This window comes from Dromiciops gliroides, chromosome 1 (assembly GCF_019393635.1).
Source record: "Dromiciops gliroides isolate mDroGli1 chromosome 1, mDroGli1.pri, whole genome shotgun sequence".
NCBI lineage: Eukaryota > Metazoa > Chordata > Mammalia > Microbiotheria > Microbiotheriidae > Dromiciops > Dromiciops gliroides.
Window position 1 is genome coordinate 255,678,101 of NC_057861.1, and position 72,089 is coordinate 255,750,189.

The window sequence follows — 72,089 nt, forward strand, 5'->3', positions numbered from 1 at the left end:
TAGGGTAGGAACCTTATCCAATCCTCTTATTTTATCATGAAAAAAGTAAACCTGATTCACAAATAGTAATAGAAAAATAACTTGTTCAGGGTCACACAGTAAACAACAGCAGAGTTAGGGGTCAAACCTGGAGACCTTTGAACTGGATTCTAAGTACAATGCTCTATTATACCATACGGCCTCAAATAGTAGGCATGCAGTAAATATCTGTTGCTCGACCGCTTGCTTGTTTCATATAACTTTACCCCTATATATGTGGACCTGTGCTTCGTATGAGAAGAAAATGTACTAGAGTAATTTTTATAACGAATTCATTTATGATTGATTTTTCCAAAGCTTCCGCAAAGGTATAATATTTTTGAATGCTGGAGTGTACTGGGACATAATCATTATATCAATATAAAGTATTATTAAATCTAATAAAGTGAAGATTAAGACTATATTACACTTAAGTTCTCATTCAAGGAAAACTCCCCTTTAGTCTAAAAATTCATTGGAATCATGCCATGACAAACATTATAGGATTGACTTTTTAGTAGATCAAATGATGTTTTAAATACTGTGTAGACTTTTATGGATGGAGGAATGTATATAATATGACATCGTTCTCTTACTCTAGGCATATAACAAATCTCTCTTACAGTTGTGCTAATAGGAGGAAGTTAAAACAGTTTGTTATCTATATGATCATAATTAATTTAAATACAGTTTTACTAATGCTGTTCAGTAAGTAAGGCAACTAATGGATATAAAACACTGAGGGTAGCTCTTGACAGATTGGGTGGCTAAGCAGGAAAAGGCTATTGACTGTGCTTAGCTAGTAATTAAAATAATTTGATCAGCCCCTCCCACATACCTGGTCTGCTTTCCTTTCTCATCTTTGTCTTTGAGCCTAAAAGAAATAGAAAGGTCCTCAAAGCATGGTGATGAGTTTAGAAGTGATCGACTTATCTTGGGAGAGGTATCTTGTTGAAAACAGGCAGAGTTACAGATGGGAAGTGGATATATATACATATCTATTCACTTCTTTCCTTCCTTCTCTCCCTCCTTCCATCCCTACCTCCTTTTCTCTCTCCCTCCCTGCCTCCCTTCCTTCCTTCCTTCCTTCCTTCCTTCCTCCTTCCTTCCTTCCTTCCTTCCTTCCTTCCTTCCTTCCTTCCTTCTTTCCTTCCTCCTTCCTTCCATGATGATAGCAAAAATGGTATATGGTAGCTGCATATCAGTCATTTTGAGTACTACCAGGCATTGGTATGGCTGAGTTGCTTTCTCTCAGTATTAAGTAGCAATTGTTACTTGATTGCCTTTATGGCTTATTTTCTTCCTTTCCAATGTAGACTTGTTTAATGTGTAAAAGGAAAAGGATGACAATTTTGGATGACTCACAATAAAGGGGGAATGTAGACACTTCTTACCTGTTGATAAGGAGCTAATTAGAATTACATAAGAGAGTGCTGAATGAATTGAGGTGTGGAAGCAGAATGGTACTTATCCTCAGTCATAAACTAGGCATTGAAGAAATACATCGATGAAAATTTCCTTTTCTCCATGAGTTTATGTTCACCCAAGGCAAACAGATGTGAGATGGGCCAACCTTTCAAAAAACCCCGAACAAAAATAAACAAAAATCAAATAATTGTCAGAAAAAAACCCACAACAAAACAAAATCTGGCCTAGTAATTCCATTGCCACTTGAATTATTTCTTTTATCAAAGCCTTCTGTAGTCAAAGTACTGCTCGAAGTCCTGGAGATGAGAATTATAGTCTTTTGTCAAGCTCTCATTCAGATACAAACTTCTAATTTTCGTGAAATATAAAATATACTTCAGGTGTGATATGTACATTGCCTAACCTTGATTTTGTTATACTCCCGTTTACTTTTGACTTCGAGAATATGAACTGGTAGTTTTTCTGTCTCCTCAGATTTATGCTATCTGAAACCTGCAGACCAAGCTGGAGAAAATTAATGAAGATTTTCAGCATTTGTTAATCATAATGACATGCTTGTGGAAATATGCAAACAAAGGTAACATCATTGTTGCTTTGCAAAAGACTGTCTGAATTCAATAGACAAAACAGTTGAGATATAAAATATACCCAAGGCCAAGTATTTCAGAGGTAAAGATTTCTTAGCCATTTGTCAGGATAATGTTTTTGATGACTAATATTTTATTAAGTTTTATTATAAGAATGTAACAAAAATAACCCTTTCCACTATCAGGAATTGTTGAATCTTAGAATTGTCAGTGACTTGCTAATTTCAATCAAATATTCTAAGCGAAAGGAATAAGTGGGATCAAATTGTAACTAGCATCGGTCTTAGGGAGGTGAAATTGTTATTTCATGTGGTTTGGAGGAGTAATCTTTATAATTCCTTAGCCTCCTGCCAAGAACAGGTGCACCAACTTGCAACCAAACCTAAACAGATTGTTCTGCCAAATGACATGCCAAAATATTGATATACCTAGGTCATGATAACTTACCAGTGGAGAAATAATGGGATGACAGTTCCGAAAAAATAGTTGAATTAAGATAAGTTCTGAGGAATGGTTGTATTCTACACATTTTATTTTTATAGAACTATAAAAAAGAGTGCTCTTGCTCATTATTCTCCATAATCTCAGACTACTATACTATATATGCTCCTATTTTTATCTTTTCAATAACAGTATTATTTCAAGGCTTGTCTCCACATAGGTTTATTTCAACCTAACAATTTCATGTAATTGGCAGGATTCCCAGGTACTGGGGGGACAACAAGCAATAGCCTTGTGTATATTTGTGGGAACTTCTAGTAGGTAGAGACCTTGACTTTCTACAAAGTCTCCTTACTGGGACTCTGCTGACAGTCAGGTTCTTCAGGAATAGCTGTGAAGAAATTGGAGACTAGATATGATGGTAAATTGGAAAATGGGCAGCATGGGATCTAAAGAGATCTGACTTGGGTTTCCACTGGTTAACATAACAGAGAAATATGAGAAGCCACACATGTTGTTTGCAGGTATCTCTTTATCAAGAGGTTAATAACATTTTGTCATATCTAGAATATTTATACTCATATAAGGCCAGATTTGTGGTGGCTAGAGGAAGGTTCATTTGAAGAATGAAAGCTCGTTTATCTAAGGGGATTTTTAGAAACCAGACATCCAAAGCAAATGGATTATTGGTATTTTGGGGTACTATACCTCTAACAAACAAAAATTATTGGATAGTCAGAAAAAAAAGAAAAAAAAAACAACGACAAGGCAGGAAGGAAAAAACCAAAAGCTCTCACTGTCCCTGAACTCTCTATTCAAATAGGACTTTTAATAAAAAATTAGGCTTTTTTTTGTTAATCTGTTGGGAAGAGGTTGTGATAGAATTTAGGAAAACCATATTCTGAACCCCAGAAGGAATATTTTTGGAACTTCTGGGTGAAAAGGCACTTGATTTGGTTACTATGTGCCTTCTGTTTTGGGGAAGAGGTTGGTAGAAAGTTTGACCCCATTGCTAGAAAAGCACTCTAAATTGAAAGAAATCAATTCTGTATTGCGAGCGCACTCTAGTAATGATACTGAGTTGATAAAAGAAATTGATCAAGTTGTGATTAGCTATCATAAAGATAAGTCATGGCGGGCAGCTAGGTGCACAGAGGATAAAGCACACGCCCTGAATTCAGAGGACCTGAGTTCAAATCTGGCCTCAAACATTTAACACTTACTAAGCGGTGTGACCCCTGGGCAAGTCACTTAACCCTCATTGTCTGGCAAAAACCAAAAAAACAAACAAACTAAACAAAAACCAAACAAAACAAAAAGATAAGTCATGGCCATGCATGAAGCAATATGCCTTTGCTTAAAGCTCAGATTGGGACAATACATCCAGTAATTGACTTAGAGAAACAAGGGGTTTATGAAAAAGGTGGAGTCTTCATATCATACCCGATTTTATCATTAAGAAAAGAAGAAAAATTAGATAAAGGAGGTTGACCTGTGTATCAGTTTGTTCATGATTTAAGAGCTGTAAATAAGTTTGTTATTTCTATAACTCCTGTTGTCCCTAATCCTGTTATTCTTACAACTTTTGTACCTTCTGCCACTTTTCATTCATTGATCTACATTCTGCTTTCTTTCCCACCAACTGAAGACTTTAAATTCTTGTTTGTCTTTGCTTATGGGGTCTCTTAGTATGTATGGCAAACAATTTTCCCTTGGGTTTTATGATTTATCTTCTATCTTTTCTAAACCTTGCAGAAAAATGTAAAGTCCCATTGTCTTAAAAAGGGAAAAGAAAAGAGTGGAAACTTTTTCTGCCAAAATTTCAAAGCTTTCAAAGACTCTCTCATTCCTAATTCTGGCCAAGCGGGGAATGCAAAGAGAAAAAGAGATAAGAGGAAAAGAGATCCTTTTCCTTGGCTTTGCAGAAATTTATAGTATTGCAAACTAAATAGAGACTGAATTTGTGAACTGGAAGGAAATCTGTTTACCAAATTGTGGTGAAAATCTGAAAGATCCTAGTGGGATTTGGGGGTTGCAGCCCTTTAGGACTAAAAAAACATAAACAGCAGACCCTTCTATCACTCTCTCTTCCCAGGAGAATGACAGATTTATAGTTTTAGTGTAAGGGAAGAAGGTGATTTCACTGACTAGAGAATAAACAGAACTGAAGCCATTTTAAAGTTTTATCTCCAGTAAAGTCTACAAGCAAAGAAGGAAAAAAAATGGCTTTGCAGTTGTAAAGCATTCTCATGTACTTAAGAGCCACCCATTATGGCTCTTCTTCCCATCTTGGAAGGAGGGGGGAATTGTTTAAATTAAGCAGGAAATTATTTGGAAATAAGTAAAATCTTATTTTAAGACCTTGGTGAAGGATTTGGGTGGAATTTAATTGCATGGGTAAATTAGAAGCAAAATCAACTAAAAGGAATTAGGAAAAAGCTGTGCATTTGTAAGTTCTTAAGAAACTAAATTGGGAAATTATTTTTCTGACTATAAGAAACTGTAGACTTTGAAGTTTCTATTTTGCGCAAAGCATACATTTTGCTGTTAATTGACATTTTATGATAAAATTGTCAGAGGTCGAAAGAAAAGCTGAAAATTTAGCAAAGTAAATTTTGCAGAAAAGTATCAGTCAAATCTCATATCTCATTCTGATAAGAGGAGAATAGGAAGATATCCCTGCTTATAAAATCATTATTCCATATTGGAATGGTGCTTATTTATGCCTCAGATAGTTCAAGTTAATTTTGAGATTTTGTATGATCTCCAAGATTTATTGCACCAATTTTGATATTTCCATTGATATAAAAAAGTCAGGGAAGTGACATAACAGAATTTAAAACTAAGCAATTTAAGATTTGTATTTATATTGGAATTTGATAAATTAATTAGGGAAAATTAACTTCTGATGCCTCTCTTGTACCTATAAGAACAATTTTATCTATTCTGGTCTCTGAATGTAGCTAGTATAGAATGCTCAAATTGATAGATAGATGAAATGAATTTCTAGTTAAGATAAAATGTATTCAACCAAATTGTTGTCATTTGATAGAAGGTTTTGTTTCATGTTTTAAGTTCATAATGTTGTTTTATGGTGCTGTTATGCTCCTGAATGTTTGCATTGTGATTTTGGGAAAACCATTGTAGAAGAAATGCTGTTCATTTGAAAAATCATACTTAGAGTACACTGCATCAACATTTTGGGGAGATTAGTTCTTATAATCTGAACACTGTGAAATTATGAATTTGAGTGCTCACTTATTAGAGATTTTGTCATTATTGTTTAAAATGTCTCAAGTATTTAATTAGATATATTTTGTTTTAAATTGAATAATAATGATAATTACTTAGTGTTGAGGAAGAGTAGGGGGAAAAAACCTTGTAAATTCTCATTATCTATAAAGTTTTTGGAGGCTTGCCAGGTTCTCCGGACCTTCAGCCTTGGCAAGGTCATAAAATCTTATTAGCTGTGTGAAAGAAGTAACTGCAAGAATGTATGTGACTAAAAAGAGCCCTTTCTCAGGACAGATTTTTGTTTCAGGATGTTATTACCCTAGAAAAGAAAAAATAAATGTTGTATGCATGCTTTTGTAAAAAACCTTTTATGTCCTTAACAAGTACTGAAGATGAATGTTATTTATTGTCAATTAACTTGTTATTGAAACAAAAAGAATAAAATATTTTACCCTTCTCTACATTTGAGTAGTGAAACTGAGTTTTAAATTTGAGTATAACTGTTTCTAATTATAGTTAAGCAAGTAAACCACTGTTCAAGGGAAATTCCATGAGCTGCTCAAAGGAAGTATGATCTGAAGATGTTACAGGTGGACACAGGGAGATTACAAGGTTGAGAAGATGCCTTACAAAGGTAATAGAAAGTTCCTCTTTTTCCCCTGATCTCCCTCATATTCACATTTCCTTTATTTTTTAAAGTAATCAACATTTTATTTATAGTTTTGGGTTATAATTTTTATCCCTCCTTCCTTCTCTCCTCTCCCCCCTCCCTGAGGCATTAAACAATCAGATATAGGTTATACATGTACAATTAGGTAAAACATTACCATATTCATCATTTTGTATATGAAAACTTGAATAAAAGAAAAAATGAAAGAAAATGCAGGCTGTCTTTGGAGGTAGATAGTATGTTTCATCGATAGTCCTTTGGATTGTCTTGGATCATTGTACTGTTGAGAATAAAGTCTTTCACAGTTCATCAAACAATATTGCTGTACCTTTGCTTGACTCTGTTTACTCCACCATTTGCTTTTTGAACAGGAATATTTCTCACCTGGTTGATTCTGGGCCTGGCTAGGATACCCTATGAGTAATTGTACAACTCTGTTGTATGATTGACTATTCCAAAAGGTATCTATGATTTCTACCTGAACTCAAACAGAGCTAAGGTAATGTAGGCCTGATATGCCTATGCTAGGTCAGTCTGTGACTTTAAGCTGAAGGAAGTCATGATACTGTCACAGCCAGCACTGTATCCTTACCTTTTTAATAACAAACTTCTCTTATCATGGAAGAGAACTGCAAATGTTTACAATGGATCATAGTGTTACAAACATCAAGCTTCTCTGAACCACTATAATGGGAAGCAACTATAAAGGACTCTATTACTTAGTTTTTACTGTACTGAATTTGTGATCAGTTATTGTCAGATTCCTAGCTTAGGCAATAAGATTAACCAGTGTTCACTTAGAATTTCTACCACCAGACTCATTGGTTAATAGTTATATATTCATATATAAAATTATATCTGTACAGTATTACATGTTGACTGAATGACATGAAGATAGCATACATCCTCAAAGGGGAGATAAGATAAAGATATATGTAATATAGATGTAGAAGTTTTAATTTTTAATACAATAATAAATCACTTTGCTAAAAGCAACAAGGTTATACTGTTTCAACTTGAAAAGCAAGAGATATGTGATTAACTTTTAAATGTTTTTCGTTAGGTAAAAATATATAAAAAAGGACTCATGTTAGGTATAATTGTATCAGTAGCCTTAAAACTTCGGTTGTTCCAGTGATAAAAGTTTTTTGGAATGTTACACAATGGCTGTAAGAAATGACAAGCAGGATGGTTTCAGAAAAATCTGGAAAGATTCATATGAACTGATGTATAGTGAAGTGAACAGAACCAGGAGAACATTGTGCACAGTGACAGCAGTATTGTTCTATGAGCAGTTGTGAATGACAACTACTCTCAGCAATACAATGATCCAAGACAATCCCAAAGGACTAATGATGAACCATACTATCCACCTCCAGAGAAAGAACTGATACTGATTGGACACAGACTGAAGCATGCTATTTTGTACTTTCTCTTTCTTTTTTTACTTGAGTTTTTTATGTAAAATGATTAATATGGTAATGTTTTACATAATTGCCCATGTTTAACTTATACTGATTGCTTGCAACCTTGGCAAGGGGAGAGGGTAGGGAGGGAGGGAATGAGAGAGGGATAGAATTTGAAACTGAAAACTTTAAATAAATAAATAAATGAAGTTATTTTTTTTAAAAAAACAAATATTACACAATGCAAAAATAAAGGAAAAAGCAAAATAAAAATGATAGCCCTAAATAATATATTTTATACTGTATCCTAGGGACATTAAGGAACTATTGAATTTCTTTCAGGTCCTTTGAATATCCACAGCTATTTTTCCATTAAATTGTTCAAATGTACAGGCTTTGGATATGTTTTAGTAACTGTCTTGTGATTGTCTGTAAAGTCTCAAGTTAGAGTGAGGATTTCACTTATAGAATTGTTTTATTTAGTTCTCAAGAAACTTTTAAATAATAATTTTTTTAATGAAAAGAGAAAATAAATGTTTCCTAACCATTTCTTTCACAAAACAAACTACCATACCTGGAAGTAACATTATATGTACATACATTGGGAAAAGAGAAAGGACAGCTTGTGTTCCTGAGCATGACCAGACATAGAGATTCTTGTCAAACCAAAAAGTAATTCAGGAAGGATTCAATGAGATTTAAAAAAAGTTAACTTGACACTCAGGAAAACCAAGAATGGCTCAGTAAAATATTGTCATTTTCTAAAAGCAATATATATTTTTAGCAGTTTTACAAAAAAGGAAAATCCTAAAAATCCAGTATTTTACCTTTACAAGAAGGAAGTAGTGTCATGTAGTAGGAGGACTTCTGTGTTTCTAGTCATGAGGTTCTGTCTTATCCACTCACTATACACACCCTGGTCACTCACCACTCCAAAGCACAGGTTACCGTACCCCCTCCCAACACTGCATTGATTGCTGAAAGCTTTGAAGGATTCATATTCCCCCTGTCCTGGGGTTGCATATGTCCCTGAGTGTTATAATTATTTTAAAAGAAAAATTAGCCTCCTAACTTAAAAATTCTCCTGAAAGTATAATAGAAAATATGGGAAGAAATGCATGGAAAGTCACACAAAATTGGAAAACACAGAAGTTCATAACTTTGATTTCATTCTTGACTTCTCTCTCTTGCTCACATAAAAATCAGTTGCCAAATCTTGTAATTTCTTTTTTTACATCTCTTGCATAATCCTCCCTTTTCCCCTCAAACAGCCATACAGTTCACAGCCTTAGCACCTTCTAACTCATCTTCCTTCCTCTAGTCCCTTCTTATACCAACTCATCCTCAATCCAGTCAGTGATTTTCCTAAAGAGTGGAGATGTTTATTTTACATCCTCCTACTTAGTAAACTTTAGTGGTCCCCTATTATGTCCAGGACCAACTAAAAAGTCCTTTGTTTGGTATTTTAAATTCCTCACAGAATTACCATTGAGCCCAAGCCTCTCATTTTACAGATGAGCAAACTGAATCCCCTAAAGGCTAAGTAACTCTGCTCAAAGTTAAATAGATAATAAGTATCTGACCCAGTATTTGAAAATCTTCATATTTCAAGTCTAGAGCACTACCCACCATCCAAAGCTCATAAAGTTACATATACTTATTTGGAGATTTTTATACTCTTTTCCAAATGTCTTCTTTTATACTCTGGAAGAGAAAGAACTGGGCATATTTTCATTTTAACTAAAGTGTAGGATAAATAATATTTAACACTTATCTTGTCCTATCTTGTCCTTTTTCTTATTTCTGAAACATTAACAGTAGCAATAATCCTCTGAGAAAATAATGGGATTTGGCAGGCACTCAGGGGCTCCACCTGGAGAGTGATTTGGATTGAATTGGGTGAAACTGACTGAGAACCTACTTAAAGTTGATTAAATCGAGACCACACCTGGCTGGCCCTGGGTGTGGTGTTGTTCTCAGAAGCTGAGGACTTTGAAGTCAGCAAGGAGACCACCTAGAGGTTCAGTGAACCAATTTAACCAAATGGGCTTGAAGGACGGTGCCTTCTGGGGCAGGGAGACAGGAAGTAGGAAGTGAGTCTGGCTCCCTGGCTCTGTCTCTTTCATTCCAGAACCTCGAGTTGGTGGCTGATGGAAGGAGAAAGAGAAGTAAAGACCCTATTTCTTATTTGATCCTCCTTTATTTCTTAAAATAGCTAAAGAATTTTTGTTGTCATTGTCTTCTCTAACTAGCCTAATATTATTATGAGCTTTAGTATTCCTGATAGTGTTTTATAGAACTCTACTCTTCTTGCATATCAATCTTCTCTTATGCAGCCTAAATTCCATCATCTGTATGTCACAAAGTTCAGGGGATGGTATGGTGAGCAGGATTGTTCAACCACTCCTCTTTAGTCTTTGTCCTACTATTGACTTGGTACCCAGATGGGTTTCCCAATATAAATGTTCATTTTCCACTCTGGGAATAAGTATCAAAGAATCTGTAATGATCTTTATTTATTTTTGTAATCTCCAAGCCCTGAGCTACAGAGAGGATTTCTAGCAAAATACTTCAAGTGTTATAGTTATGTCTGTCTTTTCTCTAGGGATGGTTAACCCTCAACTGCCTTCCCACAACTGTATTCCCAGTAAATATACCCCAATTAGGACCATGCTAGTGGTCTGAAAAACCTTCAGGCTCTCTCGAAAAAGTTCAAGAGGCAAAAGGAAATATGGTATGACAACACTGAAGTCTATAGTCCAGGAGGTTTTCAAAAACATAGCTTCTTTCCCAGTACCTCCTGTGCCTAATCAGTCCAAATGGTCTCCCTACTAGAATCATGGATTCTTTCCTTATGTTAATTGCTTTCACCTATTCTTCTGCTTTACCAGTTTCATGTGACTTCTTATAACCTTCCCATTATGTAGCTCCATGCATCTTTGAGTATCTCTTCTATGTTCAATAAATTAATTTTTAATGATCACCTGGGTTTGTAGCCTATCTTTATCATATTGATGCCTTTCTGATTTCCTGGGCAGTCCCCTCCCCCTTTGCCACATTTTTGTAGTTAGTTTAATACTTGTTATCTGACTGTCTTTCTATGATTATGTTTAAGAAAGATCAACTCCATTAGATTTATTTTTTTTTCTCTTCAGAGTTTCATTTTTGAATATCCCTAATTTCCCTTGGGCTGACCTTTCCTATAGCATTTCAATCCAGGTGATCCTACCTATCTTTCCTCTGAACATTTTGAAATCTTCTTTTCTAGATGTCAGACTACACAATATTTAAAACTCTAGGAGGAGTGGTGGTGTTACTCTCTACTGCTCCTCTCCTCATATCTGAAGTTCAGAAATCCAAATCTTATTCACATATACCACCTTATTGATGAGTTTTTCATTTTACAAATTAAATTTTCTCTTTTTCGTCACCTGGCTTCAGTGGGAAACAGTAGTGAAAGCACAACCTATATTCGTGTGTGTGTGTGTGTGTGTGTGTGTGTGTGTGTGTGTGTGTGTGTATGCGTGCAAGTCTTTGTTGTTTGGGGCAGTATTTTTTATTGTCCTGGCAGTTTCATTTGTCCCCAAATGAATTACCAGAAGTAGGTAGTTATCATCCATTTTGATAGTTTTTAAAATGTTCTCTCTTATGACATAGGTGTACATTCTGGGCAGGTTAAAGTCCTCTTACTTGTTACCAGGTCAACCAATAACTCTTTTAGTAACCATGAACAGGAAGTCACCAATGACTATTATTTTCCCCTTTACACCCTTACTAACTTCTATGGCTGTATTATGCCATTCTTTGAAAGACTTGTATCTTTTCCCTCCTCAGGCCTTCTAGCTCCATTCTTATCAGGAAGCAAATATAATCTGCTTTTAAACTCTAGTTAAACACCTATCCTTTTCCTTCCCTATGTCCTCTATGTAACATTCTGCTATTTTCCAACATACTGAAAAGGGTCAGGTTTCCTTTTTTTCCACTTCACAACCCTTGAAAAAATATTTTCTGCTGAGGTTTCAAAACTCCTGATTCCTTTAGGAACTCTTCATTTTTCCTAATAACCTGGAGTTTAGAAGGCTGTTATTTTATTCTCTTCACCTTCTTCTCAAAAAAGATAATCAGCCTACATTTGATTTATTGATATTTTTTCATAAAACCAGCTCTTAGTTGTATTGATTAATTCTATAGTTGTCTTGCTTTTAATGTTATTAATTTCTCTTCTGAGTTTCAGGATTTTTAATTTTGTAATTAATTGGGGATTTTAAATTTGTTCTTTTTTTAGCTTTTTTAGTTGAATGCCCAATTCATTGATCTTCTCTTTCTCTTTTCTATTCATGTAAGCATTTAGAGATATAAAATTTCCCCTAAGCACTGCTTTGGCTGCATCCCATAGGTTTGGTTATGTTGTCTCATTATTGTCATTCTTTTGGATGAAGTTATTGCTTGTTTCTATGATTTGTTGCTTGACCCTCTCATTCTTTAGGATGAGATTATTTAATTTCCAATTAATTTTCAGTCTACCTTTCTATGGCTCTTTATTACATGTAATTTTTATTGCATCATTATCTGAGAAGGATGCATTTACTATTTCTGTCTTTCTACATTTGACTATGAGGTTTTAGCGCCCTAATACATGCTCAATTTTTTAATATGGGCCATGTACCACTCAGAAAAAGGGATATTCCTTTCTATCACCATTAAATTTTCTCCAGACATCTATCATATCTAAATTTTCTAACATTCTATTCACCTCTTTAACTTCTTTCTTATTTATTTTGTGGCTGGATTTATCTAATTCTGAGAGGGGAAGATTCGGATCCCCCACTACTATTGTTTTGCTATTTCTTACTGTAACTCAATTAACTTCTCCTCTAAGAATTTTGATGCTATACCACTTGGCACATACATGTTTAGTATTGATATTATTTCATTATTATTATTGATATTATTTCATTATTATTATGTAGTTTCCTTTCTAATCTCTTTGATTTAGATCTGGTTTTGGCCTTTGCTTTGTCTGAGATAAGGATTGCTACCCCTGCTTTTTTTACTTCAGCTGAAGCATTATATACTCTGCTCCAACTTTTTACCTTTACTCTGTGTGTATCTCTCTGCTTCAAATGTGTTTCTTGTAAACAGAATATTGTAGGATTCTGTTTTTTAATCCACTTTGCTATTTGCTTCCATTTTATGGCAGAATTCATCTCATTCACATTCACAGTTATTATTAATAACTGTCTATTTCCCTCCACCCTATTTCCCTCCTTTGTACTTTTCTCCCTTCTTTCCCCCATTTTTCCTCACCAGTGTTTTCCTTTTGACCCCTGCCTCCCCCAATATGTCCTTCCTTGGTTGAGATTTTTTAACCTTTTAAAAAACTACTTGTGGATTTTTACATATCAGCCCCAAACTCCTAGTTAAATCTTTTATAGCCAGTTATTACCTCTTAATAATTTGAGAATCCCTCTCAACTTTCTTTCCTTAGTTTTAACAACTTGACAGCCACATCCACTTCACCTTCATCCTTTTATCAACTTCCTATTTCACCAATTTTCCATATCTACCAATCCACTCTACCTCTTTGCTTTTACTCTCTAAATATTCCACTTATATTTTCTTACTTACCTTGCACTGTCTTTCCAACTACCTTCTCCTTCTTGAGTGCCACTTTAGGATTTACTCACCAATACTACTTGATACTCCTTAATCTGTTTATATCCTCCATAATTATCCTTGCTCCTATCCTCTTTTAAATAGGAAGTAAAATATTCTGAAGATTTTTCTCCTTCATTTTTTAAGTTCCCAGATAGCTCATAAAATTTCTCTTCTAGAAATTCAACTTCTGAACTACTTCACTGATCTACCCTTTTGAAGTCACTCACATAATTTACTTCTTATTTAGCTTAAGTCTCCTTTATTATTTATTTTAAACTTCCAAACCAGGATTCCCTTATGATTGTTCTTAGCTTTCCTTGCTTTCCTTTTGTCTTTATATAAATCATTTCATAGCTATCTCCAGATAAAGAATTCAAATTGAAGCACTTCTCTCTCTCTCTCTCTCTCTCTCTCTCTCTCTCTCTCTCTCTCTCTCTCTCTCTCTCTCTCTCTTCCCCCCCCTACTTTTTTCTGGGTTTTTTGTTTTGTTTTGTTTTGGTTTTTGGTGAGGCAATTGGGGTTAAGTGACTTGCCTAGGGTCACACAGCTAGTAAGTGATAAGTGTCTGAGGTCGAATTTGAACTCAGGTCCTCCTGAATCCAGGGGTGGTGCTTTATCCACTGCACCACCTAGCTGCCCCCCCTTCATTTTTTAATGAATGCTCACTATGGTACTGTTCCTCACCCCTTGAAGGCAAGAAATATATCAATTAGACAGTTGAAGTCATGCAAAATATATTTCCATATAAACCATGTTTAAAAAAATACACAAGAAAAATAAAGAAAGTGAAAAATTGATTTACGTAGTATGGACATTTTTACTATATTGACTCAATGTACTTATGAGCAATTCACATTTCACCAGGTGAATTTAAATTTTTCTTTATTTGTGGAAAGTGTGTTTTATTATCATTTTCATATAATTCTGGTGTGTGTCTTGACAGGTAGACTAGCAAGTATTTTATGTTGACTATAGTTATTTTAAATGGAATTGTTCTATCCCCTGCTGCTGGATCTTAGTGTTGATATACAGAAATGCTGATGATTTGTGTGAATTTATTTTATATCCTGCAACTTTGCTGAAGTTGTGAATTATTTTGATTAGTTTTTAGTTGACTCTCTAGGGTTTTCTAAGAAGGCCATCATATCTTCCAATACAAGTTATGATTTTATTTCTTCATTACCTATTTTATTCCTTAAATTTCTTTTTTAATTTCTTATTTCTATAATTAGCATTTCTAGTACAATATTTTGTAATTTGATAATGTACATCCTTGCTTCACCCCTGATCTTATAGGGAAGGCTTCTATGTTATCTCCAATACACATAATGCTAACTCTTAGTTTTAGATAGATGCTACTCATCCTTTTAAGAAAGGCTCCATTTATTCCTATCCTTTCTGGTGGTTTGAATAATAATGGGTGTTGCATTTTATTAAAAACTTTTTCTGTATCTATTGATATTATCAGATGATTTTTCTTGGTTTTGTTATTTATATGATCAATTATGCTTATGTTTTTTCTAATATCGAACCAGCCCTACAATCTTGGAATAAATATCACCAGATCATAGCATATGATCTTTGAGATATATTGCTATAATCTTTTTTCTAGTATTTTATTTAAAATATTTGCAATGATATTCATTAGGGAAATTCATAGTTTTCCTTTTCTGTTTTTGCTCCCTCTGGTTCTGGTATCAAAACCATATTTATGCCGTGAAAGGAATTATGAATTAATTCTCCCTTAAATGGTTGGTGGAATTCACTAACAAATACATCTGATTTGGGGGATCTTAAGGTGCCCATATGTTGCTTATATTTAAATTTTCAATTTCCTTTTCTGTTAATCTGTGTGTATGTGTATATATATATATATATATATATATATATATATATATATATATATATATATATATATATATATTTGGTGAGGCAATTGGAGTTAAGTGACTTGCCCAGGGTCACACAGCTAGTAAGTGTTAAGTATCTAAGGCCGGATTTGAACTCAGGCCCTCCTGAATCCAAAACCAGTGCTTTATCCACTGCACGACCTAGCTGCCCTTAATCTGGGTAATTTATAGTTTTGTAAATATTCCTCCATTTCACTTAGATTGCTGGCATATAATTGGGGAAAATAACTCCTAATAATTGTTGTAATTTCATCTTCATTGGTGGTGCATCCTTTTTATTTTTGATACCAGTACTTTGGTTTTCTTTTTTCTTTTAGAATATCAAATTAGCCAATGGTTTATTTTATTTTTCCTCAAATCTAATATTAATCTAGTTTTATATATTAAAGTTAATTTTACTTTCAATTTTATTAATCTCTCCACTGATTTTCAGAATTTCTCTTTGGGTTTTCAATTGGAGATTTTTCATTTGTTTCTCTAATATTTTAGTTGCATACTCAATTCATTTATCTTCCTTCTTTCTCTGTCTCGGTCTCATTTAGAGACATAAATTTCCCCCTAACTACTATTTTGGCTGCATACCACATTTTTGGTAAATTATATCACTATTATTATCTTTATTTTAAAAATATATATTTATTTTTTAAGATATAGAATAAAGCAAGAATTTCCATAGCATAGTATAATTTTTTTTAAAATTTTATTTTTTTAAGTGAGGCAATTGGGGTTAAGTGACTTGCCCAGGGTCACACAGCTAGTAAGTGTTAAGTGTCTGAGGCCGAATTTGAACTCAGGTACTCCTGACCCCAGGGCCAGTGCTCTAAACACTGCAACACCTAGCTGCCCCTCATAGTATAATTTTAAAAAGATGATTGCATGATCCAACACAATTCCAAAGAACACAGGATGGAAAATGTTCTCCGCATCCAGAGAAAAGAACTGTGTATTCTGAATGCAGATTGAACCATACTGTTTCTTTACTTTGTTGTTGTTGTTTTTTAGGTTTTTCCCTTGTGTTCTGATTCTTCTTTTATAACATGAATAATGAAGAAATATGTTTAATGTGATTGTACATATATAAACTATATCAGATTGCTTTCTGCCTTAAGGTGGGGTGAGGGAAGGATAGGAGGGAAAAAAATTTAGAACTAAAAATCTTATGAAAACAAATGTTGAAAACTATCTTTACATGTAACTGGAAAATTATAAATACTTTTATGATTAAAAAAAAAGATGATTTCACATGGAATAGTTAATTTTTGTTTAACCTGCTCATTACTTAGGGTGAGATTACTTAGTTTCCAATTAATTTTTAAGCTATGGTTCAAGGTCCCTTTATTGAATGGTTGTTTTTTTTTGCATTTTGATCAAGAAAGATGTATTGAATATTTCTGCCTTTTTGAATTTTTGTGGTTTTTATGTCTTAATACATGGTAAATGGGGCAGCTAGGTGGTGCAGGGGATAAAGCACCAGCCTGGGATTCAGGAGTACTTGAGTTCAAATCCAGCCTCAGACCCGTGACACTTACTAGCTGTGTGACCCTGGGCAAGTCATTTAACCCCCATTGTCCTAAAAAAAAAAATGCTCAATTTTTGTGAAGGTGCTATTCTCCGTTCTATTCTGATTCAATATTCTCCAGAGATCTATCATATCTAACTTTTCTAATATTCTTTTTAACTCCTTAAGTCCTTGTATAATTTATGGCTGGATTTTTCTAGGTCTGAGAGGGGTAAATTAATATTTCCCACTATTATTGTTTGACTATTGCTTCCTCTTGTTCATCCAACTTTTCTTTCAAGAATTTGGATGCAATGCCATTTGGTGCATTTGTATAGTTTCCCTGTTTATCTCTTTTATTTAGGTATGTTCTTGTTTTTCCTTTGTCTGAGATTATAATTGCTGCCCCTGAGAGTTTTTTTACTTTTGACTAAAACATCATAAATTCTTCTCCATCTTCTTATTTTTATTCTATTTGTATCTTTACTATTCAAGTGTATTTCTCGTAAACAATATATTGTTGGATTCCGATTTTTAATCCATTCTGCTATATGCTTCTATCTTATGGGTGAGGTCATTCACATTCACATTCATAGGTATAATTATTAACTGTATATTTACCTTCATTCTATTTTTCTATGCTTCTACTCTTTTTTGACTTAGCCTCTTTCTTCTCCTCTTTCCTCTTACCCTTTCCTCTCATACTTCCCTGTTGAGTAAGATTAATTTTTGTATCCAAATGTGTATATATATTCTTCTCTCCTTGAATCAGTTTACATGAGTAATAGTCAAATGATTTCTATCTCATCATCCTCCCCTTCATTGTATAAACTCTTGCTTGAACACACCATTTGTGTGAGATCATTTTTTCCAGTTCTTCCTCTTCCTTCCCCTTCCAGTGCATCCCTCTTTCTCACACTTCCATTCTTCTTCTGAGATCATCCCAACAGAATAGACTCACATCTTTAATCTTTTTATGAAGACACTCTGAAATATTCCTTATGATTATAAAATTCTCAATGGTTATATGTATTATCTTTTCATATAGGGATGTAAATAGTTTAGTATTATTTAATCCCTTATTATTTCTCATTCATGATTATGCTTCTCTTGAGTTTTGTGTTTGAATGTCACCTTTTCTATTTAGCTCTGATCTTTTTTATCATTAAAACTTCTAAGTCTTATTTTTCATTAAATGTTCATTTTTTCCTTGTGGAATTATATTTTTGATGGGCAGGTTGCTCTTGCTTGTGATTCTAGTTCCTTTCCCTTCCAAAATAATATATTCCAAGCCCCCAACTCCTTTTTATAGTGGTAGCTGTTAAATCTTATTTGATCCCAACTGTGTCTCCATGGTATTTTAATTTCTCTGTTGTTGTGGAGAAGCCATAAGAAAAATGCTACTTCTCACACTTGTATATCTTGTACATTTTGCCTTTCTCCCTGAACTTTCCATGTGGAAAAAAGAAAACAAGCAAAAGTACCTGATATAGAGATTACATCTATCTATGTATCTATGTGTGTATGTGTGTATGTATGTATGTATGTATGTATGTATGTATGTATGTATGTATGTATGTATCTATCTATCTATCTATCTATCTATCTATCTATCTATCTATCTATCTATCTATCTACTATTCTGCCCTAGTAGTTCACTGTCTGCTATTGGATATAGGGAGTAATTTTTCATTATCTCTTTTCTGGGGTCTTCACTGTTTTGTAAAAAATAATTCAATGCTTGAAAGTTATCTTGTAATTTATATCACTGTAAGCATTTTTATATATTGTTTTTGTGGTTCTGCTTATATGAATCTGTATCGGGTCATGCACATCTTTCCACATTTCTCTTGATATATGTCTTTTCATAACACAAAATATTATTACTACACTGATATACCACATTTTTTAGTTAATTTCTCATTAATTTTCAATTTCAAACCAAGCCTATTATCAACTACTACATTATTAAGAGTGAGCAACAAGTCTTATCTCTATAGATATTGTAATATTTTATAGAACAGAAAATGGGTTAAGAAAAGTGAACAGGGGGGCAGCTAGGTGGAGCAGTGGATAAAGCACCAGCCCTGGATTCAGGAGTACCTGAGTTCAAATCTGGCCTCAGACACTCGACACTTACTAGCTGTGTGACCCTGGGTAAGTCACTTAACCCTCATTGCCCCACAAAAAAAAAAATGAACAGAATATAAAATTTATATTATACATGGGTCAACGTGCCCCCCCCCACAGACACACCATTCCAGGAACTTAATAGGAATCCTTGACAGTTTTATTTTATTTTAGAATGGGATTTCATATGTATAAATAATGTTAAAACTTTTGCCAATGTAGAAAGAGATCAAAAAGTAAAGGAACTAGGAGACAGATATTTAACTGAGCTAGAAGGGTTCCAGACATGTAGTTTCTACTATCACTGTGATCTTAGGCAAGTGACGATCACTCTGGTCTCAGTTTCCTCTTTTGTAAAATTAGCATGATAGTTTGGGTTCATTCATCTAACAATAGTAACTACTATTTGCCTACTTTGTACGCTATTATCTCTTTTTTTTTTTTTTTTTTGCGGGGCAATGGGGGTTAAGTGACTTGCCCAGGGTCACACAGCTAGTAAGTGTCAAGTGTTCTGAGGCCGGATTTGAACTCAGGTACTCCTGAATCCAGGGCCGGTGCTTTATCCACTGCACCACCTGGCTGCCCCCTTATGCTATTATCTCTAAAGACCCTCTTGACGTTATATTGCTATGAAAAAGATTTAACACAAAACATACCCTTCATCTTGATTATATTCATCTGAAGTCCACATCCATCCTGGTAATTTCATATTTAATATTTTCCTCATGGCTTCAAATTATTTGAGCAAAAGCCATCACCTAAAATCCTAAGGTAGCTTTATTACCCTTTTATTCAAATTCCCTTTTCTCATTTCACATTTATGAGTTATTTTTTAAGACAGAGAATACAACTTTTATTCCTCTCCTCTCCTGTCCTCCCATCCCCTCCCTTCTCTTCCCATCTTCCCTCTGCTATTTCTCTTCCTTCCTCTCCTACCATTTTACATCTTTTCTTGGAAATACCAAATAGCTGTTATAAAATCTTATGGGACTTGCGCAAGGCGTCACTCATGGTTTGCCATTGAAACATTTTTGTGCCCTGAGGAAATTGGACATATATCCCATAAATAGAGACACATAAAACCATGTGTATATATCTTCTGGCCTTTCATTAAAATTAATAGTGCCAAGCCACTCAGAGCACATTTTGTTCTAGCACTTAAGAAATGAAAGTCTGTGTTATAAGCAAATCTTCTTCCTGCTCTGATCTAATCTTTAACATGGGGTTATATGTCAGTATTCTTAGAGAGGAGCATTTGTTTTTCAGTAGTATGAACTTAATTGACTCAAAAAAGGCTATTTATAGTTAATAATTTTAAAATGCATTTGGCCAGTAGAAATATCTAAACGTTTTTAGATTTGTGTTATGGTTTTCTACATTCAGAGGGGCGTTTTGGTTTATATGAAAGACTCTGGAATGAAAGTATGGAGTCCTTCATTCTATTTGCAGATTTGCTGTGTGGTTATAGGAAGTAGAGCTCTAACTAAGGTAGGATGGCAGAAGCTCTGCACCCCAGGGTGCCACAATTTAGAGGGCATTGACAGCACAATCCTTTAATTGGTAGATGACTGAACTTTGATCTTAACACCTAGTTAGCAAGATTAATACATTCGAGTAAGAAATAACCAGATGGAATTCTTTCTTAATCTTCCTTAGTTGTGGCTAGCCCAAGTGAGCCCTGATCCCTGGATTTCTGGCTTTCTACAATGGGACTGTATGTTCTGAGGTCTGAAGGCCTTTTTCATCAAATTAATTTTTTGAAAACAGTTTATTAGAGGGAGCCTCCCTTTTTGCTTATTGCCCTAATTGTCAGAATTCTTAGGTACATTTCTTCTGAGAAAATCACTTTGTGAAAAATGAGACCAATAAATGGTACTCTAGTATACACATTGGGGCAATTCTCCCAACCCCACATGCACTGGTAGGCCAAGTTCCCAGACTTATAGAGGAACCTGAAAAGGTGCAGAGGTATTTTTTTTCTAGTATCATAATTTGGCGATACTGGTGTGTTTCATGCATAGTTCTTGTTAATATTAATTAGTCAACTAGATTTAATTAGCTATTAGAAAAGTAGTATTTACCAAGATATGAAATTAAGATGATTTGGTATATAAAAAAGGGAAAATACTTATAGGGGCTCTTTTTGTGGTGGGAAGGAATTAGAAATTGAGGGGTTGCCCATCAACTGGGGAATGGCTGAAAAAGATGTGGTATATGAATGTAATTGATTTCTATTGTGCTGTAAGAAACGATGAGCAGGAGGAGTTCAGAGAAATCTGGAAGGACTTGCATGAACTGATGATAAGTGAGATGAGCAGAATTAGAAGAACATTGTACACAGTATCATCAACATTATGTGTTAATCAACTGTGATAGAGTAGATTCTTCTCACCAATACAACGGTACAAGAAAGTTCCGAAGGACTCATGATGGAAAAGGCTCTCCAAATCCAGAAAAAAAAGGAACGGTGGAATATGGATGCTGATTGGATCCTACTATTTCTTTTGTTTTCGGTGCTGCTGTTTCTCTTTTTTGAGGTTTTTCCTTTTTGCTCTGATTCTTCTCCTATAACATGACTAATGCAGAAATGTGTTTGATGTTATTGTGTGTATATATATGTATATATGTACATATATATGTGTGTATATATATATATATACATACATATGTGTGTATATATATATAAATATATATATATATATATAAAAAAACCTATATCAGATTACCTGCTGTATAGGGGAGGGGGAAGGGAGGGGAGGGAGGAGAGAAATTGGAAATTGGAAATGTTATATAAACAAATGTTGAAAACTATCTCTACATGTAACTAGAAAATAATAAAATACTTTTATTTTTAAAAATGAAATATAGATGAAAATGTCGGTCGAGGAAATTTCATTTAACTATTTTTGTTGTTGTTGCTGAGGCAGCTGGGTGACACAGGGGATAGAGAGCTAGGTCTGGACAGGAAGACCAGAGTTCAAATCAGCCTCAGACACTTAACTAGTTTCTCTTAGGCAATTCTAGAACTTATCTCCCAGAATTGTTGGAAAGATAAAATAAGAGGGGCAGCTAGGTGGCACAGTGGATAGAGCATGGACCCTGGAGTCAGGAGGACCTGAGTTTAAATTCGGCCTCAGTCACTTGACACTTACTAGCTGTGTAATCCTGGGCAAATCACTTAACCCCAAGTGCATCAACAACAACAACAACAACAACAAAAAACCAAACAAGATAAAATAAGATAATGTGTAAATAATCTAAAATATATAAATATATTTTATATAAATATATAAAATAAATTAAATATATGTAAATAAAATTAGATAATATTTGAAAAAAAAGATGATTTGGTATAAAACTTCCATTCCAAAGTCTATGACTCAATTCTCCTATCAGTACCTATGGATGTTATAGGGGATTGGCTCAAGTTTGATTATAGGGAGTCATTCAGAGCTCCTAAAACTCATTTTTGCTGATGCCCCGAGTTGTTCCCCTTAGCTATAGTTCCTTGTAGAGTCTAGAAGCTACTTGGTTTGTCCTCTAGCTCTCATTAGTTGTATCAATTATCTTGGGGACATTGGTAGGAAGCTTGTAAGAAGTATGGATCCTCTGACCCTCTGTAGCTGGGAAAAGACACAGACTTTACTCCTCACCCTACAAGTGATTTCCTTTCAGAGACTGGACTAAAACTTATCTCTCCTGGCTCCACACTAGAATATTCTGAGTACTGAACTGGTCTGCTATTTATAAAAAACCCACAAGACATGACTGATTTTTTCAACCAATCCCAAGATACCATTTGTACAGAGCCAATCCCATTTCATCTAGTGGATTTCAAGGACTTCTCACACCTAGTCTAATGTCTATTACTGATTGATTCAGAGACATCAAGGCCTCATTTATATCTAACTCATACCTTCTAATTGATTGACTCGATTGAGGTATATTCACCTGACAAAGTTAGGATCTTAAGTGAAGTGGAATGATTTATTCAATGGACTCCCACAATACTTTACTTTTTTCATATCTTAAATAGGCTCTTGGATGTGAAGATGGCAGGGGGATAAGAGTAGTAGAGCATATTACTCCGCTGGGGGCTTCATACTTCTTCAAGCAGTATTGAGGTAAGGACATCATGAAAGGGTTGTGACCTTTATAGGAATGACAGGGAGATAGAGAAACATATCAATCCAGATCCCTAGCCATGATCCTAATAACATGACCTCATTGAGATTGGGAATTTGATTAGTTGAATAGCTGGGAATATCTCCCTAATTATACCTTATTCCTAAACACCAAAGGAAATATAGCAAATGTATTTGTATGAAGATGGAAAGTAGGAATATGCAGCTATAATATTCACATATGGTAGAAGTTAGCACCACCTATTTGATATTGCTATAGTTCGTCCTTTGTAGTCAAAAAGGACCAAAATTACATCACGATGTTGGGGTCAAGTTATGATATATTCAACTGGGGCTAATCAGACAAATTTGAACTTAGAAGACTCTACCACAGATTGGACACAAAAAGTCCGTTTGAATATTCTGGATCTCTAAAATATCTCTAAATTTGAGCATCTCATTTTTTGAGCTACTGAGATTTGGCTTTGTTCATAAGTGGATAACACATTTTTTTTGATGCAGGCATGCCATGATGAGTGCTCTTGTGCTAGCATCTCCCATATTGTACAATTGATATTAAATTCTTCATAAAGATCTTGAGTGTCCTGTGAATTCTCTGTAAAATAGTCATTTAGGTAAACATATGTTTGACATTCTGGCTACATGGCCAGCCCATCAGAGTTGTTCTCCCTGCAATAGAATTTGAATGGTTCACAGTTCAGCTCTAGAGAGGACCTCAGTGTCTGGCTCCTTATCTTACCAGGTAATCTTCAGAATCTTCCTAAGACAATTCATATGGAAGTGGTTCAATTTCCTGGCATGGTGCTAATGGACTGTCTAGGTTTCATAGGTGTACAATAATGCAGTCAGCACAATGGCTCTGCAGACATTCAGTTTGGTAGGCAGCCTAATGTCTCCTCTCTTCCACACTTCCTTTAAGAACCTCCCAAATGTTGAACAAGCTCTGTAATGTGTACATCAACGTCATCATCTCTGTGGACAGCCCTGGAAAATATACTGCCAAGGTAAGTGAACTTATTCACAGCATTGAAAATTTATCTATGAGCTATAACTGATGGTACAGTGCTGGCTAGTGGAAAACCTCTCTTTTATCATCAGTCTCAGATAACTTTAAGTTGACAGAAGATCGGGGCACAATTTCTTGCCAAGTTCTGTTGTATCTGTTTCCACACTATGTCTTTAATTTGCCTCTCCTCTCCAACTCATGTTACCTCCTAATTCAGTCCCTCATCACTTCTGCTTTCTGTATTCTTGTAAGTAGCCTCTCATTCCTTCAGCTAGCATTCTCTGAATCTTATCCTCCCCTGCATTTAACCACCAAAATAATCTTCCTAATTCACCATTATGATCATGTCACAACCCTAATCAAAAACCTTCAATGCATCTCTATTGCTCATTGGGTAAATATAAACTTCTTGTGATTAAGGCCCTATGTAATATATCTTTAAACTTTTATTTTATAATATTGACCTATGTGAACTCCAATTTCTAGGGCCAATGACAAGTACCTATTGTCCAATCTCATTCTATGTTCTCTCACTTCCATGAATTCACACAATGGGCTGATAAGCCATTCCTTCCCTTATCTTTCTGTGTTGAAATGGTTTTCTTTCTTAAGGGTGCAGTTCAAATGGCACAATCTAACTAAGACTTCCCCTCCCCCTCCTTTTTTCCCTACTTTTGGATGAAAGCAATTCCTCTTTAAATTTTCATAGAACACTTTTTCTAGACCTCTCATTTTCTCTGCTACTTATCTCATAACATGCATGTTTGAGTACATATCATCCTTTACCATCCCTATTAGATTGATTTTTGTTCTTTTAACTATTAAAAATGATATCTCTACTGGGGCAGATAGGAGCATATGTAGACAGAAGGTGTGGGTATAATTCGATTTTGATCTAATAATATGAAAAAACAAGGGATAAAAAAAGGATTGTATTGGAAGAAGAGAAAAGGGAGAGGCAGAATAGGATAAATTATAGCACATGAAGAGGCAAAAAAAGACCTGTTAGAGTAGAGGGAAAGAAGGGAGGGGTTGAGCATTGTTTGAACCTTACTCTCAGGATTTGGCTCAAAGAGGGAATAACATACACATTCAGTTGGGTATAGAAATTTATCTTACCATATAGGGAAATAGAAGTAGAAAGGTGAAAGAAAAAGTAAGGGGGCTGATAGAAGGGAGGGTAAATTGAGAGAGGCAGTGGTCAGAAGCAAAACACTGATGAGGAGGGACAGGGTGAAAGGAGAGAGAAAAGTACAAACAAAGGGAAAAATAGGATGGAGGGAAATACACAGTTAGTAATAACAACCATGAATGTGAATGGGATGAACAGAAGCAGCAGAGTAGATTAGAAACCCAAATCCTACAACATATTGTTTACAAGAAACACATTTAAAGCAGAGAGATACACAGATTAAAGGTAAAGAGTAGAGAAGAATATATTATGCTTCAGCTGAAGTAAAAAAAAAAAAAGCAGGGGGTGGCAATCCTGATGTCAGACAAAGCAAAAGCAAAAATAAAATCTAATTAAAAGAAATAAGGAAGGAAATTGCATCTTTCTAAAAGGTACCAGAGACAAAGATCTAATATCAATACTAAACATATAAGCACTAAGTAGTTAACATCCAAATCTTAGAGGAGAAGTTAATTGAGTTATAGTAAGAATAGACAGGCAGAACTATACTAGTGAGGGACCTCAACATCCCCATCTCAGAACTAGATAAATCTAACCACAAAATAAACTAAAAAGAAGTTAAGGAGTAATAGAATTTTAGAAAAGTTGGATTTAATAAGCCTCTGGAGAAAAATTGAATGGGAATAGAAAGGAGTATACCTTTTTCTCAGTAATATATGGCACCTATAAAAAAAACTGAGCATGTATTAAGGCATAAAAATACTATGGTCAAATGCAGAAAGGCAGAAGTAGTAAGTGCATCCTTTTCAGATCATTATGCAATAATAATCACTATGTAATAAAGTGCCACCAGAAATATAGACTATAATTAATTGGAAACTAAATAATTTCATCCTAAAGAATGAGTCAGTCAAACAAGTCATAGAAACAATAAGAAATTCATCCAAGAGAATGACAGTAATGGAGACACCTTCTAAAACTTATGGAATGCAGCCAAAGCAATTCCTTAGGGGAAATTTTATATCTCTAATTCTTACATGAAAGGACATCAATGAATTTGACATGCAACTACAAAAAGCTAGAATAAGAACAATAAAAAATGCCCAATTTAAATACTAATTAGAAATCTGAAAATCAAAGGAGAGATTAATAAAATTGGAAGTAATATAACTATAAAATTAATAAATAAAACTAAGGGCTGGTGTTTTATGAGAAAACCAAAAAAATAGAGAAACCTTGGTTAATTTGATTTAAAAAAAGAAAGAAAACCAAATCACCAGCATCAAAAAGAAAAGGGTGAATTTACCACCAATGACAAGAAAATTAAAGCAATAAGTAGGAGCTATTTTGCCAACTGTATGCCTGTAAATCTTACAGTCTAAATAAAATGGATGAATACTTATAAATATTTAAATTTCCCAGATTAATATAAGAGTAAATAAAATACTTGAATAACCCCCATTTTAGAAATAGAAATTGAACATGCCCTCAATGAACTCCCTAAGAAAAAAAATCCTAGGCCCAGAAGGATTTAAAAGCGAATCTACCAAACATTTAAAGAACAATTAATTCCAATACCATTTAACTATTTGGAAGAAAGGTGGAAAAAGGAATTCTACTAAATTTCTTTTATGACACAAATATGGTGCTGATACCTAAACCAGGAAGAACCAAAACATAGAAAGAAAAGTATAGAACAATTTCCTAATGTATACTGATGCAAAGATTTAAATAAAATATTAGCAAAGAGATTTCAGCAATTTATCACAAGGATCATACACCATGACCAGGTGGGACTTATACCAAAAATGCAGGGCTCGAGGCAGCTAGGTGGCGCAGTAGATAAAGCACCAACTCTGGATTCAGGAGGACCTGAGTTCAAATCCAGCCTCAGACTCTTGACACTTACGAGCTGTGCAACCTTGAGCAAGTCACTTACTCCTCATTTCCCTGGGAGAAAAAAGCAGGACTGGCTCAATATTAAGAAGACTATCAGCATAATTGACCACATCAATAATGAAACCAGCAGAAATCATATGATTTTCTTAGTAGATGGGAAAAAGCTTTTGACAAAATACAGAACCCACTCCTATTTAAAACACTAGGGAGCATAGAATAAATGTAAGCTTTGCTTAAATGATAAACAGTATCTAAAACCATCAGCAAGCAGCTATATAATGGGAATAAAGTTAGAAGCATTCCAATACAATCTGGGGGAAAACAAGGATGTCCATTATCACAACTGTTATTCAATATTGTACAAGAAATGTTAGCTTTAGCAATAAGAGAAGAAAAAGGAATTAGAATAGACAAGGAGGAGCCCAAACTACCACTCTTTTCAGATAATATGATGGTATACTTAGAGAATCCTAGAGAATCAACTAAAAAACTACTTGAAACAATTAACAGCTATAGCAGAGTTGAAGGATATAAAATGAACCCACATAAATCATCAACATTCTCCATATGACCAACAAAGTCCAGCAGCAAGAGATAGGAGAAATTCCATTTAAAATGACTATAAACAATATAAAAAATTTGGGAATCTACTGAAAGAGAAATCCAGGAATTATATGAACACAATTACAAAATACTTTTCACCACAAATAAAATCAGATCTAAATAATTGAGAAAATAGCAATTGCTCATGGGTAGGCCAAGCTATATAATAAAAATGACAATTCTGCTTAAATTAATTTATTTATTCAATGCCATACCAACCTACCTAAAAAAGTATTTTATACAGCTAGAAACAATAATAGCAAAATTCATCTGGAAGAAAAAAAGGTCAAGAAAATCAAGGGAATTAATGGGAAAAAGAAATCCAAAGGAAGGTAGCCTAGCAATACCAGATCTAAAATTATTATAATGTGGCAAACATCAAAACTATTTGGTACTAGCTAAGAGATAGAGTGGTAGGTCAGTGGAATAGGTTAGGCACACGAGACACTATATACAGTAAAGGAATATAGTAATCTCCTATTTGATAAAACCAGAAAGTCCAGCTTCTGGGATATCGACTCACTATTCGCCAAAAAGTGCTGAGAAATTTGGAAAAATAATTTTGCAGAAACTAGGCATCTCACCATATAACAAAATAAAGTCCAAAATGTGGTACATGATTGATACATAAATGGTGAAACCATAGGCACATTAGAAGAGGAAGGAATAATTTACCTGTCATATATATGGAAAAGGAAGAATTTATGACCAAACAAGAAATAGAGAACATTATGAACTGCAAAAAAGGATAACTTTGATTACATTAAATTGAAAAGAATTACACAAACAAAACCAATGCAACCAAGATTAGAAGGAAAGCATAAAGCTGGGAAACAAATTTTACATCCAGTGTTTCTTATAAAGACCTCATTTCTCAAATATATAGAGAACTGAATGAAATTTATAAGAATATGGTCATTCCCCAATTGAGAAATGTTCAAAGGATATGAACAAGTAGTTTTCAGATGAAGAGATTAAAGCTCTCTATAGTCATATGAAAAACATGTTCTCAATCACTATTGATTAGAGAAATGCAAATTAAAGCAACTCTGAAGTATCACCTCCCACTTATCAGAGTGGCTAATAGGACAGAAAAGGAAAATGATAAGCGTTGGAGAAGATGTGAGAAAACTGTAATACTAATTCATTGTTGGTGGATGTTGTGACTGATCCAACCATTATGGAAAACAATTTGGAACTATGCCCAAAGGGCCATAAAATTGTGCATACCCTTTGACCCATACCACTACTAGGTCTGTATCCCAAAGAGATGATAAAAAAGGGATAAGAACCCACATGTACAAAATATTTATAGCAGCTCTTTTTTGTGGTGGCAAATAATTGAAAATTGAAGGAATGGCTGAACTAGATGTAGTAAACAAATGTAATTGAATATTATTGTGCTATAAGAAATGATGAGCAGGCCAATTTCAGAAAAATCTGGACTTACATGAACTGATACTGAGTGAAGTGAGCAGAACCAGAACATTGTATAGTAACAGCACATTGTGTGAAGATCCACTATGATTGACTTAGCTCTTCTTAGGAATACAATGATCCAAGACAATTCCAAAAGCCGCATATGGAAAATGCTCCCCACATCCAGAAAAAGAACTATGGAGTCTGCAGATCAAAGCATACTATTTTCATTTTTTTCTTTCTTTTTTCTCTTTCTTTCCCTTCTTTCTTTCTTTCTTTTCTTTCTCTTCTTTCTTCTTTCTTTCTTTTTCTTTCTTTCTTTCTTTCCTTTCTTTCTTCTTTCTTTCTTTCTTGTGGTTTTTCCCTTTTGCTCTGATTCTTCTTTCACAGCATGACTAATATGGAAATATTTTAACATGAATGTACACATATAACCTATACAACATTAGTAGCTGTCTTTGGGAAAAGGAGGAAAGGGAAGAACATTTTGAAGCTCAAAATCTTACAAAAATGAATGTTGAAAGTATCTTTACATGTGATTGGGAAAAAAATAAATACTATTAAAAAAAAGAAACAGCCAAATTCTTTAGACAGATGAGCATTCTCATTTGAAGTAATCTTTCTTGGCAAGATTGTACGTATATACTGCCTTACCTATTCCTTATGTGAGTACTTGTACTGTGGGGAAAAGATATATCGTTTTCAAGCTATGTGGCAAAATTCTGATTTTAGGCCTACTTGCTTTCTTCCTCAGTGAAGCCTAAATATCCTGATCATCATCTATGTAAGAGTCCCTTCTTCTCTTTGTTCAGTCACATCCAATCAGTGCTTCATACCTAACTCTTAATGAAGTTGCCTCTGACTTTTCCAACTCTTATTAATCTTTCTACCCTCTGAGTTTCTATATTTACCACATAATTTAGTACCTTATTATAATACCTCTAGTCTAGTCCATATTCAGAGTCAGGGTAACTCGATCTCTAAAGAGAAGATATGCATTATTCTTCCACTCAGCACACACACACACACACACACACACACACACACACACACAGAGTGTGTATGTATACACATATATTCACACTTATACACACATATGTATACATGTGTACACACAAATACAAATCCTGTATATATCTTTCTATTCCAAAGTATATGCCTAACTAGTTCAAACACATATATAGATAATTTGGCGGAGGGATTAGACCTATGATTCCATTGTTGTAGGCCAACAAAACAAATAAAAACCTTCTATTAATGTAGCTCAGCACCTATTCTGTGAATTGTAGTCTGAGATATGAAAAATTAAGTGACTTGCCTAGGCTTCAATACCCAATAGATGTCAGAGGGGGATCTTGAACCTAGATCATCCTAGGTTTGAGGCCACTTCTCTATTTACTATCCCATTATGCTTTGGGAATTTTCCCTAATTGTCTTCCACGTCTGGAATGCTTTCCAGGCTCATCTCTGCCTCCAGGTTTCCCTGACTTCCTTTGAGTCCTAAATGACATTTTAATCTTCTAAAGGAAGTCTTTCCCAATCCATCTTTATTCTAGGCTTTTCCTCTATGAGTTTTTTCCTATTATCCTGTATATAGCTTGTTTGTAAATATTTATTTGTTTGTTGTCTCTTCCATTATGTTTGTGAGCTCCTCAAGGACAGGACTGTCTTGTCTTCTTTTTGTATCCCCAGAATTTAGGCACACTTCCTGGCACATAGTAGGCACTTAATTCTTTTTTATTGATTGATTGAAATAATCTATCCTGTTTAAAACATAGTTTACTAAGACTTCCTTTACTCTTTTTTCCTTTTCTAACCCTTCCAACCTGTGTATTGATTATTTATTCGTTATTGTGTAATGATGGAAGGAAGGATGAGGGAAATCAGCTTTTATATAGTACCAACTATGTTCCAGGATTGTATTAAGTACAATTTACAAAATTATCTCATTTGATCCCAACAAAAACCCTGTGACATAAGTGTTATCATATCCCCATTTTACAGTTGAAGAAATTGAGGAGGTTCAGTGACTTGCCTAGGGTCACAAAGATAGGAAGTATCTGAGACAAGATTTTCATTTATGTCATCCTGACTCCAGGTTCACTCTCTCTGGACTGTATCTCCAGTTACCTCATGATGGAACCCAAAACAAACACAACCAAAACTCCACATAACAAGCCATTGAATCATAGTTACTCATCATCATACAATAATCACTCATACTTATACTTTGAGGTTTCCCTCAGTGAAGACTAAATATTCCTGGTTATCATATTCTGGTTAAGAGCCCTTATTCTCTTTTTTTATGGACACCTTTTATTATTATTCAAATTCCATCAAAGTAATTTTATCTTACTTTTTTCTTATTCTGACAGTTATGTTTCCTTTTTTCCTTTTGTTGGTTTGGGAGCTGCTTCTTTTTTCTATGTTAAACTTCCATGCATCTGAATATAGGTTTTGGTTATTTTAATAGTAGTTCTTAGTAGGCTGTCGTAACGAAGTCTTTTGATTATAATTCATGTCTTTTGCAGCTTCTGATTCAGCAAAATGAGTTACCTTCAATTCTCACTTTCTTTTCGCATGGAAATTGTTTTAGTATTGTTTCCTTGATGACATGTAAATCTTCTATCTAAAAGCCCTTTTTATCTAGCTCCCTGAGTATAGTTAAAATAGGCTTTTTTTAAAAATGCATTCTCTTTATTTGATTGTTTTTGAGATTATGAAAACCTTGAACTGCCCTATTATATGATATCAGATCTCATTTTAAAGAGATGCCTGTAAGATAATAAGATAAGTCATCTGGAGGTACACTTAAAATTACATCATTCTCCATGTCAAAGATTGGTTTGAATCCTGTGGATTATTAATTTCCAACAGTTTTTCTGGCCCATCACCATCACATTTAGTAAGCCTCTCTAATGAGTCAACCTCAGAACAGTTAGACTTTTCCTTTTAAGCACCATTGACTCCCTATACCACCCTTTTCTGATTTTTATGATGAACAGCAGTCACAAACTCCATATCACGGGTTTTTCCTTTGTTTCTTAGCCACACACAGAGTATAGTCCTACCAATGGAGTTACAGAAAAGGTTTTTCTCCTTAATAAAATATTGATTTTATAGGGGCTACATAATGACCTCAGTTTGGTTAACATGGCCCTTGGAGAAATCCCAATACATTTTCTTCGTCATCATTCATCTTTGCTGAAATCAGTTCCTGATTGAGGTCAGGTTTTTGCTTTGGCAAATCTAGACTCTATTAAAGCTCTGATTGCACACTTCGTGATTATTCAAGAGGCCTAGTAAGCAGAGGGTCAAGGTAACAAAGGATGAAGTTGTTTTGCTTCTTTTCCCCAATGCATACAGCATGTGAAAATATTTGTCAACTGTCTGTATGTGTCAATGAAACTTCACTATTGATGTGCCTTTTTAGTATCCCCTGAGGAGGGCCTATTAAACTCAGATCTATGGAGCTATGAAATGAAGTGTGACTAATGCAGGTTTTAGAGGACATGGTTAACAAGATGACTGCTATTGATGATATCAAGGAGAAAGGTTAAGTCACTGAATAAGCAGCCTCATGCTCTAATCACTGCTGCTTTAACTTATGGATGACTCACAAGTGTTCGAAATCCAGAAAATTTGGCTAGCAGCAAGCATGAAGCTGCTGTACTGGGGATGCAGTCTGTCGTTGCTGAGGACCATACTCATAACACTGATGTACCCTATTGAGTGCTGTGAGGTTAGAAGCTACTTTGGAACAATAGGGGAGATCAAAATGCCCATGAAAGAATGGGGGAGTCACAGGATGCCTAAGCTCATATATTAAAGCTGCTCTTTGGGCGTATTCATAGGGAAATCATTTTAAGCAAGATCCTGGGATCCATGGATACCCAAGGGTGTCTATAAATGGATTCAGGGGGTCTATGACCTTGGGTGGCAGAAAAATTATATCTCTGTTTTCACTCCTTTGGCTCCCTTTGCACTCTTATTTTGTGTTTACTTAAAACATTTGGATAGTTAGAGGCTTTTATGTTGTCTCTGTGCTCTAGGTGGCTCAGTGGATAGAATGCCTGGCCTGGAATCAGGAAGACCTGAGTCTAAATTCTGACTCTTGACACTTACTAGCTGTGTGACCTGAGCAAGTCACTTAATCCTGTTTGCCTCAGTTTCCTCACCTGTAAAATGAGCTGGAGAAGGAAATGGCAAACCACTCTAGTATCTTAGCCAAGAAAACCCCAAATGGGGTCATAAGAGTCAGACACCACTAAGCCATGCTTTCTTCCTTTCTCCCCTCTTGCATAAGAGGAAGTGGTGACTTTTTTTTTTTTAAGGTTAATTCATTTACTTGATCCTATCCCTTTCCACTGGGACCTTGTACCATCAATTATCCTCAGCTTCCTGAAATCTGGCTTTGGTTCCCCCCACTATACTGAAGATACTCTCCCATCAGTCTCTGATAACCTCACAATTGCCAAAGTCAGTGGCTTTTTTTCAGTCGTCATCATTCTTCTCAGCATTTGTCACTGGGCATCAAGCTGAGCTTCTTACATACACTCTTCCTATATCTTTCATGGCAATCTTCTTTACTTGTCTGACAACTTCTGAATAGCTTTATCTGTTTCCTTCTTATCCACTTCTTGCCTCCTAATTGTTAGCTTCCCTGACCTTATGTTTTCTCTACCCTCTGCTCCCCACCCCTCCCTTCTCTTCCTGTCCCCTCTCTTCCCCCACTGTTCTCCCCTTTTTCCAATTCCATTTACTATATCGCCTCTTTGTGAATAACTTTTAAAAACTACTTACTAGGGGCAGCTAGGTGGTGCAATGGATAGAGCGCTGGCCCTAGATTCAGGAGGACCTGAGTTAAAATCTGGCCTCAGACACTTGACACTTACTAGCTGTGTGACCCTGAATAAGTCACTTAACCCCAATTGCCTCACCCCCCAAAAAAAATACTTACTAGGGGCAGCTAGGTGGCGCAGTGGATAAAGCACTGACCCTGGATTCAGGAGGACCTGAGTTCAAATCCAGCCTCAGACACTTGACACTTACTAGCTGTGTGACCCTGGGCAAGTCACTTAATACTCATTGCCCCACAAAACAAAATAAAACAACAACGACAAAAAAAAAAAAAACCTACTTACTTAAACCTGTCTCTCCTTAAGCTCTAGTCCCACATATCCAGTTGCTAGCTGAACACCTCAGCATAGATGTCCTCTTGGCACCTAAAACTCAATGTGTCCAGAATGGAGTTCATAACAGCAAGAACAATAAGTTACATTTAAACAGAGCTTTGAGTGTGAAAGACTTTTTTCACAATCACCTGGTGTAGATGAAGAAATTGACTTTCTCAGTTTCATACAATTCATCGTGTTAAAGCAATGGCTTAGGCCCAGGTCTTCTGAATCCAAGAGCAATGCTCATAAACAATGATCACTTCATCGTTGTCTTGCCCCTCCTGCCAGCTTCCTTTAGTTTTTGTTTTACTATCCTTCCAGGTACCCAGACTCCAAATATTGGAGTTATCTTTGACTTTTCCTCTCTCTCACCCTATGCTATACTTAATTAGTTGCTATGATTTATTCTCAATAATATCCTTGCATCTTTATCCTTTTGTCCCCACCTTAGGCTAGCTTGCATTATATTTCTCATATCATTGTAAAAGTATTCTAATTGGCCTCCCTTCTTCCAGACTCTTCCTTCTCTAATATATCCTTTACATCATTGTCAACGTCATTTTCTTAAAGCATCAGTCTTACTATATTATACTGCTGCTTATAAATGTCCAGTGTCTCTTTATCCCTAAATGATAAACAATGCATGACCTGGCTTTAAGAACATTCATAGTATGACACTAACCTATCCTCACAACTTTCTTTTTCTCTTTCCCTCTTATGAACTTTATATTCTAGACAAATTGTACCACTACTTGTCCTTCAGCCTTGTGCATCTTCTCTGCTGCTATTCATGAGGACAGGTCATACCCCATGCTTAGAAAACCAATCCTTTAAAATATCTATAATGGTGGCTCTGACATATCTCCTCACCCATATGCACACTAGCAAATAGGAATCTTGGATCTGTGCTGAATATATTACCTTCTCCGGGTTTCAGGATGCCCTTAGGGGGCTGGGGTTATTCTTTTACGCTATTGACTCAAGTGTTACCATTGTATTTCCTCCAAAGATTGTCTGTTGAGAATTATTTTAGCCATTCAATCTTAAGTAGTTTTAAGAAAGAGGTGTTTACAAAAGTGCAAAAAACATCCCCCTCCTACCCCCCCAAAAAACCCACCCAACAACTCTGTGACACACTATGGTACAAGTACACAAAGAGTCCTAGAGAAAGTGTTCTCAAGCTTTGAAAGCACATGTGGCAAAGGGTAACTCCTAGCTCCTGGATGCTGTTAGTTCTTTTCTTGCATTAGTGAGGTGCTCATGAAGTTCCCATTACAGATGATGGGCTTCTTGCCAAGTCCTGATGTAATGTCCATCCTATCTTTAGCTCCCAATGCAGACACTTCTGTCAGCTGATTTGGGGACACCATTTTGGACACTGCTGGGAATATGAGAAGTCCAAAATTCTCCAGACGTTTCAAAGTTCAAAAGGTCTTCCTCTGACTAATGGGTATGTGGGAGTGGGCAGGAATTAAAACTTAGACAAGCCAAGCTAGGTCTCTTCTTCCCTCCCTTCCTTGCTTCTTTTATTCTTCCCTCCCCTGCACCCTCTCCAGATTCTCCTCAGGGGTTTTTACTGAAAAGTTGTACTTGTTCTAACCTTTCAAATGATTTGAGCTCTGAAATAGTTTGATAATTTATAGATGACCCCTGGGTGTGACCAAGTTTTCTTAGTGTATCAACTCTTTCCGCACAATGCCATTCCAGTTCCAAGTACTTTTAGGAATCAGTGTAAAGCCATGATTGAGATTAATTGGGGTATCTTATCACTTACTTTGAGTGAGGAGGGGTGGCTTGAGGGATTGAGTAAATTAATCGACCTTACCCTTATATTGCCATCTGTGGATATCCTTCTCATCATTCATGGAACAGCTTAAGTGGCACTTTTCTAGGAATCTTTCTTTGAAACTTTGTTGAACGTATTATCTCCCTCCTACACTTTTTAATGAAATTTCATCTAGAGCTCTCCTTTGCACTTATTACAGTATCTACTTATTTCTTGACATATTTCACCCCTCTACATAATTGTAAGCTTATTGAAAATAAGGACGTATAAAATTTCCACCTTATTATGATCAGTACCTAACACTGCCTTTTCTATAGGAGGAGGCTTAACAAATGCTGATGATTGGATGTTGGTAATTGTAACAAGGTACAAACTTAGCATGGAGAACTAAATTGAAGAAAAAAACCCTAATAACAAGCCCACAAGATGTCCAGGGAAAACATTGCACAATTATAACTCTATAATTCCCTTTTTTAGGCTTTGCATAAAATTTTTTAAGACTCTTTCTGTGTATAGATATGCATAAATGCAAATTACTAATTGGTACTCTGAGTTTTAGGCTAAACAGTAATGCTTTCAAAACACTTTGGGAGTTATTCTCTTAACAATTCTGGAAAATGGTCATTTAATAAGAAATTTCCTAAAGGGGAATCTAAAACTACAGTTTTTACATAAAGGAAATATCTATTCCAGTGTGGCGTTAGTGTGGCTATTACAGTTCCTCCTTACCAAAAGTAGAGAGGTTTTATTTCAATTTAGACAGTGAGGGATTGGCGATGATTCTCCAGTGCCTTTTTTCATTTGTCAGCTCATCTTTGGCCAGAGCTGTATGAATGTTTCTCTTGTCCCCATTTTCTTCCCTTTAGAATACCTGTTTCTACCATAGCTCACTTGTTGAGTGTATTAAGAGCATAGCCTCAGTCATTCCTACCTCATCTTAAGAGTTATACTTGAGCTGGAAAAGAATCTCCTTTTCCTTAGATTCCTCCGTTAAGAGCTCTAATAGAAAGAAATGATTATGTTATCATGAATAAGAGAAGCATACAGGAGCAAATCTTTCCAAAGTGCTAAATTCTATTCAATGAAGCAAAAGTCTATTAATCAAATACAATGTGCCAAGTGCAGTGCTAGTCCTCGACGTTTTGTTTTGGCTTGTTCAGTGATGTCTGGCTCTTCATTACCCTGTTTGGGGTTTTCTTGGGAAAGAAAGTAGTTTGCCATTTCCTTCTCCAGCTCATTTTACAGATAAGAAAGCTGAATCAAACAGGATTAAGTGACTTGTCCAAAGTCATACAGATAATAATTGTTTTAAGGCCAGATTTGAACTTTAGGTCCACCACTCTATCCACTATGCCACCTAGCTGCCCCTGTAGTCCTGGATGCTAGGGATATAAAGACCAAAGGTAAATAATCTAGGGGCTAGGTCTGCCTATTTACTACTGCATGACCTTAGAGCTCTGGGCTTAGAGTCAGGAAGACTTGAGTTCAAATCAGACCTTAGACACTTACTAACTCTGTGACCCTGGGCAAGTCACTCAACCTTGATTTGTCTTATTTTCCACACCTGTAAAATGAGCTGGAGAAGGAAATGGCAAACCACTATAGCATCTTTGCCAAGTAAACCCCAGATGGAGTTATAAAGAATTGGATACAATTGAAATGACTGAACAATAAATACTGTTGGCTCAGTTCTTAAGAGAGGAACCAAGAAGGGGAGTGACTAAGGATGAGAGTCAAGTCCATAGATAAGTGGTTAAATAAGTAAACAAACAGACAGATAAATAAACAAATACATAAATAGATAAATGAGTGAGTGAAAAATGAATGAATGAATGAATGAATAAAGGAATAAACAAATGAATGAATGAATAAATAAACAAACAAATAAATACATAAATGAGTGAATGAATGAATGAATATTTATATATATACATACACACACAATATGATTTCTGGGAGTTGCAGGGCACTAACAAGTGAGCAGACTCTATCCAGAAATGATTTAGAATTTGTGCTGACATCTGTGTTAGATGTGACTATGGTCTTTGTCATAGAGTTTTCCTTTTTTACTGACAAATGTAAGGTGTTTCTAGCCTCTTCTTTAAGTACTTTCCTTGGGCAGTGTGACTCATGACTGTGCATAACTCTCTCACATTAACTCCGACCTCCTTTCTCATTCTTTTTCTCTGCTGTACTGCTGACCTGTGCCTGATTGGCAGTAGAAATAAAAAGACAAATGTTAGCTACTTCTCTTTTCCCCTAGATTCCCAGTTTAGATGTTATCCGGTTACAGATTTCAATAGCAGTGAAGTCCTTAAAGTGCTGCTTTTCCAGTTTTCAGTGCAGTTTTCCAATATTTTAAATGGTTTCCAGCAACTACTGTTGAATAGAATAAAAGCAAAAGATTGCATTAGGCCAGGCTTGAAATTCATGCTTCCTTTATTGCCTACATCATTGAGTTTACTTTCCATTATTCTTATGATTATTAGTGGACATATTCTGGAGAAAGCCAACAACACTACAGGGAAGTAAGGATAACATTGGCAAGGGATTCAGAGCTGGGTGCTCATCAATGGCCATCTCTGGCCAATCAGGCATTAATAAACTATTATATTGTAAGCTTCTTGAATCTTGATTGGTATGACTCTGAAAAAATATATTGATTTAGGTAGAATTGTCATTTTATTATATTAGTTCAGCCTATCCACAACTGTCTTTTGCCTCTTTTGTAGCCCCGGTGTTTAGCATAGTGCCTAATACATAATATGTAGATGCTTAATAAATGCTTATTGACTGACTGAATAGAAATATGTTTTCTTAGCTTTATAGATTAGGTATTATTGTACCTCTCCTAGTCTTAAGATCTTCCCCTTAACTTGCCCCTTAAGTGGTATGGGGGTAATGATGAGCAGAGGTACAATGTGAGCCTGGCTCTTCTGATTCTAAAGCCAACACTTTTTTTTTTCATATAGCACCACGGTTCCCTAATTTTGATTCTGCTTTTTAATTAAAGTGCTCAGAAAGGGAACTAGATTTGTAGTAACAGTAACAACATTTGTATAGTACTTTTTAAAGTTTGCAAAAAATTTTAGTATATTTTATTTTATCCTGGATAACGGCTCAAGAAATAGAAGGTGGTACAGTGGATAGAGTACTGATTTTAAAGTCAGAAAGACCTGAGTTCAAATCTAGCCTCAGAAACTTACTGGTTGTGTGGCTTTGGGAAGTGGTCTTAACCTCCCTAAGCCTCAGTTTCCTTACCTGTAAAATGGGGATAATAATAGCACCCACTTTCCAGGGTTGTTGTGAGGATCAAATGAGATAATATTTATAAAGTGCTTTTCAAACCTTAAAGTGTTGTATAAATACTAGATGTACTATTATTTTTCTCATTTTACAGATGAAGGAAATGGGACCAGTATAGGCTAAGGTACTTGCCCAGGACACAAAACATTTTTTAAAAATATATTCTTCCAGTTTAAATTATAGACAGTGACTAGCAGGCACCTTCACAAACAGCAAGAAATAAATTTCAGGGCCCTGAACTACAGTACCAAAACATCTGGCTAAAGAAAGGAAATGGATTGATTGTAGTCTGGGAACTGCCAGGTACCAGGTGTTTGGCTGACTCTGTCCTAAATAATACTCATATTATTAATAACTACGAATAGGGTTTGACTGTCTAACTTCACACTTAAGAGTATTCTGGGGCAGGATTTGAACTCAGTTTTCCTAACTCTGAGTCCCACACTCTATCCATTGTGCTACCTAGCTGCCTTCATTTTGAATTTTGACTCTGCTATTTATGACTTGTTTAATCTTTGGCAAAATCACTGAACTTCTACTGGATGTCATTGTTCTCATCTGTAAAATGAGAGTGTTGGACTAAATAATCTCTATTACTTAGTATAAAGACATGCTAGGACCATGAAAGTAGGAAGAAGACTGCAGAATTTAGAGCATGGCTTTATACTAAGTAATAGTGGTAATGTTTCAGGAGGATCCAAGAAGCAGGATTGATCCAGGTGGTCAAGGGAGAGCTGTTTTCTCCCCATGCCACGTGAGCTCCTGTGCTATATTTTTCAATGAGAACAAATCATCAAAACATCCTTAAAGAGAGTAGCTGCGGTTCTCCTCAAGTTAAGGATGTCATCATGTGGGAGGGAGAGAAATAATAAAGAGATTGCTAATTAGATGATTTGACAATTGACATTTGAAAAAACTCCATGTGATTAATAGACTTATCCTTTGCCTGCATATTCATTCAGGCAAGCATTCACCTTCTCTTCCAGAAGTAATAATAGCTGAGTTCTTATGGGGTGGGAGTGGGGATAGACATCAGTGGCTCCTTGACTCTTTGTAGCTAGTTCCAGCCCACTTGAGTCAAATAAGGCTTCAATGGTTGTTGAACAGGGTCCACTTGGTGCTACAAACATTTTCCTCCTAAACCTGTTATTTCTTTGCCTGCCAGCCTGTATGTGTGTGTGTGTGTGTGTGTGTGTGTGTGTGTGTGTGTGTGTTTGACGAGAATTCAACTGGATTGTCCATCCTCCTGAGTGCAATTATTCTTTGAATGTAGCAGTAGTGATGAGAATGTTTTATTTCTCAGTTGCTATCAGACTAAGGGAAACAAATCCAAGAAAATTGCTCCCTCGAAGATGAATGTGGACAGTGATTGCTAAGGGAAGGGAACGTTCTGTTACCACATGCCCAAGTGTTGTATGTTTTCAAAGAATGTACATGTTGTAATCTGAGCAACCTGGTCTCTGTTTGGATCCAGTTGCACACTGTTTTCATTTTTGGAAAGGGCATGGGATCTGACTCCTAGTTTATAAAGCAGACCTCATTCTGTGAAGGTGGAAAACTAGGAAATGGGCATCTGAGAAATAACATGACTGTGCTATCTTTACTTGTTCAGCCACATCTGTTATCAAAATACACTATAGACATCCATGCCTAGACAGCACTATTCTCTGAACAGTTGGACAGTGCTTTAGGTATAGGGCAAACCACAGTAATTCAGACTGCTTTGTGACATATTCAGTGGCGGTAGGCTTATGCGGGCTAAAATTTATATTTGCAGAATCTATGTTGGAAGATATTCTAAGCAAACTAATACTAAGATAAGGTTTCAAGGCATTTAATATAATTAAGAAGGAAAAATTGGTCTGAGCCATTGTAGCACACTTGTAATTCTCTTCTACTAGGGGGCTGAGGCAGGTAAATCATTTGAATTTGGAAGTTCTGAGCTGTAGTGGGGCTAATGCCTGGTGGGTGTCCACAAGTATGTCTGGCACCAATTTAGTGAGTTCTCTCTCAGTAAGTGGTGGAGGTTGGGAAAGAGGGACCATTTTGCCTTAGGAGGGATGAAGCAGCCCAGGTCAGAAATGAAGTGAGTCAACACTTCTGACCCATCAGTTGTGGGGTAGGGCCCATGAGTGTCTATTGCACTTCCAGCCTAGATGTCATGAAGAAGTCTACACTCAGAAAAAATGAATAAATAAAGAAGTTTTTAAAAGTTTAAAGACTTCCATACATTGATTAAAATGAATTTAGGGGCAGCTAGATGGCGCAGTGGTTAAAGCACCGGCCCTGGATTCAGGAGTACATGAGTTCAAATCCGGCTTCAGATACTTGACACTTACTAGCTGTGTGACCCTGGGCAAGTCACTTAACCCCCATTGCCTGCAAAATAAAACAAAACAAAAAAAAATGAATTTAGATTTTGAAAGGAGAGCTCAGGATTTTAGAAGCACTGGATCATAGACTTAGAGCTAGAAGGATCCTTCCTAATCCAAACCACACATTTTTAGATGAAGAGAATGAAGTTCAAAAAGGTAAATTATCTTTAAGAAGGTCTCAAAACTTATTTGGTGCAGAGCCAGGACTAGAGCCCAAAGCTCTTTAATTCCCAGCCCCCAGGGCTCTCTACTATACCATTTAAATGAGTACTGGCAATGATATGAAGGGGGTGTGATCATTTACTTTTCTTACTAACACTATGAGTAAAAAGGGGTGGGCAGTAACAGTGGTACAAAGTAGAGGCACACAACTTCTAAAAAGTAATATTTTTTTCCATTTATCCCTTTAAAGACAAATTTTAACATTCAGTTTTTAAAAATTGAGTTCCAAATTTACTCCCTCTCTTCGTTCCTTGAGATGTTAGGCAATTGATATAGGTTATATATGTGCAATCATGTAAAACATTCTCACATTAGTCCTGTTGTGAAAGAAGCAACAGACCCAAAGAAAACCATGAAAAAGATAAAGAAAGGGAAAATAGAGTGCTTAGATCAGTGTTACAAGTCTTAACCACGGATTCAAGGAAAGGTTAGCCATGGGCTTAAGATTTAGGAGTTCTTGAATTCTAACAGTCTAGATAACAAAAGGAAGTTGCTTCTCTGCAGTCATAAATTCAAGAGTTCTGAGTCCCAGACACTCATGGGAAGCGGGGTTCCTTGGCAATGCTAGCTTTTCGATTACTTGTAAAACCCCTAGAGCTTAAAGTATAGAACAGGATTAAAGCCACCACACGGGGAAACAAAAGACCTGGTCTTCTTTCTCTCCTATAACTGTGAGTCACTTGGACAGGTGAAATTCTGACTGTCCCCTCCGTACTCTGCATTCCCTTTTTTTTTCAACCCATCCTTCCATATCCTCTTCCCCTCATACTTTCCCGTAGGATTAATAGATTTACTCCTCCCAACTGGGTGTGATGTTATTCCCTCCATGAGCCAACTCTGATGAGTTTTAAGGTCTTTGAGCTAATTCTGTGTTCCAAATTTTCTTCCTCCGTCTCTCCTCAACCCTCCCTATAAAAATCAAGCAATTCAATATGTCATAGTTTGTGCAGTTATACAGAACATCTTTACCTTCTCAAAAGTATTTTGCTTTTTACTACTCTCTCCCCCCAATTTGCCTTCCCTCCTTCCCTAACTCCCCCACCCCCTTATTTCCCTCCCCTTCCTCAGGGCAAAAATATATTATCTATACCCACTTGAGTATGTATGTTCTTCTTTGAGTCAATTCTGATGATATTAAGGTTCACTCACTCCCCCAATTCCTTCCCCCTCTGCCCCTCCCCTCCATAAGCTTTTTTCTGTTTCCTTCATGTGAAAAACCTCTCCCCCTTCCCCCTCCCCCAGTCTATTTCTTCTACACCTCCATCCTATTTTAAAGATGTCATTATGGGTTAGTTAGGTGGACACGTGGACAATGCACCAGCCCTGGACCCAGGAGGCCCAAGCCCAAATCCGGCCCCAGACATAAGACACCCACAAAGAACAAACATAAATACTTTACAGAAATCATCCCTTAGTATTCAGTTCAGGACCTGTGTCCTCTGTTAATTCCTTACTGAGATAGTTCTTATGAATTCAAAGAATTATCTTCCCATGTAGTAATATAAACAGTTTGATCTTTTAATATCCTCATGAAGTCTTTTTCCTGTTTATCTTTTAATGCAGGGTTTTTTATTTGAAAGTCAAATTTTCTATTCATTCAGGTCTTTTCATAACAAATACCTGAAAGTCTTTCTTCCTCATTGAAGTTCCATGTTTTCCTCTGAAAGATGGTGCTTAGGGGCAGCAGGTGGTGCAGTGGATAGAGCACCAGCCTGGAATCAGGAGTACCTGAGTTCAAATCTGGCCTCAGACACTAACACTTACTAGCTGTGTGGCCTGGGCAAGTCACTTAACTCCAATTGCCTCACTTAAAAAAAAAAAAAGAAAGAAAAGAAAGATGATGCTTAGTTTTGCTGGGTACCTGATTTTTGGCGGTAGTCCCAGTTCCTTTGCCCTCGGGATATCACTATCCATGCCCTCTGGTCCTTTAATGTAGAAGCTGCTAGATCTTGCTTTATAACTTATTGGAGCACCACAGTATTTAAATTCCTTTTTTCTAGCTGCTTGCAATATTTTCTTCTTGACCTGGGAGTTCTGGAATTAGGCTATAATATTCCTGGAGGTTTTCCTTTTGGGATCTCTTTCAGGAGGTGATCGGTGGATTCTTTCAATTTCTATTTTAGTTTCTGCTTCTAGAATATCAGGGCAATTTTCCCTCACAATCTCTTGGAGGATGGTGCCTAAACTCTTGTTTTGGTCTGCTTTCAGTAATCCATGAATTTTCAAATTATCTCTCTAGATTTATTTTCCAGGTCAGCTGTTTTTCCAAGGAGATATTTCACATTGCCCTCTATTTTTTCATTCAAGGATTTGCTTTACTTTGTCTTGGTTTACTCCTAAGGTCACTAGCTTCCATTTGTTCAATCCTAATTCTTAGGCGATTATTGTCAGCAGACAGTTTTTTTATCTCCTTTTCCATTTGGCTTTTCAAGCTGTTGACTTTTTTCTCATGACTCTCCTTCATTGCTCTCATTTCTCTTTCCATTCCTTCCTCTCTTTCTCTACATCTTTGTTCTATCTCTCACTACTTTCTCTCAAAGTCCCTTTTGAGAGCTTCGATGGCCTGAGACAGTTCATATTTTTTCTTGGATGCTTTGGATGTTAGAGCGTTGACTCTGTTATTATCCTCTTTTTCTGAGGATGTATTGTGGGTCTACCTTTCCCCAAAGAAGTTTTTGATGGTCTTCTGCTTTCTTGCCTACTCATCCTGGCTTACTATTTCTTGGCTTTTTACTCTTCTTAAAGGGGTAGCGCTGCTTCCAGGACACAATGTTCGTGCTACAGCGTGTCCCAGGGGGTCATTGGCTTCTTCTCAGCCTGCCCGGATTGTGAGTAATCAAAGCCATTTTCTCTTTGACCCGGAACAGAAGTCTGATTGAACTCTGATTCTCTATGGTCGGAAGCTTGGCGTGCTTTTGTCCCTCCTCCACTGGGCAACCACCACTTGATTCAGCCCATGGTTCAGCCCAGGGAGCTTTGCCCCAACTCCAGTAGATACTGCCTCCACTTCACCCGGCCTACCTCCGAACCCCCTCACCAGTCCCTGTCGGAGCCTCAGAAGCTGCTGGTGCTGAAAGACTGACCGGTGCTGAAGCATTGTCCCTGGCTGGGTCCAGACTGCGTGCTGAGCTGTTCAGCCCGATCAGTAGGTGATCAGAATTGCCCTCTTTTGCGAGAATAGTTTCACTCTATTTTTTGTGCATTAGGCTGTTCTGGTTTTGATTTTTTACCCCATTATTTGGGCTTTGAATGGACGGGTTTATCTGGACCATGTGGGGAGTCACAGGCCTCTCCTCTGCCATCTTGGCTCCGCCCCTTCTGAAAGTAATTATTAATAATGGATTGTCTTGTGATGAGCAGGAAGAGTTCAGAGAAACCTGGAGGGTCTTACGTGAGTGATGATGAGTGAGATGAGCAGAACCAGAAGAACATTGTACACAGTATCTCAACATTGAGTGTTTACCTACTGTGATGGACTATGTTCTCTCACCATGCAATGGTACAGAAGAGATTCCAGGGAACTCATGATAGAAGAGGATCTCCAAATCAGAAAAAAAAAAGAAAGAAAGAACTGTGGAGTATAGATGCTGATTGAACCATATTATTTCTTTGTTTTGGGTGCTGTTGTTTTTTTTTCTATTTTGAGGTTTTGCATCACTGCTCTGATTCTTTCTCTTGTAACAGGATTAATGCGAAATAGGATTAATGTTATTATGTGTATATATATGTGTGTGTATATATATATCTATATGTATATGTATAAGATATATATAGATATAACCTAATCAGATTACCTGCTGTCTAGGGGAGGGGGGAGGGAGGGAGGAGGGGAGGGAGAAAAATCTGAAATTGTAAAGCATGTATATACAAAGTTGAGAACTATCTTTACATGTAACGGAAAAAAAAATAAAATATTCTCAAAAAAAAATATATATACAGCATTGATAATGTTCATTTCTGAATTTTTAAAAAATTAATATACAGGAGGATTCAGGAGGACCTGAGTTCAAATTCGACCTCAGACACTTGACACTAACTGTGTGACCCTGGGCAAGTCACTTAAACCCTCATTGCCCTGCCAAAATAAATTTTTTAAAATTAAAAAAAAAAATAATGGATTTCTTGGGGGGACCAGAGATCAGTTTCAATCCTCCCTTCCCCCCCCCCATGCAGAAAGTTCAGCATCTTGCCTCTGACAAACCCAAGGAAACAAAAGAAATGATACAGACTCTTTTGTCTAGCTCAGTGAAGGATCACACCTAGACAATGGACAACTTTAGTTAGGGTCAACTGTAGAGTTCTTTTTAATTTAGACCACCTCTAGTCATGTCAGCCAATGGAATTGAATGATACCAACCCATTAGTTTTGATCAATGTATAATGACCTGCCTCTATCGAAAGAGGATAAAAACTCTCAGCTGGGGTTTGGCACTCTCTCCCTCTTAGGGCAGTGTAGGTTTTTGTAGGTCTTCTGAATTCTCCTTGAGACCATGTGCTATCATTCTGAGAGACAGCATGGATCTTCTGGGTTTTTTCTCTTGCTCGTGCTAACTACCATGCAGTCAATTCTTTACTAATATATATATATATATATATATATACACACACACACATGCATAAATATATATATAACATGCATCTATATACACACGTATACACATATGTGTATGTATGTATATATAAGAAAGTATTGGATTAATAATAAATGCTTACTCCCCAAACTGGCACAATAGCAATTAATTAGAAAATATAATTTTAGCTTATAAATTTTATAAAACAACATGTAGACAAATATATGAAAACTTAATGTACACTTTTATAAAAGTGTTTTTAATAAATGTTTTATTGACAATAAATTAATAAATCATACAAGCATCTATATACATACATATATACAGAAGCAATGCATATATACTTAATAAAAGTATACATATATATATACATAGATAGATATGAAGCTGCCTCCAAGAAACATATCTATCACAATTATAATTATGGCAATTATAGAATATTCTATATAATTAACAATATATGGACTAATTATATAATATATTTTAATATATTATATGTATGTATGTATACATTAAATACATATGCCTTATTTATCATCTAACAGAGATTAACTTTATACATCTTTTGCAAAATGTTAGTTAAAAGTGAAATTACATCTGTTTAAAAATATTCTTTATTTCAGACTTTAGTACAGATTGTCCTTTTCCTCTAATTTACTTGTTCAGTTTTTAATGTGGTTTCAAGTTCGATGAGCTTGTGTTAAAAACAAAGTTACTCATTAAAAAGAAATATTCTAACACTCTAAGAAGGTAATGTAATATGAATTTCATCTTGGTCGTTAGTGGTTATTAGATTCAAAAGTCTGCAGAACCTCAAACTGGTGAATCAGACTATGGAATTCCTGGATGTGATTTTCAGAGTAGCACTGTACTTCAGCTAGGAGCTAACTGATATGCTTCTGGGTCATTTTCCATGAGCACAGTTGTGATGACCATCTGGTACATGGGGAAAAAAAGGAATGCTATACTGGAGGCTGAGTATCTTCAAGCTGACATAACACAGCCTTTCTGAGGCACAGGGCACGCTGTTCTCTGCCCACAAAATCTTTGTCACCCTGTAATAGTTACCACTAGGGACTTCCTATCCATATGGGCTTGCTGACTTAAGGAGAGTAGGGCTGGCATTTGAAGAACAGAGAATGGGAGAGGCAAAGGGAATGTAGCATCAGTGCAATGCACAAATTTTGGCATCAAAAGGTCTGAGTTCAAATCAGTGCCTAGCACACATACTAGGCACTTAATAAAAGTTTGTAGATTATTAATCCTGGTGCTATAACTTACTGTATGTGTGACCTTGGGCAAATTTATCACGCAGGTCTTAGTTTCCACATAATCATAGATTATGTGCAATCATAGATTCACTAAACATAGTAAAAGGATTTCAAGTGTGAAGAGGAAACTCCAGTGAAGGGTTTTCTACATTTGTCCTCTTGGTACATCTCCTAAATTCTCACTATGCAATGTAGATACGAATAACTGAGAGGGCAGCTAGGTGGTACAGTGGAATAAAGCACTGGCCTTGGATTCAGGAGGACCTGAGTTCAAATCCAGCCTCAGACACTTGACACGTACTAGCTGTGTGACCCTGGGCAAGTCACGTAACCCCATTGCCCCGCAAAAAAACAAAACAACAACAACAACAACAAAAAAAACCCAGTTGCCTATGGCCTCTAGGGTTGTAAAGAAATACAAGATACAATCCTTGTTCTCAAATGGCTTGAATTATAGTTGGGAACAGTTGAGATAGATTTGAGATAAATAAAAATTAAAAATAAAGGAGCCAAATGAGTGCTACTGACTGAACTAAGGGGGGTTCAGAGCATGTGATATTTGGGGGCTGAGGTGGTTGGCATAAGACTCACAAAGGAAACAAAGTTTAGCTTATAATCCAAGACCAAACTAGTTATGGAACTGAGGAATGGTTAAAAGTGAATTGAATGTCCTAACCCTGAGAGCAAGTAATACGTTTAGAAAGTAAGTCTAGTGAAAACTTTTTTTTTTAAATTTTGGGTCTTGGGGAGGGTTATTCTTTATACAAGGAGTGATGCTGGATTGGAAGACAGCAGTGCTGAAATAATAGAGACAGTGTTAAGCAGGTAATAATGAAGGTAGATAGAAAGGGAAAGATAATGGTGATGATGGGGAGGGAAGGATTGAGAGCCCTGAGAAGAGGAAAATCAACTGACAACACATATAAAGCAAGTCAGTGCTAAGGATGGGGAAGACTGCCATTGATCTCATTGGTATCCTGACTCTGCATTTGCTAAGTCCGATCCTTGTATACAAATGAAACCCTAGTGCATATGAGGAAAAAACCCACTCAGAGCTGTTCCTAGTAATATATGCCACCTATTTAAAAATGTGTGTGGGGGCAGGTAGGTGGCGCAGTGGAATAAAGACCAGCTCTGGATTCAGGAGTATGACACTTGACACTTACTAGCTGTGTGACCCTGGGCAAGTCACTTAACCCTCATTGCCCACCAAAAAACAAAACAACAACAAAAAAGTGTGTGTGTGTGTGTGTGTGTGCTCGTGTGTACTTGTACACTTGTAGGCAGGCATGGCACTGGGGCTAGCCTGCTGATTGTAACATAAAAGGGTTGTATGGGAGTGGGCAGTTCTGACATAAGAATTAATTTAGATTGACAGAGATGAGATTGTTTAAACCAGAAGCTCTAATTGACAAATAATTAGGCTTCAAAACAGATGAAGACCTAGACTCACCCCAGGCACAGCCACCTATGTGGCTGCCTTTAAGACTTCTTGAGCAATCAGTTAAAATCTTAGTAGCATGCCAGAAGAAGTACCAGAACTCAATACTGGAAGGATGCTCCCTGTAACTGCTGACTAGGGATATGGGATGGCTATAAATACCCAGAGGGAGGAATATAGGCAGGAGTAAGTCTTCAAAGGAACTGAGGGATTATAGTTCTATTATTAAAAATACAGTAGCATGATTTTCTGAAAAGGTATTATTTAATAAAAATATTCATGTTTACTTCATTAATGTATACTTTAATTTCTTACGTATGAATGAAATATGAACTAAGGGACCATTGTTTTCCACGAATATCTGTCTAAAAGGGTTTTTATCTCTTGAAAGACAAATGTTTTCTTGCATGTATTTCACTGAGTGAATGAAAATACATATATTTGTGAAGCACTGAGGATGCAAAACTAAAGCAATATACTCTCTGCCCTCAAGGAACTTAAATTCTAATATGGGGGGAAGATACATAGAAGGTAATGGTAGCCAGGGAAGGTTCATTTTTAGGAAGTTACCAGATCATGAGTTGATGATAAGGTGATGACAAGAGCCACTCAGAATGGGCTGGCATGGATGGGTTGTGATCATTTTCTTTGGAGGGAATAGCCAGATTAGTGAGACCACAGATTCATGGAAGGTTAGGGTTTGCTAAGTGCTTTCTGTTCATTATTTCATTTAATCCTCAGAGCAAACCTTTCAAGGTAAATGTGATAAGTATTGGCATTTAGGGGAAAACTAGATGGCGTAATACATAGAGCTTTGCACCTGGTATCAGGAGAACCTGAGTTCAAATTTATTCTCAGACCACTTACTAGCTGTGTTATCCTGTGCAAGCCACTTAACCCTGTTTGCCTCACTTTCCTCATTTGTAAAAGAGTTGGAGAACCCCAATGGTTCCAGAGTCAGATATAACCAAAATGACTCACCAACAATAGGATTGCCATTTAGCCTGTGGAAAACAGAATCCTCACTAGCCCAGCACATTTATTGGTGTCCAAAAACCTCTTTCTTTCAATTTAATGCCTCTAGACATATACTTGATGAGTAGTGTTAGACTACAGTCCACAAGGAGGACTGGGTAAATTCCCATATATACTAAGAGATATTGTGTTATTTCTCCTTTAAATGAATACTTTAGGCTGTACAAATCAGGGAGGCAATGCTTTGATGATGTGTGTTTGTGGGGAAAAGTACAGTAGTCTGGGAATATGTGATTCAGAAACTGCAAGTAATCTCAGCAAGTTTGACTTGTGAGCCGATTTTATTAGCAAATAAATTGCATCTTGTCCATGCTGTGTAGCAGCAAGCAAGAGTTTCCCACTAAAACTTGTCATGAAGAGGCCATTCAAGGGCTGAGGATGAGAGTTACAGCTGTGCCTGGGAAATTGCATCAAGCCAAGAAAGCTAAAGTCTTTTTCATTAATTGTGTCATAATGTTTTTGCTAATCCTCATTTGGAATTGCCCATATGTTTAGGTAGTGATTTATCTTACACCAGGTTGGAAATGGTTCTTAACTGATTCTGTTGGAGCCAAACTTGAATCCTAACAGATTCTCACATTGAAATTTCATCATGGAAGAGGATCTGCAAGGTTGTGTTGAACAAAAATCCAAAGGGTGATTTCACTAGGAAAAATCAAAGAAAACATTGTTTTTCTGTGGTTCTTTTATGGACATAAGCCATTAGCTAGGAAATGGTTGATTCCTTGTTCAGATCATGTGAATTAAATTCTCTAATCCACACATCTAGGAAGGCAGATATTTTTAATACATTGCACACAAATGAGTGGAATTTATATTAGGCAATTAAATCACATGAGAAAAATATCCTTATTTCTTTGGAAGCTATAAATGAGATGTTTTGATATCTGGCCTGACGGCAGCACCATGCACATCATGTGTAAATCCATCTGTTTAGCAATGAGACCTCAGGGACTGAGTTAGTAAAAAAATACAAAAACCCCAACAACAACAACAACAACAAAAAAAGTGTAAGTAAGTTTGGGGGGCCAATGGAATGCTGAACTATTCTTCTAAGTCCAGTGGCTCTAAGAAAGAGGAGACTTATAACAAAGACAATGGGAGGGGGAAAGGAGAATCCTCATATGAAAATAGCTCTTCATCTTTAGTTCTATGATTTTTTCAAACCTTTATTTCTAAGAGATAGCTACCAAACTGGTGGAATGATGATTTCCAAAAGAATTAATTAAATATGAAATAAGTTTAAGTAGAGTAGACATTTCCCTAAGTCATTTCTTTGAACCCAGCTATTCTGTCACTGACACATTCCTATTTGGTATGTTACAATGCATTCAAAAATTATTTCAGTCTCGTGAGACCTAACACATGATAAATTGCCAAATTACTATTAAAGAAAATCCATGGTATGAATTCAGAGGACAGAGGGATCACTACAGGCTAGAATTATTTTGATGAATTGCTTTAGATCCTTTAGCTAGAAATTTCAGATTGGGTGAGATGCAAGGAAACCAAAACAGAGAGCAGGGCATTCCAGGCATTAGGAATGGCACAAGGATCTGAGAAGTGCACAAGGAATCACGAAATCTGAGAATTGGGGACTTCAGAAGTCATCTATTCCAAACTATTCTTGAATGAGAATACCCTCTACCAACCATGCCCAGTGAATGGTCCTTCAGTCTTGCCCATTCCACTTTTATAAAACTCTATTTTAGAGTTTTACCTAACCTTGATCTTGAATTTGCATCTTGCAATTTCCACCCATTTTTCCTAGTTCTATATTCTGGACCCAAGTAGAAAAGTTCTAATGTCTCTTCCAGAAGATAGACCTTCAGAAAACTGAAGACAGCCATCATACTCTCCCCAAATCTTCTCTTCTCTAAGCCAAACATCTCCACTTCCTTCAATTGGTCCTCAACTGGCATGATCTTGAGACACTTTCCCATCTTGGTTTACTTCCTTGGGATGATTTTTAGCTTATTATTGCAAAGCTTATCAATATCCTTCCATAAATGTAGCCTCCAGATATCCCAGATATGATCAAAGTAGAGCAAGCACCATTACCCTTGGATTAGTTTGATTTCTCCATTTTTATGCTCAAGAAAATCAAATTATGTTATCCCATGTATATTAGGAATATAGCATGTCTTTGCATTTCTCTATCTGCAGAGAGCACATCTAGTTTTAGAAAAGAAACATGTGGTCATATGGTGTTTGTTTAATCTGTTGTTCTGTGCCATGTTTTTATAAATGAGGCAAATGCACTTTATTAGGAATCTATGGGAGAAGATATTTCTTTTTCTTAATGATTCTTACATTTACTCTATCTCCCTGTGTATGGGCATTTCAAAACTATGGTACAGGGGCAGCTAGGTGGCACAGTGGATAGAGCACCAGCCCTGGATTCAGGAGGACCCGAGTTCAAATCCGGCCTCAGACACTTTACACACTTACTAGCTGTGTGACCCTAGGCAAGTCACTTAACCCCAATTGCCTCACCAAAAAAAAAAAAACAAAAAAAAAAACAAAAAAAACTATGGTACCATTACATATGTTTCCTTCCTAAACAAAGTCTATCATTTTATACCATATTTATTCTAATGGCATTATGACGATAAGTCCTAAGACCTTTTAAATATCTAGATATTGGAAGAAAAATAATATATATAAAAAACCCAAATAGATAGCCCAGCAAACTTTATATATAACCACATGGTTATTGAGCTCTACTGACCCAGGTAACAATATCTCTATTTGGACCATGAGCAATAAGGACTACAGTTTTCATAATATATGTCCCTCCAAATGTTAACTAACATATCATAGAATCATGGGACAGCATTTATTGTGCAGTTATTGAGGTCAGACACTATCCTGGAAATGCAAAGTTGAGTATAAATATACTTTGCCCACAAGGAAATCAAAATCAAAATAGCTATAGACAAAATATAAGCATAAAAAAATAAATGAAAATGTATGGCAGCATGAGCAACCAGATGAGTGGTATGGGCATAATGTCTACTGAAATGAGAGGAGGGAAAATATACAATGAGCAGGGGTTGTTGGAGGAAGTATTCTCAGATGAGATGGGCTAGGACCTAGATTAGTAGACAAAACATAGGCTTTTGAGCTGGAAGGTATCTCAAATAATCATTTTGCCTACTTTACTGCTATTTTCATATGAGGATCTCCTTTCCCTCCCACCTTGTCTTCCTTACAAGTCTTCTCTTTCTTATCAGAGGCAATTGGACTTAGAAGAAGAGTTCGCATTCCCGTGGGCCCCCAAACTTACTTGAACTTGTTTTTGTTTTGTTGTTGTTGTTTGTTTACTAACTTAGTCCCTGAGGTCTTACTGGTGTCATTTGCCCTATTTTATGAAAGAGATAACTGGCCTGGTCCGCTCTTTTATCCCACTGAATTACAAGGCTTTTGTAGTTTTCAATAAAATTCATCATCTTACCCTTATGCATTCATCTGAAGGTGTATGTGTTCATGAATGTGTTTCATTATATATGTGAATAATTTTTTAAAATATCAATCTTCTAAGGAATTTGTGGTTAATTTATATTATTGAAATGAGAAAAAGTTGATATATTTATTTTCACTCAAGCCCTTATACTAAGACTGTTTCTGGGACATTACTGAGTATGTTTTCTGTGCCTTTTTGTTTGTTTTTCTGTTCCTGTAAATATACCTCTGAATATAGATTTTAAAATACAGCATTTCCTTAACCTACAAAGTATATGTAGTATATGCCAAGAATCTATATAATGACCTTTTTTTTTCAGTCTCCTCTCAGAAAACACATATTTTCTATAGGATGCAATATAACTTAGTATAGTCCCAAAGCAGTAGTAGATGAAAAAAAACATTAAAAAAACCTCTGCCAGACATGATTAGTGAATACTTTTCTTATTTTAATCTTTCATTATGATTTGTTAAATGATTCAAGTTTGTTTCAGCAACTTGGTCCCTGCAACTCTAGCCCGTGGAGATAAATAATCCTTGCTAACTCTTAGCTGCATTTGGCAATACGTTCTTGGCCAAGTTTTACTGCACCCCTAAGGAAATAAGAGCACTGTGTATTCTAGGAAAAAAAACAGACTTTTAAGAAAATATTCATTTTTCCATGGTTTGTGTGTGTCTGTTGTGTGAGTTTTCCTTGGTGGCAGTGACCAAGTGCTCTTCTGTGGAGTAGGCGCTCCTGTCTCCTCCAGCAGACTCAGTGTCTGTACAAGGGAATTCCTGTTCCTGGCCCAACCCACAGGCCCTCAGCAGTGAGGACAAGGTCGGCCATCTCATACTCTTTTTCTTACTGTGATAGTTGATCTGTGCTCTGGAGAAATGTTACACTCAAAACCAAAAAAAAAAAAAAAAAGCATTCATGTCCCTGACTGGGAAATTCAACTGGCACTCTCCTCTTAAAGCAAACTTGTCTAGGTCTTTCTGGGCAGCCCTGATAATTAAAATACAGATGGACAGGCATTAACAACCCCAGCATTATGAGGGCAAGCTAGATAGGCAAAACTTAGGTTAATTAATTCCAGTGGCTGTCTAAGAGGGACTTCATTTGGAATCCCTTTTCACACCTCCTCTCCTCTCGTGTTTTTCTTTGAGTGTCTTTGACTGAGTTAATCACAACTCACAGTGGGACCGTCTGAGTGGAGCTCAGTTTAGATTTAAGCCAAAGGATCTGAGATCCTCCCTGTACTTTTGCAGCATTAAATGTTGCCACAGAGCTGTTTATTGCTTTCAGAAGCTGTGCTCTTTTAATGTACATCATTTACATGTTTAACTACCCCACAGTTTAATTTGTGTTACTCCTTTTTATTTGATAAAGAGAAGATGCTTTTAAATATCACTGTATGCTTGTGTTCGAATGAGACTTGGTCTCCACAGGATTCCAGCTAATTGCCCCCATTTGGTGCTCTGTGAGACAGCTGGTGTATGCACTCAGTTGAGAGAGGAAGAAAAAGCTGGCTTCTTGGGGCCCAGAACAAGCCAAACAAGATAGCCCCTTGAGGTCTCAGGCCCTATTTCCAGTTAGTACTGCTGGACTTCTTCATTTCTTGGTACCCAGCCAAAATCTCAAAAAGCTTTCTGCCTCTTGTTAAATTAAAATTAAACAGATTTCCATTTGAGCATAGTATGGGGCTTTATGTTTTTCACAGTGAAGAAGATAGCTGAGTAGTATTTACATCTATCCTTGGCTGGCTTAGAGCAAGAGGATCTAGGTTCTTTTTTAAAAAATTGACTATTACATTCCTGATGTATACATTAGAAAACACAGATAACATTCCTTTTTCTTCAGTCTTGTTAATATAGCAACTTTGGGGAAAAGGTCTTTGAATGTCTGGGGAAATCCTGTCCCTATTAAAATACCCACACATGTTTCTGGTCCAAGCCAAATGGTGCTTGCAAATCAGGGTGGAGCTTGGGGAGGGGCGTGGCACTAATTTCACATACTGAAGTGCAATCAGTAATTCATTTGATTGGATTGCTATTTCAAAAAGGGTATGCTTTTCTGGGTCGCCAGATAAGTATTTTACCTGTCATATTTGGGGCAAAAAGATGAAGGTCAAAAGAGATGAATGTTTCAAGAGGTCTATTTCTACAAGCACTTGCATGTTGGGATATTAGCAGAAGCAGCAACATAGATCAGTGGGTAAAACATTATATTGGTGGCATTGTGCTTAGTAAGCACATTATAGACACTCACTCAATTCTTATTGATTGGCTGGTTGGGTAGTCCCAGGTTTGGTGTGGGTTTGTGTCTCCATTCTCCTGAATGAGTGATTTCATATTTCTTTGCCTTAGTCTTCTTTAGAGAAATCCTTTAAAAGCACAACTAATAATAAAAGAAAGAATACGAAATAATTGAAAGGAAAGAAGTTATGAAAAAGAGTAGAGGGCAAAGAAAATAATGCTTATCACTATCTTAGTGCCAGAGGAACAAATGATCCCTCCTTTTGGTAGAAAAGTGGGAGACTATTAGTATAGAATATTGAATACACCCACCAGACACAAATATTATATTGTTTGATTTTACTTAACTTTTTCTTTCCTTTTGGAGCAATGAGAGTTAAGTGACTTGCCCAGGGTCACACAGCTAGTTAGTGTCAATTGTCTGAGGCCGGATTTGAACTCATGTCTCCTGAATCCAGGGCCGGTGCTTTATCTACTGCACCACCTAGCTGCCTCCAGACAGTTTCTTTTTCTTTTGTTTTTTTTTTAAGTGAAGCAATTGGGGTTAAGTGACTTGCCCAGGGTCACACAGCTAGTAAGTGTTAAGTTTCTGAGGCCCGATTTGAACTCAGGTACTCCTGACTCCAGGGCCGTTCTCTATCCACTGCACCATCTAGCTGCCCCCAGTTTCTTTTTTAAAATACTTTATTGGTGTGTTTTCTTTTTTATATTACACACATTTACAGACACATTTATTATTATACTTTTATGATTACACTTTTATGATTACACATTTATATTTACACCCACTTCATGAGAAATTTCTTAGTTAAGCAAAACATAATATAGTGATCTAATTCCAAAGCACTTGCAACATTTCACACCTGTAACACCCCTTCCACACCTATCTGTTAAAAAAAAATAACAAGTCTATTTTTTAATATAAAAGAATTTCTCTCTGTTTTTCTGTGCATGCATGCTTGCATGTATGTGTGTGTGTGTGTGTGTGTGTGTAGGAAATAACATAGGGAAATGTTATAAAAACTGTGATATAAAATCAAAAAGGATCAATGAAATTTTTCCCCGAAAAAATTAGAATGGGTAGAGGGGAAATTAAGCAGTCATAAAACAACAGTGGAAGATCCTTATTTGATTTTATGCATTCACTAAAGATATGTCGTATTTTGGTCAGGTGTACAGTGACTTCATAGAGGCAGTACTCAGAGGTGAGCACTGAGCTTCCACATTACCCAAGTGTTACCTTTGGAAGATGCTTCAGAGATCCACATCAAAAGCTCTTTACTCCTACTGGATAGAACTTCAGACAACTCTGGCTCACAGCATCTGAGAACATTAGGGCCTGGGCCGAAAGGTACTTTATAGATCATTTAGTCCAACCTCATTTTAGAGATATTGTAACAGACCACTGAAGCATGATTTAGTTTGCTCAAGGTCACAAAGTTCATAACTCATTTTCAATATTATTGCTAAATAATATTAACAAATATAAGAAAATTTATTAACTCGACATGTTATCGGACAAATTGATTTTGTGGGCTCTCTTGGCCATTGGGAACAACCTTGACAGTTGGGAACCCTGGAAGTGTTTGATAGCTAGAGAATGTTTCTTTCCAGTTTAGAAGAGGCACAAAGCATCCTAGTTTAGCTTCTCACTTTCCCAAAGCCTATCTTGGGAATAGAGCACGGAATATAAGAAAATCTAGAACACAGAACTATGTTTTCTATTCCATGTCCTTAAGTAGCATTTAGTAGTGGATATGCCAGTACCCAAAACTTATTTATGAAAGATGAAGGGATTTCTGAAGTGGAATGTTTCAGGAAATATAAAATTGACACTAGGAATTTGCCTTTACAGAAAGCTATTCTTATTCTCCAATTCCTTTATAGTTTATAGGATTAGCATTGGTTTGAGAGCTATACTCTGACCATTGTATTGTTCTTATGGGCTTAAAGAACGAATAACCAGGACCAAAAATTATTCTTGCATGGTCCGTACAAAGTTCAAGGGCTTACTCAGATTATTAGAGAAGATTTTTCAGGGACCCTTTCTACATGAAGACAAAGATGATATGAAATTTCATTTCTGTCCTTGCATTTTTACATGCAAAATGTACCTAGCAATAGCAACCTTGGTCCTTTGCAATCCATTCACTTGATTAGGATTTTTGCCTAATAAGGTACTTAAAAGTCCTTTCAGTGTTTTTGACTAAACTGCCTGTATCTAATGATACTGAAATACAGAAATCCTCATATGGATAAAGATCTAGGAGCAAATACACACACATATACACACGCACCCACACATACACACGCACACTCTCACACAGCTAACCAATCCCTAAATTTAACCAACTTTTTTTCTTATTATGTACTTCAAACAGATTGGTTTGGCTTAAGCTCCCGTTATGGGAAAGGGTTTGGAACAAGCCATATTTTATCTGTAATGTTTCCCCTTCCTAAGTTTGGAGGCATCGCCTGTGATCCTTCCGGGTACACCTCTGTCAGCTCTAGACTAAGTGGTGCCGATTTTATATTAAAAACACACATCAAAGTTTTAAAAAGTATGATGGGCCAGGATAAGACATTTGGATTTTGATCAATTTTTAAATATAGTTAAGATTTCTTTTTTGAATTGGATGAAATCTGTGTATTTGGGATCCACCCTCCTGAAAAGTTATGCAAGTTGTGTGTGTGTGTGTGTGTGTGTGTGTGTGTGCATGTGTGTATTTGTATGCATATACATGTGTGGTAGTGGTAGAGGATAGCCCTAGAGACTCTTTATAATTGGATTCAGTCACTGTTCTATGTAACTGTTCATTAAAAGATTATAATAACACTGCCCATAGGGTGAATACTTACACAAATTTCACAGTAGTCCCTTTCTGAAAGGTTTCATACAAGGAAAAGTTGTTTAATGCTGAGCAGGTTGCTCAGCAAACATTATGTGTTTAAATTATTTTTTAATTTTGTAGCTCTTGGGACTTTAGGCATTTGGGCTAATTTTAAGAAGGCTCCCCTGTGTTTCTCTGAAGTTTATTTACTGTAAGAGAATATTTCCAATAAATTATGTAATCTGGGAGATGTGTATATATTATCTGTTAATGCTGAAGAGTGTTTTGATTGAAGCATTCTTGAATGAATTGGGATTTTGTTACTTTTGGGTTTCCTCATTTGGCAGCTTGTTGACATTATCTAGAACTGCATGACAAATGGTCTTCCTTTCATCCTTTCCTCTTTTCTTTCTTTTTTGCATTTTGAATATTTACATGAGAATTACCAGGATATTGTCAGAAAGGGACTAGGTAGATGAGAATTCTTTGGGCTTGCCAGAACAAAGGGAAAATAAACCACGTAAAAGAATGAGAACCCACACTATTTTTAAACTGAGAAATTTTTCAATCCTAATAAAGAGAAAATCTGAGAAGCTGCCCATTTTGTGGGCTTTGTAAATGTTTCCCACCTTTTTTTACAGCTACTTACAAATTTCAAATTACAAAGAAACAGAACACAAGTACATAATTTAAATGTTTAAAAACAAAAACTGCTTAAGCTTGGTTCAGATAATATCCTCACATATAATTAGAAATCATTTCCAGAGAGGGGCAGCTAGGTGGCATAGTAGATAAAGCACTGGCCCTGGATTCAGGAGGACCTGAGTTCAAATCCGGGCTCAGACACTTACTAGCTATGTGACCCTGGGCAAGTCACTTAACCCTCATTGCCCCATAAATAAAAATAATTTCCATTTGATGTAGAAAAAACATAGAACTGTTATGATATTTGTTTCAGTTCTAGCACCAAGATCAATGTTATCACCTGTTATGGATTTTTCATTTTGAATGTTTTTAACTTTCTTGAACATCTTTATGTTTTCTACCCCTTTGGGTAAGGAATAGTAGTACTTCTTTTTATTTAACCTAAATAAGTTCCTTCAGTCATCAAGCCTTGTCCCTCTTCCTAGTATACCATGATTTGTCCAACAGTCCCTATTGTCCCTTTCTATTCAATTCAATCAATGAAACACTCATTAAGTGACTACTATATGCAAGACAAATGGTTGACTTAACTTTATGCATTTTGTTCTTAATCTATCCCTTCTCTCCATTGAGTCATATGAGAAACTCATTGGGCTAAAAATGCATTGGATCATTTCATGAAGACTATGAATACATTGTCCAGGTTTGCATAGTGTTAGGTCTATTGCATCTTGGTGGAATGTCTCTAGAACCATTTGGGTTAAGATGAAACATAGGCACCTACTACTACTGAGCAATGTTCAGGCCTTCACCAGTGACCTCAAGACTCATAGGATGGGGCCAGCTAGGTGGCACAGTGGATAAAGCACTGGCCCTGGATTCAGGAGGACCTAAGTTTAAATCAAGCCTCAGACACTTGACACTTACTAGTTGTGTAACCCTGGGCAAGTCACTTATCCCTCATTGTCCTGCAAAAAACAAAAAACAAAACTAAACAAAAAAAAAAACCACTCATAGGAGATTTCTGTTCATTACTAACACCTATAAGAATTTGGTCACATCTCAATTAAGTGTGCTAATGTACATATGCATATAAATGTGCATATGTGCATGCATAGCAACATATAAGATAACAGTCACTATATTCAGTTGCTGCTTGCATTAGCATCATTTTCTGGACTTGGGTTACTTTAATAGTGTTCCCTTCTCTTTCAGAAGGAGCCCTCTCTCTGAGTCTCTAAGAAACAGCTTTACTTGGTAAACAAACAAATGGCAATGTTCCTATTTAGTGTTTCTTGGACTACTGTGCTATTGAGAAAGTAGAGGGTGGTTGTTTTTTGTTGTTGTTGTTGTTGTTTGTTTGTTTTGGGTTTTTTGCTGGACAAGGAGGAAGAGAAAAATTAGGACCCCTGGATTAATCTCCAATATATGTGATTGTTTCATATGCAATAATAGGGAATTAAATATGCTATATCCATAGTAGCAGATATTTCAAGTGAGTCAATAAGATACTATTTTAAGAATGTTTTCATTCAAGGAAAAGTGAACATGGTAAAGGGGGAAAACGGGGATTATTAAGTCAGCCCATTCAATTATTAGGGGTTTACAAAAACTGGATGAAAAAGAACTTTAAATGCTTTTAGTAATAAACAGAATATTGAGATGTAGAGTTTTGCTGGTTGATGGCATTTTACCAGGTCTATCTGTAGAGTCTGGGATTTCAAATGCCCAAATTGGGAGCATTTGATCTAAGTATTTTACTATTGGCAAACAGCACATCCTGGAAAGGCAGGGTGGTACAGTGATAAGAATATCACATTGGAAGTCTAAAGAGACTTAGGTCAAATGTGTGATCTTCTGGAAGTTCCCTAACTTCTCCAAGCTTGTTTCCTTCTCTGTAAAATGGTGGTAGCCCCTGTAGTATTTAATATATAAGATTGTTGTAAATGAGGTGATTTATGCAAAGCATACTGCAGATTTTCAAGCACTATGGAGATATGGAGAATTAAAACATTAAATTCAACAGGTTTTAGAATAGTTTTTCTTTTTAATAATGTGGAGGTTTGAGGAGGAAAGTCACATACTCCTGTTAAAACATGAACTGGAATTTAAGAAGAGATCAAAAATAATTCAAGACACTAGTGCTATAGGTCTTAAATGAGCTCTTTACAGAATTGTTTAGAGGTTCACTAGAGTATGAGGTATTTTTAAAAACTATCCTAAGATTTGTCCTCTTTTTAACTGCTCTTCTTTCTGCTGTATTTGATCCCTTTTATCTAGCCAAAGTTGGACTGAAATTGTGAGGAAGGGAATACCATTTAAAATAGTGGCAAGATGGTAGCTCCATGAACAAACCAGAAAGAAAAATTCTTCTTCCAAATGCTGAATAAAATAGGGATAGCTGATCCTTTCCTCCTTTTCCCCATAGAAGATGCTACTTTACATTATTCTTTTATTATTCTGGATGCTTTTCTTTTGACTCATTCTCTTCATTGTCTAATCTATTGTTTAACATCTTCTTCTTTCTTCTTTTCCTTACCTTGCTCTTGTGATCTTAAGTAAATTGTCCTTTGAACTGGGTATCCACAAAGTTACATTGATAGGAATAAAGAAAATAATCAAATGGGAGACACATCATATGAAAAAAAAAAGCTCTAAATCACTATTGATCAGAGAAATGCAAATTAAAATAACTCTAAGTCACCACCTCACACCTACCAGATTGGCTAATATGAAAAATAAAAGGAAAATGATAAATGTTGGAGGGGATATGGGAAAATTGGGACACTAATGCATCATTGGTGCAATTGTGAACTGATTCCAACTATTTTGGAGAATAACTTGGTACCATGCCAAAAAAGCAATCAAATTGTTCATACCTTGTGATCCATCGATAACACTACTAGGTCTGTATCCCAAAGAGATCATAAAAAGGGAAAAGAACCAGCATGGTCAAAAATATATCCTTTTGTAGTGGCAAAGAATTGGAAATTGAGGGCGTGCCCATCAATTGGGGAATGGCTGAACAAGCTATGGTATATGAATGTAATGGAATACTATATAGCATTATAAGAAACGATGAGCAGGCAGATTTCAGAAAAACCTGGAAAGAATTACGTGAAATGATGATGAGTGAAATAAGCAGAACCAGGAGAGCATTGCCCACAGTAATAGTAATATTGTACAATGATCAACTATGAATGACTTAGCTATTCCCAGCAATACAGTGATCCAAGACAATTCCAAAGGACTCATGAGGAAAAAATGTTTTTCACATCCAGAGAAATAAGTGATGGAATCTGAATGCATATGGATGCATAGTATTTTCACTTTTTAATGTTTTTTTTAATTTTGGTCTATTTCTTCTTTAATAATATGCCTAATATAGAAATATTTTACATGGTTGCACACATATGACTTATATCAAATTACTCACCATCTTAGGCAGGTGGAAAGGGAGGAGGAGAGAGAAAATTTGGAACTCATAAGTTTTAAATGTTAAAATGTACTTTTATATGTAATTAGAAAAAATAAAATTCTATGAAAAATTTAAAAGGGAGATATGACATTGCACTCTTTTTCCTTTTGAAGAAATGATATATTCTACATCTGTCATTCTTTAAAAAAATATGTCTTGGAAAATAATTCATGAGGACAGTTTAGGTAAAGGACATTCTATATGGTGACTTCCGTATACTCATGCTCATTCTCTCTGTCTGGAAAATGTAATTGCTTAATGGATTAATTTACCTAATTGTAGTTAGTACACCTTCATAGAACGTATGGCTATGCCTGGATTGCTTAGGGAAATCTTTATAACTTACCTTGAATACGTATATGATATACAGTCTGGGGGGCACCTAGGTGGTGAAGTGGATAGAGCACTGGTCTTGGAGTCAGGAAGAGTCATATTCAGGAGTTCAAATCGAGCCTCAGACACTTAACTAGCTGTGTGACCCTGGGCAAGTCACTTAACCCTGTTTGCCTCCGTTTCTTCATTTATAAAATGAGCTGGAGAAGGAAATAGCAAACTACTCCAGCATCTTTACCAAGACCTGAAATGATTCAACAATAAAACTATGAAGCTGGAATTAGGGGATGGGGTAGGATATTCTAGTCTCTATACAGTACCTGTTTTGAATTTGGGACCTACATAGTCATTGTCAACCTCGCCTTTGTGCATCTAGATTGCATTAATCTTCTTAATGGAAAGTCCAAGTCTATCCTTGGGGCATAAGGAACCAACATCAAATCACATTGTAGATTCTTTCTACTTCCACTTGTAAAAGAAGGTTAAAAGGAATACAAAGGGCAAACTTGAAGGAGAAAAGAACTAAGAAAAAGTTTGTATGGACCCACAGCTCTGTGGGAAGACTGTCAAAAGGCCCCTCTAACCTTGGGGCCTCTTCTGTGCTACATGAGGGCTATGCAAGAAAGTTGTTGCAGTACAAATACCTAAGCTTTTAAAAATTAGTTTGAGTTTGACAAATATCAGTTCCTGTGCACTCTTGGCACTTTGTGCTTCTGCATAGCCTATCATCCTCTCAACTCTAATTCATTGATTGGCAACTAGTACACCTGTTATCTTGGGCCCTTAGGTCTTGTTGCTCCATAGACACAATGGTAGGTGCCTACTAGCTTTTTGTATCAGTATGATCTCTTTCCAGTTTTGACTCTGCCTTCTTTTGTGCCCAGGCAGGGTTGTCCTTTGCACAGCAGCAAGTCATCTTAAATCTTTTATTAGCCTATATTATAGGTCATAAAGGGACTGTAGATGAGCATAAATTATGATTTTCTGATGTTCTAGTTTTCTACAATTTTTTTTAAAGGTGCCCAGTTATTGACACATATTCTTGTGATGTTAGGAAAGGAGTATAGGGCTGGGGAGAGGAACTGCAAAGAATAGGCAAGAATCAACAAGTAAATTTTATTATTCAGAAATCTTCCACACACATTCCATTCCATTCCACAAATATTTTAGTTCAGAGCATTGTGTTAAGTGCCAGGAGAGATACAACTTTTAGATAGGCAGTGACCTTTGCTCTCATAGGACTTATTATGTTGTAGGGGTATGACATATAAAGAGATAACTACATGTTAAGTATATTAGAGAAGTGAAAAAATGCATCTTGCTTATATACTACTGAAATATTTTTGAAAAGCCTTTAAGGGTCTTCTCACAATAAACTTATGAGTTAAATAGTGTAAAACTATTAGCCCCATTTTACAGATAAAGAAATGGAATCTCAATGACTTTCCCAGGGTAACACAGCAATTGAATATTGGTGTTTGGATTTGCACCCAGGTTTTTTATTTCAAATGCTGCTCATTCTACTACATCATGATGCCTCTTGAAATGTACCTAAACCAGATCTCAGAAACCTACTAGTAAAATTGAACTTATGGCATAAATAGAAAGTATGTGTATTACAGAATCAGCAGCACCCAATTCCTTTTTTCCACATAAGGCAAAAATAGCTTCAGCTAAACAGGAAATATATAGTTAAAGAACATTTGCTTAGTGAGTTCTGTTACAGTGAGCAAGTCAATTTATTTCATGCTCATGATTTCTCATTTCACTGTGTGGGGATTATTTCACAAGGATAAGATGCAATCACAGTAATATTTTCTCAGCAAAGTGGTGCCTGGAGAGAAATTGTGCATAGTATTACAAATTGACTTATGCATTGAATTACAGATTTCTTGTTTGACAAACTTCCACTTTGAAAAAAGCATCGTCTTCTGCCAAGGAGGCCTTAAATCTCTGTAATAACATATCCCTTGCTTTATTCAGGGGTAATAGGTATCCAGGAAGAGGCAGGAGCAGTGCAAAAAAGGTTCAGTTTATTTGCTAGTTGCAGACAACACATTTTGCATGGAACTGGCTGCTTTCAGGGACTAAATCTCCTGGCAGCTCTGTTTGTGTCTTATGCCTCCATAAACCTCAGCTTTTTTCCCAAGTCAAAGCTGCCCTCTAAGTCACTCTAGTTTTTTGAGTATTCTCTTCAATATCTCCTCAGCTTGGTTTTTTGGTTTTGGGGGGTTTTTTGGTGGGGAAATGAGGGTTAAGTGACTTGCCCAGGGTCACACAATTAGTAAGTGACAAGTGTCTTGAGGCCTGATTTGAGCTCAGCTCCTCCTGAATCCAGGGCTGGTGCTTTATCCACTGCACCACCTAGATGCCCCTCAGCTTGTTTTAAAGAAGAATCCTCTTTGGGAATAATGTCATTATAAACTTATCAGTAAAATTTAAAAGAGAAGAGAGGAGAAAATCAAATCAAATGGATAGTATGATGTTAGAAGTCTAAAATCAGTCTGAATTCAGGCACTCTTGCCATTGGATAAACTACTTCCTGTGGTCACATGATATTGGCCAGTATCAGTCATATACTATAATATACTTACAGCCAGAGAAAGAAGAGGAATAGAATTTCCTCTTTCTGTAGGTGCAGCAAAAGGCTAAGTTGAAGAGTGAAACACCAGATCCTGAAATATGAAATTGTTATATAGAAAGGAAAAGAGAGTTGACCAAATACTAAACAAGAAACAGGATAAAATGACCTCACCTGTGTTACCCTGGGGAAAAAAACAACACCTGACCTTCCAGCATTATCAAGACCATCCCCCTGTTTTATGGATGAGATTTAATATTTTCCCTGTGTCAATAATATCACAACATGAACCATCTTTGGTTTTAGTTACTCATAATATTAGCTGTGTTATTAAGAGAAAGAAACATCTCTTCCTTCCTCTTAAATACCTTGCCTGAAGTTCTTTTGAGTACTTGCCTTTAGAGGTGATTTCAGTACATGGTTCAGAATCTAGTATTTTGTTCCATGTTCTATGAGAAATTCACTCTAAGTGCTAGCTCTTCAGCATAATCAGGCTCTGTGATTGACTTTGGAATTCAGTGCCTACTAAAATTTTCCCTAATTAGAGAATTTAGTGGATTGTTTGCTGTTCCATCCATATATACATATATGCAAAAATATGGGTGATTTTTGTCTTCAGACATTTCACTCATTTTGAAGATGTATATCTAATTTAAATAGAAAACTATACTCAAAGGAAAACCAAATTTGATATAAAAAAATTGACCCTCCCTGCCAACCCTCCACTGTTCTAACGAAAAAGGAATTTATCTTTGCATGTATACTTTATTTACCAAAATGCATGTTCCTAAATAAATAAATGTAAGCATTTATATAGTGCCAGGTATTGTGGTAAGCTCCTTACCAATAATATCTCATTTGTTCCTCACAATAATCTTGCAAAGTCAGTGCTTTTATGATCTATCCCCATATTGCAGATGAGTGATTTGCCCAAGGTCACACACCTAGTAAGTTTCCGAGGCTGGATTTGAACTTATTTTGTTATTGTTGTTGTTTTCTTTTTTCTTTTCTTTTCTTTTGCGAGGCAATGAGAGTTAAGCAACTTGCCCAGGGTCACACAGCTAGTAAATGTTGAGTGTCTGAAGCTGGATTTGAACTCTGGTCCTCCCGAATCTAGGGCTGGTGCTTTATCCACTGCGCCACCTAGCTGCCCCCTGGATTTGAACTTAAATCTTCATTTCTAAGGGCCTAGTGCTCTATCCACTGTGCCATCTAACAGCTCTAATTGAATTCCACTTTTGATGAGTTAAAGTTAAATTACCTAATTGAAGGAATTCATACTACATCATCCTTTCACAAAGAAGTGAATCCTCCTATAGAAGTCATCCCTTCTATATCTTTTTTTATGAACATGGATTTCTACCTGTTAAATTTGCCTCAGGGAAGCATCGGTGCAGTAGAAAGAACCCTGAACTTGGAGTCCCAGGTCCTGATTTCAAATGCTAGCTCTGCCTATTTACAATGATGTGACCTTAATTCTTTAGTTATTTAGCTTCTCTGGGCTTTAATTTCCTTTTCATCCAGGCAATTAGTAGGGTTGATTGGTTTACTCAATCAACTCTCCTCACTCCACTTAAAGTAAATGGTGAGATAGGCTAGTACCTCAGCCAGGTGAAAACAATCCATCATTCAATTATAGACTTTATTTTCAAATAGGCAATCAATTAATCCTAGGCCTTAGACTAAATATAAAAAGTCCTGTAACTGAAGTGATATTGTAGTGGGATCATTTGTGAATAGGCTTAAGAAATTTGGCCAGATCCCAGGAGTTTTCTATAAATTATCAAATTATTCAAAACTGTAGGCTTTAGAAAAATTGGGGCAAGTTTGACTTTCCAGTGAAACTCCTAAAGGGGTGTTTTCTGGGGAAAAGGAGAGACCTGGCCTAGTTGTTCTCTTCCTTCTCTCTTCATCATATCCTTTTCCTCCCCACTAGCCAAAAAGAACCCTGAAAATTCAGGGATCATACTCAGTTAGTCATTAAGTATTTATTAAATGCATTCTATGTTCCAGGCAGTGTGCTAAGCACTAGGGATGCAAAAAAGTACAAAAACAAAACAAAACAATCCCACCCCTCAAGGAGCTCATAATCATGGAGACAACAAGCCAGTAAGTACGTACAAATAAGATTTATGTATGTATATATGTATAGATGGATATCTATCTATATAAATATATAAATGTATATACACAAACATCTATATATAGCTCTGTATAAACATATACATAGCTATATATGCATATGTGTATATACATTTAATATAAAACATACATTTATATAATAGTATACATTTATATTAATATATTTTAATATAAATGTGTACTATTATATACAATAATATGAATGTGTATATGTAATGTATATACTGTCTTTCACTGAGATTCCATCCAATTGGGAAAGGTTCGTTGGGTTTTAGCTGAGACATGAAGGAAGCCAGGAAAGCCCAGAGGTGAAGACAAGGAGTTGGAAATTGTAGGCAATAGGGGACAGTAAGATATTGGATTTTCAAACAATCCTAAATAGGCTGAAGGTAATGCCTCCTTTGGGAGCCAAGGATAGATGCTTCAGGGCTCCACAAGGAGCTTAGCAAAGAAATGTCACCCTTTACAAATGTGATCTCTAAAGTAGAGCCTACTTTCTTTTGAATTCTATAGGTATTTGTGGGAATGTGTATCACAGCCTTTTGGGGGGAGAGTTTATACCAATGTTTTTTATTGTACCACCTTAGTAAATATCTTTTTCTAAGCACTACTTCAGCCTTGATGACTAAAAGGATTCTGAAATGAAAATCTTGAGAGGGAAGCACAGGAGGTTGGGTATGTGAGACAACGGCATTAGAGAATCAAACCTGACTCCTCTATGGTACCCCTAGTACATGAGGGGAAGAGTTAGTCTTGTTCTGGGGTCAGAGAACATCTGTGAGAGTGAGCATGGGATAAGGCTCTTCAGAGCTCATATGAGCTGTATCTATCAAATGAATCGGGTGGAGTAGGTGATCTCTGAGGCTCTAGCTCTCTATCTAGGAGCCAACTGTGAGGCAGTTGGGGCTAAGTGACTTGCCCAGGATCACACAGCTAGTAAGTGTACAGTGTCTGAGGCTGGATTTGAACTCAGGTCCTCCTGACTTCAGGGCCAGTGCTCTATCCACTGCGCCACCTAGCTGCCCCCAGTTTCCCATTTTATATCATTGTGTGCATATGACATCACTATAGCAGAAATTGTATGATGTGTTCTTCATTTGAAATTATCCTATGTTCACACTGCTTAACATAATTATTAGTTAGTCAGAAGAACTTTTAATGCCAAAGTCTGCAATGGTCAGTAATGTAGCCGTGATTAGACAGCCTCCTCTACACAGAAGGCTAGCTCCAGTGTCCTGACTCAGAGCCTGAGAAGTGAGAACTGAGCCAGAAAGAAGGGAAGGGGATAAGGGGGAAAGGAGAAAGGAGGTAGGATCAAGATACTTGGTGTCATTCCTTAGTGCATCAGGCATCCTGAAGGTTCGCTCACTAACCTCTCCTGAGACTGTAAAATAGGGAACACCTGTACCCCTAAATGAAGAAGCCAGGAATCTGAGGGCTAATAGTTTTTTAAGTAAGAATCTTCATTTTGAATATTTAAAAGGTTACTCAGAGCTCTTGAATGAATGAATGAATAAATGAATGGAAAAAAACCAATTAAAAGTCTACTATGTACAAAGCACTGTACTAAATATTGGTGATCCAAATAGAAAAGGAATAAATTTCCCCTTCTCAAGGAGTTCACATTCCAATGGAGAAAGAATATATATAGAAGGTTTCAGCTACAAGTCCAAGGAAAAAGTGCTATGATATTTATTGTGCAAAGACAAAGTAAATAGTATTGCATCTTTTTTAGTTTTATTTCCATTAATTATATCCATTTCTGTTATCTCTTTGATGGCATCAAGGACTTTGGTGACAAGAACTTTCTTTTTGGGTCTTTGGTAGCTGAGGCTTTAGCACTCACAGAAGCAGCTGACAGGTAGCATCTCTACAGGTCTTGCTTTTCCAGATGATAACTTTTGGGTTCCTGGGATGCTTGAGCTTACTCTGCCCATCAGTGGCAAGTGGTCAAGAAGCAGTTTATTATTAGTTGAGAGAACCATTAGCCCATGGTTAGGTCATTAGGGCTAATTCATAGTTATGCTCTTCCAAACTTTATTGAACAGGGAAACAAATAGTTCTGAGGAAGGAAATACACTCTTGTAGTCTCTTGTGGCTTTGAGAGTAGTCTTTGACCACAAGGGTTGTGGCATGGCCCTGTTTATATAAAGGACCAAAATAGGAGAGCCTTGATCTGTTCCCAGGCAGAAATCCCTCCCATGAGAAGGCTGTTACTTAAATCCTTAGGCCTGGTGATTTGGCTAAGGGGTTGGGAAAGATGAACAGACCATGAGGCTGGATAGAGAATCTGCTAATTGGTAAAGTCCATTCTACTCTGCTGTCGGACACACAACAACATCCAGAAACTGAAATAAACCCATTGGATCTAATTTTAGGCCCGCTCGTGCTGCCAGCATCCATAGAAATCAAGCCCATTGTTTTTAGAGCCACTGAATGTTGTCTACTAGAACTATGTTGTCAGAACTCAATGCCTACTTTTATGTTGCATTTCTTCCCCATGACTTTTCTTCCTCAACTAAAATGTTGAAATAATTGCAAGGAGATGTTTTATGCAAAGCCTCTTGAGGTAGATAATAATATCAAATCATAACATTTGCTATTTTTTTTTTCTGGCAAAAGTAGCTTCTTTTTTCTAGTAGTGAGGACATTGCTGAGTATGGCACTAATGCAGTCCTTCATACAAATAACTAATGAGCCCTCACAAGACTCCTACAGGGAAGGCGATTGTAATTCTCATTTTATAAATCCAAGAGAAGTAGAGAATGTAATCTATCTGTGTCACCAAACAAGTCAGTGGCAGGACTGAGAGAAAGCATAAAAATTCTTATGTCCTGCAGAAGTGCCTCTAAAATATCTAGTAAAGTAGGAAAACTTTGTTTATGCCAGAAAGAACATTTTAAGGATATATTTTGGAGAAAGAAAAACATCTTATTTGGCTTTCTTTATTAAAGTGATTTTTGGTAGAGATTTATAGTCTTGAGATAATCTTGGAAGGTTACATCAAAGCTCGTTGAAGCGGCAAGGTAACACCACCAACACTTTTAAACAATAGATGTGCTTACCAAATGCCTTATTTTCACATGATTATTTTTTACCTTATCTGTGGGTGGTTGAGAAGACTATCTGTGTGCTTTAACTCTATAGCACATTGCATAAAATACAGACTGCTTTAGTCACTTCTAATTCAGAATGAGATCATTTTATACAGATATGTTGAATTCTCCAGCAGTACCTTAACTGATTTCTCATCATGGCCCTTGGGTGACTGCATTTTTGAAGGCTATACCAGCATTCTATAGGCTCTGGAAATTCCATCTAAGCTCCAAAAGCTTTATGAATAGATCCAGGGCCATACCATGTATGCTTTCTAAGGCCCAATCCAGCAAAGTACATAGAACTTAGCACTCAAAGGTTTGGCCATGGTAACCAATGACTGTTTGTTTTATTAGACTTTGGTAAGTTCATTAGTGTAGGTATCCTGTCCTTAAACCTATATACAATACAGTATGATCTGATTGAAAAATATATGTGCTTTTTGTCACATTGGTGCCTAAGCTTTCCTGAATAAGAGAGACACAGAGTTGGAGGGGGTTGCTTAAGAAGAGCTCAGGCAGGAATGCTTCCTAGCTGGGATTTAGATAGAAAGACAACATAAAACATTGTGTCTGAGATTTGGATGAAGGATCTAGTGTTAGAAGAATGAATGGAAGAATAACATTTTGTACAGTTGTGAACTTGAGTCCTAAGCAATTGTACACAATCCCATTGGTATGTGATCTTTCAGGAAGCAATATGTGTGCCAGTATAAATAGCTCTAAATCTAATATTAACAATTCCTAAGCATGGCCCGGATATTCAAGAGCCTGTTGTGATATCAGATTTATATGTAAGAGTGTGCTGGTACTTTAAATGCCCTAACTCTAAGTAAGAGATACATTTTATCAGGAGACAGCCCATCTAGTAGGATGACAAATCTTTGGAAGATGAATTGTGAGACATTGATGA

At 36.3% G+C, this 72,089-nt stretch overlaps 1 long non-coding RNA gene across 1 annotated transcript; it reads left to right on the top strand.

Annotated features, from left to right (window-relative positions):
• Positions 1 to 6,222: 6,222 nt before the first annotated feature.
• Positions 6,223 to 24,130, top strand: LOC122743175. Its single transcript, XR_006354973.1, has 3 exons — positions 6,223 to 6,342; positions 23,017 to 23,104; positions 24,045 to 24,130. It is a non-coding gene; the product is annotated as an uncharacterized LOC122743175 (long non-coding RNA).
• The last annotated feature ends 47,959 nt before the right edge of the window (positions 24,131 to 72,089 follow it).